This window comes from Populus alba, chromosome 18 (assembly GCF_005239225.2).
Source record: "Populus alba chromosome 18, ASM523922v2, whole genome shotgun sequence".
In the NCBI taxonomy this organism is placed as follows: Eukaryota; Viridiplantae; Streptophyta; class Magnoliopsida; order Malpighiales; family Salicaceae; genus Populus; species Populus alba.
This window is the reverse complement of record NC_133301.1, coordinates 12,713,211-12,784,990: the sequence shown is the minus strand read 5'-3', so window position 1 is coordinate 12,784,990 and position 71,780 is coordinate 12,713,211. Positions and strand designations below refer to the sequence as shown.

The 71,780-nt window shown below is 33.2% G+C and overlaps 5 protein-coding genes across 10 annotated transcripts in view; 1 reads left to right on the top strand and 4 right to left on the bottom strand.

Annotated features, from left to right (window-relative positions):
- The window catches only part of LOC118034350 (AP2/ERF and B3 domain-containing transcription factor At1g51120), an 11,706-nt gene extending 551 nt beyond the window's left edge, over positions 1-11,155 (top strand). The window contains exons 1-5 of one of the 3 annotated variants that reach the window (XM_073406337.1): positions 1-628; positions 720-926; positions 1,133-1,184; positions 8,263-10,712; positions 10,819-11,155. The exon at positions 1-628 is cut by the window's left edge and continues 551 nt beyond it. In XM_073406337.1, the coding sequence (XP_073262438.1) occupies positions 8,270-9,307 (1,038 nt within the window). In that variant the 5' untranslated portion in view covers positions 1-628; positions 720-926; positions 1,133-1,184; positions 8,263-8,269 and the 3' untranslated portion in view covers positions 9,308-10,712; positions 10,819-11,155. Of the gene's footprint in view, positions 927-1,132; positions 1,185-8,262; positions 10,713-10,818 lie in introns of all 3 variants that reach the window. The other 2 variants (XM_035039616.2, XM_073406336.1) reach the window with 2 other exon arrangements.
- A 7,255-nt stretch (positions 11,156-18,410) lies between these two features.
- LOC118034348 (CBL-interacting serine/threonine-protein kinase 6) lies at positions 18,411-20,232 on the bottom strand. Its single transcript, XM_035039615.2, has one exon. The coding sequence runs from the start codon at positions 19,873-19,875 to the stop codon at positions 18,562-18,564; it is 1,314 nt and encodes a 437-aa protein (XP_034895506.1). The 5' UTR covers positions 19,876-20,232; the 3' UTR covers positions 18,411-18,561.
- A 13,454-nt stretch (positions 20,233-33,686) lies between these two features.
- LOC118034351 (RNA polymerase II C-terminal domain phosphatase-like 4) lies at positions 33,687-39,922 on the bottom strand. The gene is made up of 9 exons (XM_035039617.2): positions 39,763-39,922; positions 38,584-38,795; positions 38,346-38,431; positions 37,630-37,745; positions 37,275-37,455; positions 35,372-35,661; positions 35,071-35,256; positions 34,944-34,982; positions 33,687-34,399 (listed from the first exon to the last, which is right to left on the bottom strand). Exons 2-9 carry the CDS (start codon positions 38,793-38,795, stop codon positions 34,091-34,093), a joined length of 1,419 nt encoding a protein of 472 aa, XP_034895508.1. The 5' UTR covers positions 39,763-39,922; the 3' UTR covers positions 33,687-34,090.
- Positions 39,923-45,201: 5,279 nt separating this feature from the next.
- LOC118034352 (uncharacterized) lies at positions 45,202-50,200 on the bottom strand. Of its 2 annotated transcripts, XM_073406335.1 has the most exons (10): positions 48,647-50,200; positions 48,400-48,610; positions 48,232-48,300; positions 48,049-48,151; positions 47,861-47,935; positions 47,622-47,769; positions 47,456-47,525; positions 46,230-46,295; positions 45,685-45,807; positions 45,202-45,556 (listed from the first exon to the last, which is right to left on the bottom strand). In XM_073406335.1, exons 1-10 carry the CDS (start codon positions 49,700-49,702, stop codon positions 45,375-45,377), a joined length of 2,103 nt encoding a protein of 700 aa, XP_073262436.1. In that variant the 5' UTR covers positions 49,703-50,200; the 3' UTR covers positions 45,202-45,374. The 2 variants fall into 2 exon arrangements, with proteins under 2 accessions (XP_073262436.1, XP_034895509.1); XM_035039618.2 differs by having other exon boundaries at positions 48,400-50,195.
- A 6,113-nt stretch (positions 50,201-56,313) lies between these two features.
- On the bottom strand, positions 56,314-70,118 carry LOC118034353 (formin-like protein 13). Of its 3 annotated transcripts, XM_073406143.1 has the most exons (19): positions 69,783-70,117; positions 68,595-69,292; positions 67,269-67,490; positions 66,411-67,179; positions 65,798-66,359; positions 65,583-65,706; positions 65,008-65,079; positions 63,634-63,732; positions 63,220-63,261; positions 62,661-62,741; positions 62,522-62,572; positions 62,337-62,418; positions 60,470-60,564; positions 59,802-59,873; positions 59,602-59,718; positions 58,509-58,577; positions 58,353-58,419; positions 57,001-57,369; positions 56,314-56,905 (listed from the first exon to the last, which is right to left on the bottom strand). In XM_073406143.1, exons 1-18 carry the CDS (start codon positions 69,853-69,855, stop codon positions 57,206-57,208), a joined length of 3,459 nt encoding a protein of 1,152 aa, XP_073262244.1. In that variant the 5' UTR covers positions 69,856-70,117; the 3' UTR covers positions 56,314-56,905; positions 57,001-57,205. The 3 variants fall into 3 exon arrangements, with proteins under 3 accessions (XP_073262244.1, XP_034895511.1, XP_034895514.1); XM_035039620.2 differs by having other exon boundaries at positions 65,798-67,179; XM_035039623.2 differs by lacking the exon at positions 58,509-58,577 and having other exon boundaries at positions 65,798-67,179; positions 69,783-70,118.
- Positions 70,119-71,780: the final 1,662 nt, after the last annotated feature.

Below are 71,780 nucleotides of genomic sequence, written 5' to 3'. Positions count from 1 at the left end.
GTTCCTTTAAGTTAATCTCCACTCGGAACTGATCGTTCTTATCTTCTAGAACTATGCGCTTCCCCCCTCTCTCTCTCTCTCTCTGTGCAGCTTATTTTATCACCACACACTCACACACTTGTTTGCTTTGTGCATCCAAAACCAAATGTCTTTCTCCCATCGGTTATGAGTCAAAGGGCAGCTGAAGAGCTACTGGTACATAAAGTAACCCCAAGCGCAGGATTGACACATCATCGATAAAAATCTCTGCTCCCATATGACAAATCTTTCTTTTCTTTGCAATGGTATTATTTTATAATATTCGAATGCTGCTTTAGAGTCCAGACTTGTCAAAATGGAACGAAGGTTTTAAGAAAAGAATTTTCCCTTTCAATTTTCATCCACTTGGGCGATTATATGTATTCTTATGTACTTCAAAAAAAAATAAAAATTAGCGATGGTGTTTGAAAGCGTGGCTTTTCATGGTCCTCTAGGAGAGGACGATTTGTGCTCTTTGGAGTACTTGTTTACTGTTCAAGATTTAACGGAAAACTATATTTTGGAATCTCAAAACTCTCCTGCCTTTCTTCCCTCTTTAATCCTTCGTGTTTTTCTTGGAAGCCATGCAGGGTAAAAGATGGAATAAGGGGTATGTTTGGTTACTATTATCTCTTAATCTGGGTCTGATTGTGTTTTTTTCTCTCTCTTAAACTTCCTAATCAATTTTTTTCTGTTTTTAGCGATGTTTAACCTACCTAATCGATGCAGTTTTTACTCGCTTTAATTTTGGGTAACCTGGACTGGGGATTTTTGGTACCTAGAACTTGTGTGTGCTTGCAGTAGGAGAAAAGGGAGCGTCCTGAAAATGGGTCAATGAGGGTGCCAAAAATGGGAGAGTGTTTTTGTTTCCTCTTCTGGGCAGATATGCACTATTTTGCTGCCATGAGGTAAGTAAGTTCATGAATGGAAATTTCTTTATTTTTATTTGCTGGATGTCAAGGGAAATTTCCATTTACAGCGGCTAGTAATTAATTTTACCAGATGATTTTTCTCGATCTTTATTTTGCTTCCTTACATGGAAGATCTTTCTCATTTGCCGAGGCCTTTGCTTTTATTATTTGAAGTAGTAAATCACCCACTGTTGTTTTCACAGCACCTGTTTGGTTTTAAGGGGGCAACGGACGGCTTCTGTTTCCTCCACTCAGGTAACATTCCTTTGCTCTTACATGCTAGTTTTTACTTTCTTGATGCACGTAGCACTGTTGTTTCTTCTGATTTTATGTGTTTTCCTTAGTGATTTTTTTTGTTAGATTTGGAAATAATCTGTCTCTATTTGCTTCTTTTGGGGTTCTTTGACTGCAAATTAGTTGCTTTAAAGGAAGATATGTGAGCATTATAGTAGGGTTAAGAAACTGTTTCAGCATAAAAATTAACAGGAAAGAGGATTCCTCCTTAATCTAGATCTGTGATGTTTTAATGACAATTCATGAAGGCAGTCCCGCTATATAATCTCTAAATGAAGTAATAGATAGTTTGGTATTATTAATTTTATGCTTCTTAATGATTAATTTACAATCCACGTCCTGAGGAGTAAATTAATGGTATATTCATGGGTTTTTGTTTGTGGATTAACTAGTGGATCAAAGACTTTGTTTAGTCCTCATATGGTCATTCTTGAAGATCTGATGTTCTATAGTTTGGCTGTCTATACTTGAAATACTTTTCCTGTTTCAATAATCTTAAAGATTTTGTTGTCCCTTTTAGTCGTGCAGTGAAAGGAACTCAGGTGTGCTAATTACTCTTCAAGATTCCTCTCAATAGTATACTTGACTAGTATTGCCCTTGAACAGATGCTATATTCCATAACTGGACTTATTTCCTTCTGAAGTAATTCCATATACACAGCGTAAACCAAGATATGAGTTCCTGTAGAATTTGATATTTCCTACTATTTGATGATAGAGACCCAATTAAGAAAAAGAAACCAAGTTAGATCGATTAGACATCCAATGATCTGTCTTGCAATGGATGTGCGTGGTCTAACTGCATGAATAGTGAATGATGTTAACTAATACTAGCGCTGTGTTTTGTTTTGGGCCAGCTGGCGTGTATGATAGGGCGAAGGACCACAGGTGTAGATTTTGAGCAAGTTGACTTGATAACACTCGAAATAATGAACGTTATGAAGGGTTTCAGATTAGAATTTAGGTTTTACAAAAAATAAAACTTTCGACTATTACCAAAAAAAAAGAATTTAGGTCTTACAGGTACTGTATTAATGAATTTGATAGCAGTTGATTGGGCATGATATTCTTACATCAAGATACAACCATGAGTAGTGTTTGTTTTTGTTCATTTAGTAATTTGTGTTCTTAAACCATGAGAGGAGAATGAATTCTATGAATACGCGCGACAAAATATTATAACATTACCATAATCTCTGTCAAGTGCATCAGTGTAGTTCTTCATTATGTTGTTTGATCTTATATGCCACTGATCTGATGCCTTCTGTTTTGAAAACGAAGCTGGGTTAAGATATAAAGATTGATTGTTTATGATGATCTTCTATCATAATATCAAACCAAATTCATTCTTCAATGAATTGTGAGCCCTAATCGCATTTTTAGATATCATCCATGTAGACTTGGTTTTTCTTGTTGATTGAGCTTGTTCGAGTAGCTGCAGTTTTGAATCACATGATAATTTCTGAAGTTAAGCAGATTCATAATCAGGTTCCAGATTTCTGTGTTTCAGGTTCCTGTTAGATACACTGAGTCTACATACCTATGCATTGATTGTAACTTTGTAACAATCAGTCGATTCATTATACTCCCCATTGAGTTATGCAGTTATCGTGAAACAGAAATTATTTGAAGCATTTTCACTTTATTTATGCTGTTGTGACATAGGGTTCTAATTTGTAAATCAGGGAAAAGCATGCTGTTTTCCTATTTAAAGAGGTTTTACCGTGCATTGTTTTTGGATTTAGCAAGTCATCCAAGATTAATATTAGGCTTCTTGTAGAAGTTCACTTCAGTGGTAGGGCTTGTATTCTACCTCCTTAAAGAGGTTTTATCATGGCTTTCTTTTTGTATTCTTGCAGTCATTCAAGATTAACACTAGGCTTCCCCTCAAAGTTTACTGCAGTTATCCATTGCATAAGCAAGCTAAGTGATATATGAGCCTTTTTAGATGGGGGATTAGATCAATCATCCTTATATTTTATACTTAATCTCTAATCTATTCTACAATTCTAATTGGTTTTATCTTGTACTTGAATACAGGGTTATTCTTCAATCCATCATTTAATAAGATATTCTCAACCACACACACGAAAATACCCTCATGTCATAAACTCAAACCTAGCATAATTTATGGGGGGGGGGGAACCATGAAAAAGAAAGGATTTTAACACCACTTCGACATTTTTTTTTTGTTTTTTTTTTTTAATTTAACTTTTTAATAGATGGGGTGAGCTTTGAGTTCTCAAGTGAGATTATTTTTGTCAGTTTACAAGAAAATATTGAGTTGAAATACATATTGGAGAATCACCTAAAATACAAAGATGGATTAGGAGCAATTGGACTTGTAAGAGCAGATTGAAGACTAAACCGTTTTATTGAAACTAAAATTGTGTTTTGATGGAGTGTGGTCATTGCATTGGGTTTTTGGCTTAGTTCCATTTAGTTCCCTGGTTTGTGCATAAAATCCAACACATTTGAATTTCCTCATCCATTGTCAATGCTGTGAAGTTTGTGTGATAGTAAATATAATATGACTGAGAAATTGAGCATCAACCTTTATCCCTCTCATGATCATAATAAGTGTTAGATATGTAGATCCGATTTTTATTTTTTTTGAGTACTTATCTTTATGTAGTTTGAACTTTGCAAAACTCTGCCTGATTAATATAAGCCTTAGACTGAGTAATATCTAAATGATTTAAGAATTGAGACGTGCTATCGTCTATTTATCCGTTGATGTTCTTCTAAAGATTCTCTTTTTCTTTGTTTTATAATCCCGAAGTTTGGTTGTTTTAGTTTCTTATGCCACTTTTAATTTCATCTATCCAACAAGAGTAGGTAATTGTTCATTTCATGTTATAACAGAAGGGGCAATGGACCAGGAACATTTCCTCCCTTATGTGTAAAAATTTAGATGGCATGACGTTTTTACGCAGTGTATAATGTTGATAGAAATATAGTTCTCAAGCTCTAAAAGGTTATAGACTTAAACTCTAAAAAAATTTAGAGAATAAACTCTGAAATTTTTTAAAAGTCTAAATAATTTGAATTTGAATGTTCTCAAAATAAACTAGACATCCATATTTATATTAGTTAGACCTGAAATCCTTATAGAAAATGATTCCTAATTAAAACTAAAATTTTTTTATAGGAAAGGATTCGTAATTAAAGCTTAACTAACTAATAGAATGAATCTAGCATTAGAATTCCTAACTAGTAAAATATTAATTAAATTAAAAGTGTTAATCTAAATAGAAAAAAAATCCAAATACTATAAGTTAAATAAAGATAATATTCCCACACAATAATTTATGAACCTTATTTGAAGGCCTTCCCAATCTTTGATTATCATTAAATTTTAATTTAATAAGTAACATGACCTTCAGAATATTTTATTAAAATTTTAGCTCGATTTAATGACCGAATTAAAAGTTATGTTTTTTTTTCCCCTAATTGCATCTTGAACTTTTTTTAAACTTCTCAAAACATAAAAAATCTTAACAATTAATATTATTATGCCAAGAATAATGAAGAAAGTTTTGAACATCAGTTCCTAAACTTTTGAAAAACTCGTCTTAGAGTTATTTATCAAGAATTGAACTCTTCTACTTCAAAGAGAACAAATACTTTGAATATAACATTAAAGTAAACATATTCAAAAGTAGTATATCTTTGACTTGTGAACTTCAAAATTTATTCTGTGATGTGTGTATGCTAAAGAAAAATTAAAACTTAATGTTATACTTGTAGTTCTTTCACACATTATTTTACTTCAAACTTGACATCTTCATCATTTATGACTTTAATGCTTCAATCTTTGTATTTAAAAAAACTTCAAGATATATAATATAATCTTTCATATCATCTTTAAAAGAATTATTATGAATGATCATGTCCTTTGTGTTCTTGTTTGCAAGATCTTGGGAATCACTACACGATACTAATTTAGGAGCTTTCGTGATTTCTTCTTCGCCATTAGTAGATCAAACATCGACAAGTAGAGTAATATTTGCAGTAGTGTTGTTGTCATTGTTGTGATGTTGAAAATGTCTATTTTAAAGAGACAACACCTCTTTGCTATTTTAAAAAGTTGAACAGAAAGCAAATGATAGATAAAATCCCTTCATAATCATCTTGTATAAACTCCAAAATTAATGATTGTTTCAAATCTAGCAAAAAAATAAAATAAAATGAAAAGCATATCAATACGAGTTCTATAATCTAGAAATTCAAACCATCATTCTCATAAGAAAGTTTGTGGCAACAAGTCCTACTTTTTAATGATAAGAAATCTCATTAAAATAAAAGTAAGCTTCAAACTCTATCATCTAGTTAATAATTATTTTTTGAAACTCTTCCATCATAGATAGGAATCTCATCAAATTCAAGAATTGGTTTGGAGTTCGACTTGTCTTAAGGTAAGTCTCCAAGCAAGTTTCTCTCTTCACGATCCTTGTTTGTGTAACCAATTAGTCAAGGTAGATTTACCATGACTTGCTCCAAACGATCCATTCTTATCAATTCATGAGCTAGTGCAAAACGATCTAGTTTTTTTTTCTCTTAAGCTCGCACAATGCCTTGAATGGCCTCCACCCTTGTATCGTACAATGTGGATAGAAACTAGGGTTCTCAAGCCCTAAAATTACATATCTAAGCTATAGAGAAATTTAAAGAATAAACTTTGGAATTTACAAAAGTCCGAATAATCTAAATCTAAATGTTCTCAAAATAAACTAAATATTTCTATCTATATTAGTTAGAACTAAAATCCTTATTAGAAAAGGATTTCTAATTAAAACTTACATAACTAATAAAATTCAAATAGCATCAGGATCCCAAACTAGTGAAATATTAATTAAATTAAAAGTGCTAATCTAAATAGAAAAAAAAATCAATTTCAACGAGGTACATAAAGACAATCCTACAAAGTAACTTATAAGCCTTATTTGAAAGCCCTTTTCTATATTCGATCATCATGATATCTTAACCTAATTGAAAATAAGACCTGCACAAGTTTTTGTCAAAATTCCCGCTCAATTTAACAGCCGGATTAAAAGTTATGTTTTCTTAACTAAACCACTTCTTAAACTTTTTTTAATTTTTTCAAAACTTAGAAAATCTTAACAATTAAGAAAATAATACAATAAATATTATTATGCCAAGAAGGAAGAAAGTTCCCACGCCACATTTACAATGCACCAGAACAAAATTTGAATTAAATCTGAGAAATAATTGTTTTGAGCTTGTTTGGATATTGATGCTTTGGATTTTCATCATTTTTCTGAATGAACAAATTTTCTTAATCAAACTACGCTGGCTCAGGATAGAATAGAAATAATTTCAACACTTTCTGCTTGATAGAGCAAGGGTCGATGTTTGCTGGACAGCATATATAAAATAGGATGTTGAGTTGAAATCTAGATTTATCACCGACGGGATTAAGCTTCACTCACATCTTCCCCTCTATAACACAGCTTTGTTTCTTCCTTTTTTTTTTATCAGATCACTATTTCCCAAAGATGCATTTACCTGAACAATTCTTCATCTTACTAATATCTTGGGGGCAATGAACAAAGCATCTCTTTAATTTGTGTTCAGTTCTATTGCATGTATTTACAAGTTTCCTATTAGAGAAGGAGAAGAGGGTTATTACACTAGTGACTGAATAGGTCGGTAATGCATATATGTGCTTCTGTACTAATTTTGATCAGTCATTGGAGCTCAGAAGAACAAAAAATGTGGATCTGGTGAATCTAAAAACGTGTACTTGGTGATTAATGTCTAAACTGGTCTATCATGTTTTTAACATGATCGTGGCAGTTGAATGGATTGTCATTTCTTTTTTCCCTCAATTTTTGTGGAAAATAGAGGATTAAAAAATGAGTTTGGGATGATAGAAGAAATTTTGTTGTCTTGAGGAGGATTTCCAGAACTCGCGTAATTATTTTCCGTGTCTATGATTGTGTTACTGCTGCAAGAAAGCTACCTATTCAGAATATTGATAATCATACTTAGTTGACACATGGATTTTGTTAGAGGCTCCTTCTTTCCAAGACCATATACTTGTGAATCTCGTATCTATATTTTTGTTTTTGTTTGCAAGTTTTGCTTTATCTCCCCAAGATATCTTATTGGTAATTTCCTGGTGGCTTACAGACACCTTTTAGCTTCTGGCTTTTTGCTGTGTTTGGGTGGTTTGTATGAACTTTTGAAAGTACACATAACTTTTACTCAACCAAGACAATGTCATTGTTTGTGAAGCAACTGTGAGAGACATCAGATTTTTAGGTGTGGTTTTCAAATTTATTGTCATTTCTGCTGATCCGATTGAAAATGTAACAGTCTTTTGTTGCTGATATGAATGTGTAATCATTTTATCGTCGAGGAACAACAACAACCAAGTCTCAATCCCAAACTAGTTGCAGAGGAATACAATTTCTAAATTTTTAGATGATTTATTTTTTCAATTTATTGTGATTATTGGCGTTGATATTCAGCGGATTCGTCATTAAAAAACACAACACACTGTTGTTTTAGATCTATAAGAAATTGGATTTAAAATTTATCTAATTTTGTAGGAATAGATAATTTTTTGTAGAATCAGGTTATAAAATTCTTGCTGTTTGAATGAAATATACAGTGTCTTTTGTATTCCATTCTGCGTTGATTGTTTTATGTGTTAAAGGATGCTAATTTAAAGAAGCTTGTTGTCTTCTGCTATTTGAGGTGGTTTAGGCAATGAAAAGGTCAAAATTAATTTGGTTCCTTAAGACATGCCCCTAATGAATCGAGTCCATAGGGGACTTTGACCCCACTTTATGTCGTTGCTTTGGAAATCTTTATTTGTTCTTGTAGTAACTTCCATTAAACGCGGAATAAAGGATGAGTTAAGAAGTACAAAATATGCTATATCAAACTTGCACATGCTCAAAACATACAAGGATTGTGCTTGTGTTTATTGTTTTTTAAATGATACTCTTGTTCTTTATATCAACTCTCGCACTTCACTAACCTTCAACTGCGATGAGTTTTCGTTCAGGAATTCAATGGAAGAAGAAACTGTGAGCTTGATTTCAAATGGAGAAACATCTGTAGTTGAAGAATTTTCAGATTCAAATAGCAGCACTCATCCTTTTCCGGCAAGCAAGCGTGCAAGGTCTGGCAGTAATATCAGCGCTTCAAAATTCAAAGGGGTTGTGCCACTGCCAAATGGTCACTGGGGTTGTCAAATATATGCCAACCACCAACGGATTTGGCTTGGAACCTTTAAATCTGAAAAGGAGGCAGCTATGGCTTATGATAGTGCAGCATTAAAACTTCGGAGTGGCGATTCCCGGAGAAATACCCCCCTAACTGATGTAACTGTTGAAGAGCCAAAATTTCAGAGTTATTTCAGTACTGAAGTCGTTCTTAATATGATAAAGGATGGTACCTACCAATGCAAGTTTGCTAATTTTATAAGGACATGCTCCCAAAGTACTGTTGAGACTGAACTTAGCCTTAAGCTTATGATGCCACAGAGCAATCAAGGCCTGACATGTAAGCAACTGTTTCAAAAGGAGCTAACACCAAGTGATGTTGGTAAACTAAATAGGATTGTCATCCCTAAGAAATACGCTATCAAGTACTTCCCCCGTATTTCTGAAAGTGCTGAAGAAGTTGAGGCAGCTGACAAAATGGACGGTGTGATGCTTGCTTTCCATGACAAGTCTATGAAGTTGTGGAAATTTCGGTATTGTTATTGGAAGAGCAGTCAGAGTTATGTCTTCACAAGGGGTTGGAACCGATTCGTGAAGGAGAAAAAGTTGAAGGCAAATGACACTATTTCTTTCAGTTTGTGTGAGAGAGGAGAAACTGTAGATTCTGCTGCTCAAACATTCTATATGATTGGTGTGAACAACCGTGAAAACAGCGGTGGCACCGCGGAGTTGTCCAGCCAAAGCATTGCGTCTAAGGTAGAGCTGCAGCTTCGCATCGACCGTGATAGTACTGTCAGGAAGAAGGAGAGAATGAGGGGCGCAAACAAGCGAACGCAAAATGCTGAGAAAACGGGCTTTAAACTCTTTGGCATACAAATTATCTGAAATGGCATGATTTCTTAGGTCCTCTCTTCTTCTTTCAATGTGTTTCAAAGTACATACTGATGGCTCAGCTTTTTATTTGAGCAATTTTAATTATCACAGATTACCCTGTATGGAACTCCTAAATTGCAGGGATGTTAGCATTTCAGCCATTATAATTCACAAACAGGGAAGAAAACAATGTGTGTTCTTCTCCCACGACACACTGTAAGGAGCCGATGCTGAAGGTATATATCATGTTTTTTGCTTTCAGTTCCTTTGTATGGTGACAAACAAGGTGATCTCATTGGTTGGTCTTTTTTGTCCTTTTATCCGGTGGGAGACTCTTCCATTGCTGTGAAGTCCATTTTTCTTGGACTATTAATGTAGTTGTTAGATTAGGGGGTGTTTATTATTGTGGAAGCGGAGTGGCCAGCCGCGTTGATGTTATTGCCAAACGGGTTATAAAAGAACCGGGTTTTCAGATGGTGCCTTGAAGCACCTCCTCACTTTTTTGGTTCACCGTTGAAAATGGTCGTAGCCTCCAAATTACCACTCTCAAACCTTAAAATTTAAATCCCCGTACCCTTAGTTTTCAAGAACGGCGTCACCAACACTAAGAGTGGTGAGGGCGACTGATTGGCTGGAGAAGAGGAGTCCACCGGCGAACATCGTTATCGTAGTAGTTGGATCCTATCGGCGGATTCTGTTGATGATGGTGCCGACAACACTACCACTAGAAAATCTTGATTTCATTCCTCTTTACCCTAACCCTCTTCGCCTTACCTTTTGTCCCCTCCCACTCCATTCCTCCCTTTCGCCGAATTAGGGTTTCAAGAATTGAAACGTGGAGGCAAATGGAAAAACAAATCACCAATTCCAATTCATAATGAAATCCCTCAATTAGGGTTTGCAATCTTCCTCCTCCCCCCCCCCTCCATCCTGATCAAACGGTCCAGTATGACAACAACCTTCTTCATCACCAATTCCATTTCATAATGAAATCCCTCGATTAGGGTTTGCAATCTCCCTCTTCATCAAGAGCTCCAAAACCAGTTTGATTTGAAGGAGCAGTTTCCAAATTCGAATGATTCTCATGAAGAAGAGGAGGAGCAGGAGGAGGATGGGAAGGGGGGGATTTCAAGAGTGAAGAGAATGATCAAAAGAGTGAGACTTTTCATGAGAACGATAGCAGTGAGAAGGTAGGTGATGGTTTAGATAAGAAGAATGAGAAAAGTAATGCCAGTGTGAATAATGAATGATAAAGGGTGTCTCATCAGTATCATGCGAGACCTGAAGCAAAGGATCGTGCCTCTTATATGAATATTGGGACCTTCAACTTTGGAGCAAATTGCAAGTTTAATCATCCTATAAGAAGGAAAAATCAGGCACAACTTCTTCTTCTTCTTCTTCTTGAGTTATTATTTAGGTTTGTGTTTTCACTTGTGTGTATTTTGTTGGTGTAAATCTAGTGTTTTTAGACAGGGACAACATAAATAATTCCTCAAACGACCAAATTTCTTTTTGTTTTTTAGGTTTGCAGGACACTCACCAATCCAGTGGATCTCCTCGTGTGCTTGCGTGCCATCAAGAACAATGCTTTTCAAGCATCTGAATATCCAGTTGTGATAACCTTTGAAGACCACCCACCTGCAAATCTTCAAGCCAAGGTTGCAGAGGTGAGAGTGAAATTTTGTCCTGGATTTTTATTATGAACATGATTTTGACTCTACTCTTGCGTGAGCAAAATCTATTTGTCTTTAGATGGTCACCAAAACAATAGGAGGCATGCTGTACTGTCCCAAGATAGATCAATTACAAGAATTTCGATATCCCTTGTCATTGAAGAAAAATGTTATGATTCTGACCAAACCACCAAATGAGTATCTTGAAACTCAAAGCAGTAAGTTTCCCGGAAGGTTAAAAAAAAATAGACTGAAAAAAATGATTTTAACTCGACTAATGCGCGACCTAGTACACTAGGTAAGGATAATCTCATAAAAAAACAGAATAAATCACGAAGTTCAAGGTTCAATAAATCAATATTGAATATAAAATTAAAAAATAATATATTTTTAAAAAGAACTTTTAAAAAAAAGACGAACTTTAAACCTGGTTAATCTTTGAAACCGGTGGCTTAGGTCATGAAACCAGGATTATTCCGTAGAAAACAAATATAAAAATACAACAAAGCAAAACTCTCAATCATAGAAAGTTAAAAATAGAAACAAATAGCAATCAAAATAATAGAAATCAAATCTTGTATAACAAATAAATAAATAAATAGGGATTGAATTGAAAAACAAAATAAATGAAGAAAAGGTTAAAAACTTAGCAATAAAAAATGAGGACAGAATTGAATATAAAAGTAAATAAAATATCGATGGATAAAATTAAAAATAAATAAATCAATCAAATAGAGGATAATGAAACAACAATCGAAAGAAATAAAGATAAAAATCAAATACAAAAATTAAATAAAATAAAATGTCCATTAGGAATAAAATTGAAAAAAATAATAAACTTTAAAAAACATTTAAATTAAAATAAATAGTAATAAAAAGGAAGATCTACAAATATAAAATAAATAAAATCTAGAGGACATGCTTGAATTTTTGATGAGACGCCAAAAATAGAGAAAATAGAAGGAGGAGAAAAAAACTCCATGCCACTGAACCCCCGTAAATTCGACGACGTGCACCACCCTATCAGTTGCACTGTTACTAGACGAGTCAGATGATATGATAATTGGCTTTTTTGATCATCGTATGGCACCTCACTCGTAACTATAAAATTGTAGGGAATGACAACTCGCAAGCACACGCGAAGCACAAGTCTATAATTTTTTTTATTAATATTTTAACATGTTTAATAACTAAATAGCATAAGGGCATTTGAGTATTTCTGGGAAAACATATTATGAAAACAAAAATGCCCTTTCATATTAGCTTTACATATTTTTTTTAATTTAATTTTAAGATTAAATTAGTCATTTCACGATGTTAAAAATATAAAAAGAAAAAAAAACATCTATCAAAGTTTGGTTTTATTTCTTAACTCTTAAAGATATATATATTAATTTTACTTTGAAAACAAAATAATAATAATAAAAAGCTCTCGAACAAAAAGTTTTTTCTTCTTCTACTTCTAATAGCAACCAAGTCCTTTTAGGGAAAAAAAAGTAAACAGCCGGATCCCTCTAGGCTCTAGCCAAGCAATTGAATTTTGTAGAGAAGGGTAAAAACGTAAATACAACTTGTTAATCCAGTCTCTTAGGCTAAAGTGCATCATTGATTTTTTATAGAAGTTTTTTATAATTGATTAGTAGTATATTATGCACGTGTACACCTTCTGGTCTGTAGAAACTCAAATATAAATCCCAAACGATGGAGCCCATTGATTATGCTGCTGTAAGCCCACTCCAAACCCTCTTACAAATCCAGCCTCAGAAAGAAAGTGGCCCAGTTCATGGCAAAACTCATGGACTGGGATTTATACCTTAAGCCCAGAATCTAATGGAATTCTCCTTGCAGTAACCTTTCCAATCTATACAGCTACAAGGTTCAGCAACTAGGGCCCATGTATACAGACAAAGGTGGGCCCAAACAGTCCAATCTAGAATCATATCTCGGGGCCCATGGTTAGCCACTTTAAACCGCTATGGTCTGCGAGTTTTCTGTTCTTACTAATTATTTTGTAAAACCATCAACTTTAAAATCAAACCAATGGCTTATACCATGAACTAGTCTCGATTTATGGTAACAAGAAGAAGAAGAGGCGGTGGCGCCCACTGCAGTATAATCAATAATGCTTTGCCAAATCTTGTCTTCTGTACTAATGATTAAAGCTTTTAATTAAATTGAAAACTGGCTCATAATTCATGTTAGTTATGCTAAACCCATCAATAATTATGGGGTGCTGGAGAGATTAGTGGGGGCTACAAGTGTAATGAGCTTGGAAGTCATTTGCTGGAGAAATCATATGAATCCTCCATCACCAGCTTCTTGAGGCCCACGCCACCATAATGCTTGTAAATTAATCAAAATCAACAATAATGTTCTTAAACAATCAGTATATTCAGTCGCTAACCTGGGCTGAATCAAAACTAATACCTTCCCCGCATAGATGCAAAGGACAGGAAACAATGCCATTTGCCATGTTTTCTTCTGTTTTTTCCCGTATTTTTTGGTGTTAGTTTGTGATTTCATGGCATATGTTATCACATGCATGAATCATTATGTGCTATGTTGTTCATCAGTACTAGTACGAGGTATATGTACTGATTAAAATAGGCTTGAAGATCTAGATTGTTAATTAAATAGATTAATATCTATATTATTAGTGTTAATAATTTTCTTGGACACTTTTGACTTAAACAAGAATCATGCATGTGACTTTGCAATTGCAACAAGAACACGATGATAGTTTCTGGAGGAACCCTAGCAGACACCTGGGATTTTGATTAGGACGTCTTAGCTTAAAAATCAGAAAAGATAGAGAGTTGAATTCAGGATTCATAGATGATCATCATGAGGTTAAGACCCTAGCTGTTGAACTTCTTATGAATTCAAGAACCCAGCTTGTTCGAAACTCAGCCCAGTATGATGAGCTTGACTGTTCAACCACAAGAACATGTAGAAAAAGGTGTGAGAACCCGAAAGAGGGGATAAAACAAAGCAATGAAGAGAAATTAGATTCCTCTAGACATGTTTATTACGTAACTCTGTCAGTAAATTATGATTGGGTGACCAAATTCATCATGTCAAATCGTCAATTATGAGATAAGATAAAGTAATCTGACCACTTTTTCGTACTTAATGAGTCACAAAGCTATCAACGCTCCTTCAAGAACGTTAAGGCTCACCTAATTCAGAACCGTCTCCGTCTCCTGTCTCTGCGGTGTGTATTTGATATTGTAGCGTAATAATTTTTATCAGCACATTAAAATTGATAAATAAAGATTTATCTTAAATTATTATATTAGATATGGATTATCTGAAATTTTTTTTATTTTAATATTATTCTCAAAAAAATTATGTGAGAGTAAATCATCACGATATTAAATTAATTTGAAATTGAGCTTTTTAATTTTATTTTTTTTTCAAGATTATCTTTACGAGTTTCACAGATCAACCGGCTAACCCAAATATATCAAATGTTTTTTCATCTTAATATTAAATAAAAATGTAATTCAATTCATTTAAATTCATTATCTTTTTTTAGAAGAGACATTACTATTGCAATTAATTTTTTTTTTACTCCAACCCATGAAGGAGGCTAACGAGCTAGTTTATTCGAGGCACATCAATACCTAAAATTATATTTATAAAGGCTTTGACTTGCAAAGTACATAATCTATTGAATAATTGTCAAATTTTACTTGAGAGACCTTGCCTAGAAATCAAAGAGGTTGTGAGAAATATATCTCTTATAAATTTAAATGGATTGGGAATATAATTTTATTGTTGATAAGGTAAAGGTGTTAAAATTTGAAGAATAATGATGGTGGAAGAGAGTATAAATTAGTAAATAGTTGGCAAAAAACAATCTCATAGGGATAATCCATCGTTTGGAATTTTCATTTGCACTCTCGTTAATATCTATAACATTAGAGGAATTATTTAGTATATACCGTGTAGACAATTTAGTTTCGAAGAAAAAGCTTCATGTTATTATTGGATTCACATCCATATACAGTACTATTTACAAAAGATCGAGATGATTGTTTCCTTTAGCATGATCCTTGGAGAAGAATTAGAAGACAAATCAGAGATAGGAGAATAACTAGGGAAACATAAGGATATTCAGAGATTATATTAAAAATATGTCCAAGGATGGAAAGATAATAGTTGAAGTTGGAGCACGTAAATTTATAATGGAATTGGTCCCTTACTAGAGCTTTGGTAAAGATGTCAGCACGTTGATGTTTTGAGAAAATACGAGCAGTTTGAATGCCACTAGCTTGAATGTGCTCACAAAGAAAGAGACAACCCATCCTTTTTTTCGTTCATGAAAGACGGGATTCACAGCTCTATGAGTTGCTCAAACCTAGTTTTATTGAGTGAGAGCAATGCCTTTGTGAGAGCGAGCCATTTCATGGCCAAGGTCCAAGGTGTTTGATGTGGAATTGGTTGTGAAGATGAGCTTTCAAGTTCACTAAAAGGTAGTGAATCATCGCTTATAATGATATGTAAATAAGGATTGCAACGAAGCTAGTAGCATGAGGTGAAGTAAACAGGGAGTTGTCTGCAGTACATGGTTTAAAACCAGGGGCTAGTAAAAAAGATGTAAATTCCTCAAACCACCGTCGAGAGGCCTGCTTGAGGCTATCTTGAGGCCATTGAGGGATTTTCGTAAAAGGTGCTGTTGACGTCTCGTTGGTGTGATTCCTTATTACGGATGACAGCAACAGCAAATATACAACGATAGTGGTGAGCTTTGCAAAAGAAGCAAAGGTTTCTGTATAGTCTAGTATCCCTTCGGTTTGTGTAAAACCTTCGGCAACAAGACAAGATTTGAATCAGTCGATGGTGCCATCATCCTTGTATTTTACTGTTATGGACCCACTTAGAGCCCGCAGTTCTCTTTCCTGGAGGTAAGTGCCCAGGTATTATTGCTTCAAGTGCCTAAATTTCTGCTTGCACAGCCTCTTGCCTAGAAGGATCTTTAATTTTCCGCGAGAAAGAAGACGACTCATCTGTGGAAGAGATGGCCTCGAGATAAGCTTGATGTAAAGGGGAAAACGAGTATATGAGATGATTGAAGCAATAATAAAAGAAATGCCAGAGTTGGCTGATGGAGTTGTCGTGGGTGGGGCTGAAGCTGTCGGGATATTAAAGGAGAAGCTTTGAATTATTGTAGAAAGTTGGCGAACAAGAAAATTTAAATCATATACTTTATATCCTTTTTCGCCATAAGGATAACCAAGGAATACACAACAGATCGAGCAAGAAAATTTCGTATCTCTAGAGACAGAGTAATTATAAACACAAGGAACCAAAAAATGTGAAGGTGGTCATATATACTAGAACAAGGAGTTGATTTATTCTGGGGGAGAGGGGCATGGCGTCAACGCACATGCCACAGACAAGCCCTTGCTGTATGAGATGTAGAATAGGCAACTGAACGGCGGTGGAAGGTGCATCGATGAACTCCATCCTGTAGTTTACCCGATTCAATCATTTTAAGGGCACGCATCATTAAGTATATCTTGTGATCCAACCATGTGATGAGAAGCAGTGCCACAATCAACACTCCGTGTAGTTGGTCGGTCAAGTTTAAAGATTGTCGTTGCTGGGTCCAACTACATTAGCTTAATGATTTTGATTGGATTAAGGTTTGTTTATGTTCTGTTCATTTTTGCGCCTTGACTTCCAGGATGTACAAATCCTTCCTGGGGTGATCATGAACATGGATGGCATTGCCTTGTGAGAAACGCTCGTCTAGGTCCAACCATAATTTGCGTATTGTTTCGGCAAAAGCCACTCTCATGATGATCACAGGGAAGAAAGTTGAAAACTCATGAGATTGCCATGGAATTGCGCTTGGTCCAGGCCAAGTAATCTGAAGAATGTGAATATGGTTTGTCGAGTGTTCTGTTGACAAAAAAAAAACATTTTGAATGTAGATTTCAAAATTAATTTCAACATCCTTGATCATCTTACATTGCTCTTCTCAGGGGCAAATTTTTTCTTAAACTCGGAACACATGATATGATAAAGGTTCCCAGAGCGATAAGGTGAGTTTGGATTTACAGAGATTATGCAAATCCGAACCCTGTAGATTGGAATGACTGTGAACCGGAGCTCCTTTCCTCCGCTATGGTTCTCTAATACAGGTTCATATCCTTATGTACTATTTACAAAAGAGATGATTGTTGCCTTTAGCACGATTCTTTGGGAAAGAAATCAAAGATAGGATAATAATTACGAACACGCAAGTGAGTGACTGTTTAGAACTGTACTAGCTTCTGTTTTTTTATATTTTACTTTTAAAAAAATTATTTTAATATATTTTTTTTCAATGAAAGGCACTTTACACTATCAAACACAATACTATACTCAAAAACAGAGGAAAAAGGTTATAAATTTTGCGGTGCAGTTTTTCTTCCTTTAGAACCTTTTCCACTTGAAAATCTGATGTTTTTGACACTCCGCCATCTGTACATTCTTTTGAGCCAATACAGAAGAACACGTAATACCTTGTCAATTTTCATGGCAACATTCATCTTTACCAAGAAAGCCTAGCAGTATCAATACGAGAAGGAACAAACAAAAAAAATATCAGAAAGCCACTTGAGCGAGTTGGGTATACAGGAGCAGAGATGAGAAGCGAAGAGAAGAGAAGAGGGGACAATAATTGAGAAGAACAGTCAAGTCACTTTATGCTATACGACATTAAGTTTTTATCACCAGCATAAACGTACTTCTTTACAAGATTAGACGCGCCACTCCTCTGCGTGTGCCCAACAATATCAAGGTTTTTTCATCTCAAAATATTCTCTTAAAGTCACCATATACATGGATCGACTTTTACATACATAGACGTATTTACATATACGATAGATTCTTGGGGATTCTTCATGATAAATGAGCTAGAAAAGGATTATAATTATTACTCCAAAATCATTATCATATATGCGTAAAGGATTTCTGGTGAAGAAAAAGAGCTTGTGGCTATCGCCCAAGGCCTGCATATCTGTGTAACGTGTGAGCCATATCGGAATAAAAAGCTATACTAAAACTCAAATAACAATGATGGTTTCACTGAGAGCAACCATGCTTTGCAGGCATTCAATGGTAGAACAAAGTTATGGTAAGGAGAATGAATACCAACTTTCAATTTACATCATCATAGCTCAAAAGGGAAAAAGGGACACAAAAGTTAATAAAACAAAAAAGAGCTTCGGGATCGGAGACTAATCCTCTTCATCCTTTCTGGATCAAGAAAGAAACTAATCCTCTTCTTGGTATCATCAGGGAGCTTTCCTGGTCCGACCAGGAGAGACTAATCCCCTTCATGGTATCATCGGCTACTGGTGAGGATTTCTGGTGAATGAATCACAGGTCGTTTTGCTCTGTGACCAACGCCAAAAATAAACATGGATAGATGACGGCACAACAAAAAGTAGTTGAAAGAGCATTTTTTTCTGATTACTTTCAATTCCAAGTTCAATTTAAAATACCAATACAAACAATAACAACAAGAACAAGAACAATCGATCTAATCAAATAGTCTTTCAATTTACACCTCCGCCTCCATGTCCCCATCTCTCGTATTCAAGCAAGAGTTGAATTCTCAGCAGGAGATATCCACACAATGTCCTTAAGGGCTGGTCTCAGCGCTTTACTGCAGAATTGGTTAAACTCCAAAGTGTCTCCGTTATCCTTCTTCACCTCCACCACCAAAAACGATGGCGTGACAGCAAAAATATCAGCTGCAATAGCCAGCTTCCCTTTCCTACCCCTCTCCTGTCCTTGCAATCTCACTTTGGAATCGCTCTTCTTGACACTGAAATTCCCTGCCTTGCCCACCTCCTCGAGTCTTGAAATGACACTGCTTGCTGGCCTTGTTGTGGCAAATCTCAGCTCCTCTTTTTCCTCCCTCTTCCTCTCCTCAAAAAGTGGTGACAAATCAAATCCCTGGGATAAAGATATTATGTGAAACGCGTTTAACGTTTCGAGCTGCTTTGATTTGTCTCCATTAGCATCTTCATCTCCATTGAAAGCTTCAAATTCCATCTCTTCTTTGCTTTTTACGGTCTTTGGCACTGATTTCTTGAACCAAGTTGAATCCATGACCTTGGATATCGTGATTCGAGTGCTTGGGTTTGGATCAAGAAGCTTGGTAATCAGCCGTCGAGCTTCAGAGGAGAACCATGGAGGGCATTTGAAGTCACCTCTATAAATCTTTCTATACATAGCCACAATATTATCATCTTGAAATGGCAAGAACCCAGCAAGAAGCACATAGAGAATAACACCACAAGACCAGAGATCTGCTTTGGCACCATCATACCCTTGCTTCCCAATTACTTCAGGTGCAACATAAGCTGGTGTCCCACAAGTTGTATGCAACAACCCATCTTGCTTCAAATGCTCGGTGAAAGCACTCAGCCCAAAATCTGTAACCTTCAACTTCCCATCTTCGTCGAGCAGCAAGTTCTCAGGCTTCAAATCACGATGATAAACACCGCGACTGTGACAAAAATCGATCGCAGATATTAACTGCTGAAAATAAACTCTAGCCACATCTTCTCTTAACCGACCTTTCTCAATCTTGGAGAACAACTCGCCACCTCGAACAAGTTCCATGGCGAAATAGATCTTGGACTTGCTAGCCATGACTTCATGTAACTCAACAATATTGGGGTGCTTCACCATCTTCATAACTGAAATTTCTCTCTTGATTTGCTCCATCATCCCCACCTTTATCACCTTCTCTTTACCAACCACCTTCATGGCCACACTTTTGCCACTCTGCAAGTTACGCGCGTGGTAGACTTTAGCGAAGGTGCCATGCCCTAGTAACCGACCCAGTTCATATTTCCCATGAAGCAAGGTCGGGTGACCATCACTTGTTGTTTCTGCCATCGAAAGAAAGATTTTTCTAAAACTTAAGAGACGCACAATATACAGAGAGATTTGGGATTTGTGAAGGTGAAAACTACAAGATTTGAGAAGAAGAGAATGACTTGTAAGAATACACTATGGATCACCCGTCTTCAACGTGTTTGCGGTGGCAGTTTCTGCCGCCGATGCACTTCTTGGCACGGGAAGAAAACTCAGACTTAGTTAACAACACTCCTCTCATCTCTCTGCATTCCCTAACACTCTCTTGACAAGGGTTATTTTGGTTTTTGGCAGAGATTTTGAAGCTTCGATAGAAGCAGAAACGTAGTAGATTTCTTTCTTCCCTTTTTCCTTCTCTTTTTTTCTCCTAAGGGAGAGATTTCTTCCCGTCTTTATAGCAGCATTTGGGTCCTGATTTACTCTTTTGTCCTCCAACGGCGCTCTCAGCCAAGAGTTCAATCTGACGGTTACAAACATGGTTTGGGTGACACTTGTCATGATCTGACGGTTATGTTTGGACAACGTCATCAGTCCCGAGCACGTGTGAAGGTTTAATTGGGATCTGACGGGTTGCAGTTTCGAAACGCGTAGGGTTCGACGATCCTGTTAGGGCGATTCCCTAGGTATCCTTATCTAGGTTCTCAACAATAATTCCTATGTGGGCTCCAGCGTGAGTGAGAAATTTCTTTGTTTTTTTCATGGAAAATCATGATTAGTGATAAGTTATTACGTGGAAACCGCATCGGAGGGATGATAGCCAATTAGCCATGGCGATTCCAGCCAGTACAACCGCATCGGAGGAAAAGGATCTCCCCCCCGTAAACCTGCTGATAATTACTGTGACCGCGTCAGTCTTCCCTAGCAAGAAAAAAAAATAAATAATAATAAATTCTATCTTAGATTATATTTATTTCTTAAAAAAATCGATTTCAGCACTTTTATGAGGCATTTCGTGATAAAAAAAAAAATACAATCAATCATTTAGTAAATGGTTCAATAATAAAAATTAAAAATTAAAAAAATTATTTTATTTATTATTTCAAATTTAAATCATATAATTACTAATACGATAATTATTGAACGTTTATATAATCGCTGGTTTTATATTTTATAAGATTAGTTGAAATACTTGCAAGCTAACTTGAATATTTATATTAATAATAAAAAAAAATACATTTATATCTTTTAATAATACATTTGATCACATAAAAAAAATACGTAGGAGTTGTTAAAGTAGTCACTATCTCTTTTATTTGAATAAAAAAAGTATTCATGTATTTAAAATATCTTCACTACACACGCATGCGAGAGTGCATACGGCTGGTGAGGGAACTACGATTTGTTTCGAGGGCCGTGGCCCCAAGGTCTTGAAAATTGACATTTCACACCGTTTTTCTTTTTCTTTTTCTTAAAATAGTTTGAAAATGTTTATGTTCCTACCTCCTTAATTTCTTTTTCTAGCGTTTCTAATTCATTTTCAAATTTATTCCATGACAAATGATGATAATCTCTTTGAATATCGTGAAATCATAAGGACATATTGTTAAGAAATTAATAAGAGTATTTATATATTGAAGAAATTATTAAATAAATTTTTTTATAATTAAAATATCCTTGATTATTATTTAGAAAAATAGTTAAATTAAAAAAGTAGAAAACTAGAAAAGAAATATAAAAATTGGGCATGATTGCTATTTTTGTAGATGAACGATATTAAATTTAATATTTTTTTTTGGATTTATTTTTTCTGTATTATTTCTTTAATTTGTTAACTTTTTTTTAATTTTACCCAAGTATTTTTAAATAGTTATTAAAGGTATTTTGATTAATATCTTTTTTTTTTATATCAAATCTTCAATGATTTTTATAATATTATATTTCTCTAGCGAATCGGTGTAACTTACCGATTATTGTAATAAAAATAATTTGTTTTTATTATTCTGCAACCGTTATTTGTGAGATTCTAATGTCATTTACGAGATTGACATGGTTATTTTTTTAAAGCATGTGTGCTATGTGGTGTGAATTGTATTATTTTAAATTTATTTTTTTATATATATAATTTTAGATCATTTTAATATGTTGATATCAAAAATAATTTTTTAAAAAATAAATAAAAATATTATTTTAATGTATTTATAAATAAAAAATATTTTGAACCATAAACAATACCCATTACACCTGATCTTCATAGATTCGCACTCCATTTCTTTTAAAATTGGGATAAAAAAACTATTTATTAGGGTTAAAAAGCTTTTTAATTAAAGATAGTATTATCCCATGAATAAAAAAACGAAATTATACCACTGATTAAATCAGGCACTTAATGACTAAATTATTGACGAGTTTCAATAATAATTAACTCACAGTTTTGTCATTATTTTTCTTGCATTAATCAAATGAAAAATAATATAGTCTAGAAGAAAGAATTTACAGGATTGTACTGCTTCTATCATCACATCACTTAAAAAAAAAGACATTTAAATATCTTGATTTTTAATTTACCATAAAGAAAAAAAAAAAGATAGCTGAAAATTGCTATAAAAAAAAAAGTATTAAAAAAGGTTGAAATTGCGAAGAAGGCGGTAACAGGTTACTGTCATCATGCAGATGTAGTGGGCCCGCTTAATTCTCCATTTTGTCAGTTGGTGTGGCAAGTGATTAGTCAGCAGCGAAAGATGACTTGAAAGGCTCACAGCCCTTCCCAGCGTGATTGACCCCTGACCCACCTAACCCCTTTACTTTACCGTGCTTTGCATTGTATGATAAAACACCTCTCAAACAATCAATGGACGAGATGATATCACATTTATCTGCCGCTTTCTGATTATAAACTGTCTCGTAAACGGTAAAACAACTTGTTTTAGTGAGTCAGCGAGTACAGTAAATTCAGACCAATTATTAATTTTTATTAAAATAATACTATTATTTTTTTTTTAATGCTGACCCATTTAGGTTTTTTTTTTGGCTAGAAAACGTGATGAGAAGCAAGGTTTGAGTAGGAGATCGGGAGAGGTCAATTAATTAAATTGTTTTTTTAAATTACATTGTTTTGACTTAATATTTTTTTTAAAACGAAATAAAAAAGGTTCAAAATCTCGTATTAATTAGTTGCAAATCTGTTTAATTGGACAGGTGTTTTTATCCACCGTGTAATTTGGGAATGACTAGTACGAGCATATGTATTTTAATTATTAGATAGACGTTTCAAAACTAACTCAAAGAATGTATATGAATATATAAAAGTAAAATATCAAACATAATTAACAGTAAAAACATTAGTGCTCACACGAACCCTTAATCATGGCAGCAATTTCCATTACTTTTCATCCGGAAGCACCAATTAATTAGCTTTAATGATCCTACACTAATTTCCATTACTTTTGGAAAGTAGAATTTCTCTAACAGCAATATTTCTAATCTAATTGATTCAACAAGTTGATTATTTTTTTTTAGCAAAAAATTAATAAATACAAATAAAAAACAGCGGTGATATATTTTAAAAAATTAAAAAAAAAATTACTATAAATATCATTGTTATTATTAACACACCAATAAAATTATAAAATAATATTTTATCTATATTTATTATATTTATTGATTGATGGATATACCATAGACTAAAACAAGTAATTTTTTTTATGTGCTTTATACGTTTACAAATCTATCGATATATTTATTACCAACGAAATTATTAATAGTTTATAAATTATCAACAAGAATTTTTTTAATAAATTATTTTTGTTTATGAATCTGTTGATAATATATATACCAACAAATTGCAAATGTAAATACCAGCATAAAATTACCATAAGTTTTATCATTCCATTCTAGTTATCGAAATGCAATTTGGCCCTGATAATGACCTTCATGATAATTGACGAGTCACACGTTCGATAGATTTTTTCACATGCTAATGCTCGAATGATGGATATACGCGATCGATCAACGTTGTCGTCGAAGTAACATAAACCAGATCTTAAACAGCTGTCTGTGCATGTAATCCGGCCGCTGCGGGACCAGTTAAAGACGCAAATAAAAGATGTCAGAAAATGAAGGCCAATCAAATTGAGACAATGCCACTAGCAGCTCAATCCAAGACGTTCACAACTTCAGTTGAAATAATCAACATTTATATGTTGTGTGGAGCAAGAAAGCATAGGATCCAAAAGTAGACTTGTGGACCTCCTTTATTTCTCTTTTTCTTTCACTCAGGTGGCCAGCTCTTCCTTAATTTCTCATTGAATCTTATCGATAAACTGAACTTTATCTTGAGTCTTAATATATATTTTTTAAAAATTATTTAATAACGATTCCTTGTTGTCCATCAACTTGTTAAGGCACGCATGTGGTGGGTGCAAGTCGTAGATTTCAGTACTAGGAGGTGCATCTTTTTTCTTTTTTTTAAGATTAATATGGATATTCGGGTTAACTTATATATCTTGATTAATTTTACGGGTTTTAAAATTAAAAAACACATAAGCTTCTAGTAACTTTAAGATTTATAGAATTTAAACTGGAAATTTTTAAAAAATAAATTTAAGATCTGATCAATTAAATTTCATCTCTCAAAAGTAAAGGTGCATCTAATTCTAAAATTATAATAGATGCCATGTCGGTTATTGTATTTTACAAAAACATATAAAGGGCAAGTAAACTAAAACAAAGCTAAAAGCACATGCTTGCCCCACTACGCGTGATGGGCAGGTGTTGTGCCCATTTCTTTGCTGCTTTTTTTTTTTTTGTTTTTTTAGTTAACACTTCAAATTCTTTTTATCATATTTATTTATTTATTTTATTCTGATATATTTTTAAATAATATTATAAGTTTTTATTTGAGTTTTAGTAAAAAAACATTTTAATTATTATGAAAATAATAATACTAATAATAAATTATTCATGAAAAATTGATTGAAATCTGTTGTTTATTATTAAAATATTTAAATAGATTTTGAACATGATTTTATTAATTTTTAATTATATAAAATATAAACATTATATTTTGATTTTTATTGTTGTCAAGTTGCTTTAACAATCATATAATATATATTTTTAAAACAGAAACAATACTTTCAATTAAAGGTATTGTGTTGGCTATAATATATAAGAAATATATTAATAAAAAAGCTTATTTTTATGAAAAATAATATCAAACAAATTCCCGAGACCTGAAAGTTTATTTACATTTAAAAGAATTTGCGCTCTCCCATGTCATAACATGGACATACAAACTTGAGTTCTCACATATACAAACTATTAATATATAAATAAATTTGAGACTGGGTATGCATTTGAAAACCAACTTTATCCTTTTAAATTTAATCTGAAATGACCTGAATAATAACTATTTATAAAATATTCAACGTTCAATAGAGATCCATGGAATTCATGCCCGGAAAATGAGACACTGGGCGGCTGTTAACGGAAGACTTGCAAACTTTGAAGACGGACTCGCAGCCGCAGGCGAGAGGAAGCTGCATGATGACAAAGCAGCCCGCCTCGTTCTTGGCGGCCACAAATTGACAAAATGGCCACTATTATAGTTAGAATTAGTCAACCTTCACTAATCTGTCATCACGAGCAGCAATTAATTTAGCATACTAGTCATTATTAATTTATTATACGCTCCAACACCATCATGTCAAGAAAATAAAGGGAAAAAATAATATTACTCTAAAATCCAAATGCTTTTTTGCAGCAAGAAGCAATGAATCAATAAGGGCTTTCCCCTCTGTTATTTATTAATATATATATTTTTTTTTATTTTTTTATGGAAAATGTTTATTTAAAAATAGCAAGGTGGACTCCTTTTAATTAGCATGAGACAATTCACTTAATTGGCAATTGATAGCGTGAGAAATTCAGTGACAACCTTTGTTGTCAAGTTGCGAAAGGAGACGTGTACAGGCAGGACGCCCACATATTAGTTGTATAAACAATATTTAGTTGCTTATTTATTAACAATTGATAGAGCAAAAAACAACAACAAAAGGCAGAGAAAAGACATACGAGGAAAAAAAAATCATGTGTCGATATTTTAAAAATAAAATTCCACTGGAGAGACAAGGAAAAGGAAATTAAAAGAAAAGAGACAGAAAAGTATGCTGCCCGGTTATTCCTGGTCCAGGTTCGGCCTGTTATTGGTGTGTCTAGTGTATTATAATAGCTTTTTTTAAGTATTTTTTATTTAAAAATATATTAAAATATTTTTTTTATTTTTTAATAATTATTTTTAACATCAGCCAACCAAAATAATATATATATATATATATATATATATATATATATATAATTTGATTGTATTATTGTACTTTTTAATCATAATAAAGGCATTATTTAATATTTATATTGGTCCTTTTGCCATAAAATGATTTGACATCCACAATGATTTCCCTCTCTCAATAAACAGCATCTTCTTCTTTGTTTTTTCTGGTTAACATGTGATGACAATTATTAAGCATTGCTAGCTACGTGTTGTTTTATTAGATGTTTGTTTATTTTTGTATTTAAAAAATAAATAATTTATTTTTTTATTTAAATTAATATTTTTTAATAATTTAAGATTATTTTTATGTATTAATCTTAAAAATAATTTTTAAAAATAAAAAATATTATTTTAATATATTTCAGAGCAAAATAGACTTTAAAAAATATTTTCGGTTTAGTTTGATTTTTATAAAAAAAAAATAACCAAAATTATTTTTTTTATTTTTAAATCAAGACGGAATAGAAACTAATTTCGGTTCGGTTTAGTTTAGTTATTTTAGAAAAAAAATCAGTTCAAAACGATTTGTCTTGGTTTTTTCTAGTTTAGCTCATTTTTTCTTGGATTGGCTTGTTTTTTTTCGGTTTGGGTTCGGTTTGGTTTTTTCAATTTCAGGCTTATAAAACCGAATTGAACCGATCAGTTTTTTCAAAATTCTAATCAATTTAATCGGTTTTTTTTACGGTTTGATTTTTTCGATGATTTTTTTTCGCTTTTCTTAGATTAATTGATTTTTTGATTTTTTTTTCTCATTTCTAATTCTAAATATCCTCAAAATTAAGGGAAAATTTTGATTAATTATTAAAAGTGAAAGGACGTGCATATAACACCTTGCTAGCTTGGGTGCTGAGGCGTTGGATTAATTAACTAATTTTATATAGATTTCAACTGGTACTATTCCTCATGCACTGAACCAAGGCTACTTAACATTGATTCATATATATATTGAAATTTTTCCATCAGTACTTTCTCATGTGTTATATATATATATATATATATATATATAGAAGAAAGGATATGTATTGGGAGATTTGGAGCAACCTAAAGTTGATCATACATAATAAACAAATAATTAATTAATACACTAGTTACTATAAAAGATAAGAAAAAGATGTCGTAAATAAGTTCTCTTTGTCCATCTTATCACCTTGCGTATAATTGCCCATAAGATGAGTCATCATTCAATCACAACAAAATTTTATAGTAAAAAAGCAATTTGACTTTTACTCTATACTGACTAGTCCAACAAGGTGGAATCTTAGGGTAGAACAAGTTCCGAAAAATCTATCTCTTTTAGATAAGTAGCCGTATCCTTCGCACGGATTGGATTTACGACATGTTTGACGTCGCGATTAAATTATTATTTTTTTAATTTTATTTTATTTTTAATTAATTTTTTAATTATTTTTATGTATTAATATCAAAAATAAAATTTTAAAAATGATAATAAAAATATTTTTTAATACATTTTAAAAAAAATCACTGTAAAATTTTAGGGCATGGGATGTTTGTTAGTAATGGGTTTACTTCACTCATTTGTTTATTTATAGTTTATTTAATATTTGACAATATAAATTTATGGCATGGGATGATTGTTTCAAATTTTTTTATGGAAGTATCTTTTTTAAAAAAAGGAGAGAGAGAGAGAATGCACACACACACATGGAGAGACAAATCAAAGCTGGAGCTTTAATATTTAAAAAATATTCTGTGTGTGTATTATTTTTTTAAGGTTGATGTCCAGGTCAGATTGTGTGTATTTCGACTAATTTAATATATCTTTAAAGTTAATAACTATGTAAATCTCCAATAATTCTGAAATTTATAAAACTTAAATTAATAATATTTAAATAATAAATTTAAAAATTTAACCAGTTAAACTTCATAAATATATTGCTAATTTAGTGAAAAGAAATTTTGAACTCTTTTTTTCAATGTCAGAGAATTAATGTAAAGTGAATGTTCCATCCGCAAAACTTTGAGTACCGTAATTGGAAGTTCAAAGATTGCAAAATATTATAATTAGGCAACAATTTCCTTTGTTTTTCACTCTTTTTTTATTGTTATTATTGAATTAAGTCTTTTCAGTTTTGGTGTTCACAAAATAACCCTCAAAAGAAAATTAAGAACCCTATGATAACTTACAAAGTAACAATCTTGACATCAATTCCATCTCTTGTTTAGCAAGAAAATACAAAATTGAAAAAAGAATCCTATCGGTTCGTCAAAAAACTATAAAATCACCATGCCATATTTAAAATTATATCGGTTCCCTTCATCCAATACCGGGAGGGTAGATCCATAATTGATTTTTCACATGGGTGAGGGATTTTGATATGTGAATTTCTGGCTAGCTCCTGCCACCCGTGACCTAATCGCAACAGGCGATCTTGATCGGAGAAAAAGAAACCATAAATATGACTGAGACGATAACATAATCTGATGAAGAAAGGCAGTCCACAGGTTTCCTCTGTTTTGCGACAAACCAGAGGCGTATTAATTTGTTTGTTTTCTTGTCCTTGTCTTCAATGGCAGAGACCCGTACACCTAGCATGCATGTGGCACGTGCCTCTCTTGTCAATTTATTACATTATACATCTTCGGTGCAGGCTTGCGCAGTTGAGCTTTTAAGGTTTTCATGCATCATGGAGTGGCTTGATGAGAGATAGCTAAAAGAAAAATTAAAAGATACATATAATTAAGATATTTAACCGGTTTGTTTTTAATTATTTAACGATGAGAGATCCATTTATAGTAGAATTAAAGCTGTAATTTATAGAATTTATGTAGATATTATAAAATTGTGGGACCCATTTTATCATGGGTTCATGATACACACCATGGTCGAGTACCTGACTTCCCTACCCGTTTATTTTATACTTCTTGCGTGTTAGAGTTTTTCAAAGTCACTCATTAATGTAGTGTGGTAGTAAAAAGCTTGAGATTTACATAGTAGGTTTCAAGTTTAAGTTAGAATGTGTATTTTTTGTAAGGGTTTGGAACAACCGGAGTTTTACTCGTTCATCTAAACCTATAAAATATGCTTTTCAAAGGGTGGGTTTTTCTTGAATTTAAAAAAAATAAATAAATCTCGGGACCTGACATTAAATGCTTAGAGGATTATGTATCAAATTAGCAGTTTTAAACTATATAGTGGGTGATTAAGGCTAAGTGGAAAGAGCTTGTCAATCAACAGACAAGTAGCTTGCAAATCGCGTGCCAAAAAGCAATATAATTTTACTCTCATTGATCACATCAAATATTTTGCTAGAATGTTTTCGTAAGATTTTTCTCATTGATACGTGACATACAGCTCTGAAAATGTGAAGATGGAGACAGATTTTTCGCAGATTTCGTAGGCAGAACACATGTCTATGATCTTAGCATGGCCCATCAGAAACACACAAAAAAGAAAGAATCATGGCTCTAGTCTACGAGCTAGAACTATTGCAGCCTGTTTCTGGGCTCTGAATTATGATGTGTCCATGATCATAGCTCGACTGGTGTGTAGCTCGCTTGAGATCTTCTGGTGACTTTGGTGAAAGTGTAGTTGAACACATTTAGTTTCACACCATGCATGTGAGGAGATCCCTCTATTTTTTTTTTTTTTTTGCTGGGTTCGTTATTATCGAAGTATTGATTAATGAAGATCATGCTGTGCTCTTATTTTGACAAGTTGGTTGCTTGCTATCGCATTGTTGTCGCGATCAATTTCTTGGACAAGTATAAAAGTTGGCCATACGAATGCTTCTGGCGGAGACCATGCATTTCTATATCTTGAAAATTGCTTCTTTATCAAAAGAATTAGCTAAAAATTTAAACGGTTAGATGAGATTTCAGAATATAATTTATATTATTTTTTCATATACTTTCTTAAATGAAAGTTTTTTAGACTTGAAACTTGTATAGGTTTATATTATCTTATACTTAATTTTATTAAATAGGGATGGTGAGATTCGAACTCGTGACCACTATGTTATCAAGGCTCTGATATCAAATTAAAAAATAATCTTAATTTAAAAATTTAAATTATTAAGTGAGATTTTATAATATAATTTATATTATTCTATTAATAGAATGAGCTATTTAAGTTGATAGGACCAGCGACGGTGAAATGTGCTGATTCATCATTACTGCAAATTTTGCATTGAATGCATGGCGCCGGGGTATAGGCTGAAGAGGACCACAGATCATGAAGGGCAAGCATGCCATTACCAGCCACTTTGAATGCATTGAAAGTAATGGTGCCAAGCTTTTAATTATTTCGAGTTCTTATGATCGCTGCCCTGCCCAGTAGTGGGATCATCAGCCATTTGAGGATTTATTTTGTTGATGTTTTTCATCTTTTTATACCTTTTGAATATTCTTTTAGGAGTCGTGAGTTCAAGCCTAGGAAAAGGAAGATGATCGGCCTCTCTTATGCTTCCATTATTTTTTCCTTAATTTCTCTTAAAAAAGTGATGGTTTGGTGTGAAAAATGATGGGCAAGATTCAAACATTGTATAACTTGCAGAGACCCGATTTTTCTTTTCTAATGGAATATTTCACTTTGGCCTCACTCTATCTCATGTTTTTAAAAGTGCAAGATGTAGCATAAGAGAACAATATTTTCATTTCTCTCTTACTGTCTAGTGTGTTTATTCTTGACAAATTTATATAATTAATTAACATGAAACTTATTGATAGATTTTGCTAATATAATGATTTATAATTTTCTTAACAGCTTTTTTTTGCTGAAATAAATTGAAAGTATTAGAAATCACAAAGAAATGGAAGAATATGAGCTAATTCATCCAAATTTAGAGGATTAATTAAGATTTATAAATAAGGAAGGATTAGAGGGATCCTTCTTAATTTCCCATCTTAATTAATTTCTTACCTAATCCTTTTTTTTCCAATATATTCCTTTCGTCTTATCCACCAATTCCTCCAATCCCTAGCTCGTAATAAATATTGATGCGACTCCTTGAATTCACTTGAAAATAAAGGTGAGAATGGTTGTTGTTACGTATGTATTATTGATTAATAAACGAAATTTGCCGCTGCCGTGAAACGAGCACTCCTGTTCACGTGGATAATTTCCAGCCTTGTTAAAGATGGAGTTATCCCTGAAGGAAGGGGGTCGCGTGTGCCATTAAAATGTTGATCCATCATTAACATCTCTTGTTCAAGGACTTCCCTATGAAAACCACCTCACCTAAACATGTATTAATGAATCACGCAGGTTGAATTTGATGATCTGCGAACGTTTTTCAAGTCTTTTTTGTGAATTTGCGCAAGGAATTCGCATGGTGTTGCAAGCTAATTTGGTTATTAAAAGCGATGTTAACATCAAACTATTTGAAAGGCCTCGTGTTTGGATTGAGATAATCTCTTGACAGACATAATTTCAATGGCGAACAAGTTTTAGAAAACCCACCGAGAAGAGGAGGTCGAGGAAGGAACTCACCACAGCCGTTGAATGAGACAAAATCATTGAATCCACTCTATGGTGCTGTATAGTTAATTGTTTCAGCACTCATCAACTTTCTCACACAGAGGAGCAGACGTTCATCAACAGTGATGCGATTAGAGCTACAAATTGACGTGAACCAGCCTTTTGATGATGTTAAATATACTTGGACAGTTGCCATCTTCCACGTTTGCCTGCTTATGCAAATGAAATCCTATCGATAAACGAATATATAGAAGAAAGGGATCAACAAAATCAGAAAAAGAAAGCAATTCTTGTATGGTCTAACACGGTTCCTTGTAGAATTCTACTAGCAAATTAATCTGTCATTATAGGGCCGTCTGTTCCTTCATGAACTTGAAAGATGGAGCTCTAGGTTTTATCTAGCAGTCAAACCTCTACACGAAGCAACGTGGCCATTCGTATCTAGAAAACTCCATTGTATGTGGATTAAATAACTACAAACAGCTGCAAGCACCTGTCATGCTTTGCTTTTAGTTTGAAGTGGATGTTATGGATTATTTAATATTCTTGTGAACGGGGAATTCGTCAAGTCATCACATGCATGCCAAATTACCAACGGTTTGAGGTGACCCAGATGTAATTAGGAGCAGGTACCCATCATGTTTTATTATAGATTGTCAGGATTACAAGTTGACAAGAGCACTAAAAGTTGCTTGGTGCAAATTTTCCGATTCACCGTGGACTTTTGAGTGCTAATTTCACATAATCCTGAATGCTAGCTAGCTAGCTAATTAACTAGTACATCCCTTATCTTCGTTTTTAAAGATAGGTTATCGATTGACTATTCAACCACCTCGAATATATATATCAGCTAAACTGTGCTCATCGATAATGAAGCCGAAAATGGTGATAACAACATCTACTTACCAGTTCAATGTTGAATTGTGTGTACCAAGTCTCAATTTCAATCACAAGACTGAAGAAATAATTTATTGTATTTTTCTAGTGTTACTTTTCCTACCAGTATTTTCTAGGTTTACCGACAAATGTTTTTTGCTAATATCTACACTCAAAGTCTATCCATGCTAATTTTCTAGTGGGCTCATGAAGGACAATACTTCGTTGAAAAAATTCAGCCCGAGTTTCATAATTATGCATGAATAATTATAATTGTTTCAACTCATTAATCTACATATGAAGATAAACATTATTTTCTAATCCAGACTATTAAAATCAGGTATGATTATAAATAAAAACATGAATTTCAATCTCATACAAATTCCCAATAACAAGTTATAAATCATGCCAATAAAAATAAAAAACAGCAAATTACCTAAATAGATTGAATCTATCTATATATAACACAAGGCACACATTTTTTTATAATTATAATTCTCTCGGTATATACCAATAAAATATTTTTATCAGTGTTTATCAATGGATATTATAAAAACATATTTAGTCAGAAAAACTCACCTTACCATGTATTTGCCCACCATATTGTTATTTTATAGACATGAAGTAAAAAAATAAATTAAAAAAATCAATTTTTTTTTAAAATACTTTTAAAAATGCAAAAACATACAGGTAGAGACATTAAATATAAAGGTATCGGCAAATTAGTGGAGACATTAAACCTCAGAAGACAATAAATCTTGATAATATTCGGTTAATCGATGATTTGGATATTCTTGATGCAATATATCATATTTATCTTTGATTTATGAAGAGCCTAATCCTCCTATAAGACTCGCTTAATTCCAATTGTCATTAACAAGTGAAAATGCTGACTGCAACGCTGTTCTAATTCAACTTCGGCGGCTAGTCATTTCAGTCGAGTTTCAGGCAATCAGCCAAACCACCAACTTAGGACTCGAAAGATTCCGGGCAGCTATAGCCAATAGACGAATTAACCTGGGCTAGTCCACCAGGTCACCCAGAATCTCTGAGAAGATTTTGAGACCCCTAGCATATAGCTTTCCGAGAGAGAAATGGGGTGAATATCCAACGGCAAGCTAACGCCTAACCTCTGTGGTACGTTTTGATCAAACATGACGTTCCATTTTCGTGTCACAAAGTCTCATTTTCTCATCAGAAATTATCAGAGTGGAGATGATGAACGAAGTGGTGTTTTCCCACTTTCGTCAAAAGTTTCTGCGTAAATATAAAGGATGCACATTGACAAACAATCATTTCGTACACTTACAAGATGCTGCTCAATGATCTAACCAAAGATTATATACAAAGCCGGCAAAAGTTTGTGCATCTACAAAATCTATCAGCGTGGGCTAGAGTTTCAGTAGTTAGACAATAACATTGACTATGATATCACCCCTCACCCACCTGCCAAGAGTAATTAACATCTACTTCTAGGTTTTAACTCTAGCATCACCCTAACCTCGCTCCAAACCTTCAGCATCCAAAGAGTAATTATGAAAACTTGTGATGTGAATGGCATGTTTCTATGTAAAGTTCAAGTAATTATGAAGTGTTTGCAAAATGCAGTGCTCAGATACTAGTTAGATTCTGACCAGACAAGTTGAAGATGGTGGTAATCAATTCTTAATTTGGTTGACAGAGAAATTCTCTTCGGGCTGCCTCTGCCAAAAATAATTGGCAGCTTCGATCCACCCTGGCTGGACCAAGAACTTGTTGTGCTTCAAGGCCCAATGTGACTTCTCAGTCCCAGAATCTTTTGAGACCACATGAGTTACCGAGGGATCAAGTTCTGTTGAGCATGAAGCTCCCAACTGCTCAGCCATCCTCCAAAGGTGGTGATTATCAGCCTGGGATTGGGTAGGGAAAACTCTGCTGAATACAATTTTACATCCCTTCAGGACATCCTTGCGAACCGTTTTGAGCACCTGCAGGGCAAGAGAGAGAGTGTGATCCTGATGATGCACAAACCTGATACCAAAAGGCAGCGTATAGCTAATGTTTGAGTCTGTGTCAAAAACTAAAACAAGAAAATCGTTTTGAATTTGTTAAAAAACGTGACTTGGATGGAAACACAAAATAGTTCCACTACGACGATTTAAAGTTAAAAAATATGAACTGACAGTCACATGCAGACAACAAATACAACAGCTACAGAAGTAGATGTAGATGGCTTTTTCAATGGCCTAGATCTACAATTAATCTACCTAGGAAATAGAGGATGAAAAGAAAGGAATACTGACATCTACTAAAAGGCTGACAAAACTCAGTTTAGTAATGGACGAGAACCAATTGATTAGTAGCACATTCTTATAGAGCAAAAGTCGTCCATATATCCTGAAGATATCCATGATATCCATTACATGAGCATGTATTCCAAAACTGGATGCAGATACGGGTCCCCTCAAATTGGGAAGCAAGACAACAAAGAAAAATGCGCTCAACAAGACCAATTTTCATTAGCCTTTTTACCTGTCTCACATCTCTGCCATCCATATTTTCTTCCACTTCCTGCAACAAGGTTCCCTATCAGTAACACTTTGAAAAGAAACAAGCAATGAGAATTTTATTAAGAAAAACAAGGGATAAAATGATATACCTCGAAAAAGATCTGGTGAATTTTCGTAAGAACCTTAAGAATGGATGCAAGTGCACCTTCAGACTCGCTCTCATCAGTCTTCTGCTCCGAAAGGGATTTGCAATTAAATCCAAATTGATGACAGCTTGAAGCAAAAAAGTGATATCTTTCCATCAATATCAAGTTGTCTTTATGCTTCATCCAAGCCTAAATTGAATAAAACTAATCATGTTCAGAAACATACAGCCAAAATTCAAATGAAAGCTCTTCAATTTTAATTACGAAGGCAACTCTCCAATTAATATTAGCCACATGAACTCACATTTTCTGTATCGTCAAGGATTAGAACAGCACTTTCTTGCCCCAAGACCACATCAAGACCCTTTTGATGTCTTTGGGTTCCATCATCACGTGAAATGACTTTAGCATTAAAGTATTCTCTTCCAGGGTCAAGCAGTTTGGCCATTTCCAATGCATAGGCCCGATCACCCATAGTGTAAATATACATCTCAAACATCTGACTTGCTTCTTTGAGAAACGTACGCACAAAAGGCCTCAACTTAGTCATCATTTGCATGGAGCTCAACATAAAGAGACTGCCTTTTGAAACATCTATTCATTTGGCATGAATACAAATTCAGTAAAATGCACTGACTTTCGAAAGAGGAAAGCATATTCAGCCAAATGTGTCTAAAAATGAGATGGCCAAGTTACAAGCATAAGATATGAAAAAAAAAAAATTATAACGCACAATGGTGAAAGTAAATTAAAAAAAATGGCTAAACACAAAGTAATGAGCACTCTAATTATTTCAAGTACAGCTTGGACATGAAAAACCGTTTTTCAAGTGGCACTATTCCATTATCTATCTTACATCTCATAAAGGATTGGTAAAAGTATATCTACAATAATATCCCAAACAGGAAAACACAATTCTTAAAAGGAGACTCTTTGTCACCATACAGTTAAATTAAATGTGATGACTATAAAACTTCCCTCTGGCACAATTTTAGCCAACAGGAGAATTCAGAAACTTGTTGACAGAGACACAATCAAAGGCATAATCAATTATAATAATATATATTCAACATCTACAAATTCAAAGTGGAAACATACAGAAATTACAAAAAAGCTTGACATAAGCCACTGTGGCCCATGGATATTGATTTCTGGACATGTGGTCTCAGTTGTCATTGGCTCATCATAAACGGCTTAGGATAGGTTTAGCTGGTCAAAGTTCCAATCTCACCACAATTTTTGGTACTGAGACTAGCAGCCCATGCACAACAAAGGTTACCCTCTCGATTCAATATGGAGTAACGGAATGGAATTTTAGAACTTGTACCTTTTCCTTTTTTTGGAAATGTGAAAAGATTGAAATTTTTAGGACCCTGCTAAGACCTTATATTATAAAGGCATGATAAATTGCATGTGATAAGACCTTATATTATGAGACCTTTCATCTGCTTGACTTGCATTAGATGGGCATCTTCATTAAAAGACCCCTTATATTAAATCATCTTCTAAAGACACAAAGAAAATTATCTTCTTCTACAGCACCACCTTCTCCAATTTTCTTGCATATTTTTTTTTCTTATTTGATAAAAGAAAAAAATCTTATTTCAGAGATTAGTAGATAAACATGATAGGCAAGGCAAGGCAAGGCATCATGAGCCTGCCAATGACAAGAAGCATCAGTTAGAGAAACTCCACGTAGAACCCCTGCAGCTTTGCTCCCTAGCACGGTTAAAAAACAATTATATCTTACAAACAGATACCTCTAGTAGAGAAATATGGAAACACTCCAGAGTTCCCCCTTCGTCCAAAGACTCCATACTCCCATTTACATTGCACAAGTCCACAAATGTTCACGGTCCCTCCCTTACCATAACCCTAGTAATATATCAATCACATGCTCTCCATTTTCCATAGACTACCAAACGCTCATCCAAAACTACAAACAACCTACTGTACATATCACAGAGCATTGGACAAGACAAAAGGCAACGATTCAGTCTCTCCCAGCTAACTTGTTCTACTCTTGATTCTTTTCAGTCTCCCCCTTTCTAAAGGAGCTCATAAACATTAAGATTTCCTAACTTGTTCTACTCTTGATTCTTTTCAGTCTCCCCCTTTCTAAAAGAGCTCATAAACATTAAAAGTTCCTAAGATTAGTTACTATGCAACCAAGGGAAAAAATTCAATAATCAGGTAACAGAAAAAACCTTGCAGTGAATCCGTTCGACCGTTTAGATATTCCTCGTCTAAGGTCATATGCATAAGCTGGGTAGAATTAAGCAGTGTATGATCTAGATCAAGAATCAAGTAGAGTTTCTTATGACGTAACAAATTCTTCATATCAGTGTTGCGCAATCGAACAATTTCATCATTACCAAGCCTTAATCCCTGCAAGAGCAACTTTTATAATCCCAATGAGAATGTAATAGAGAAAAATTCAAGATAACAAATGGGCAGTTATAATATTATGAAAACTCTCCCAGCCACGTCAAGGATGGATAGTATTCAAAGAACAAGAACTTGAAGATTCTAGAAGTTATTTTCAGTATTTCAACTATGCACCTTGTGTATATACCCAAATGTCACACCAGATTCTCCATCCAGCAATTGCCCACAGACAATACACATAGTTCCAAATGATCCTGGATGTGTGCATATTTCCTTGCTGATTGACGCCTCTGCATGAAATAGGTTAAAAGTCATGATGCCTCTTTATAATAACAGGCTAAGCACAATAAAATGGTTGTAAAATGAAATTGAAACTCAAAGCAAAAACAGATATTTATGCCAACTTTTTTTACCTTATCATTTGAGCTTGGATAAGAAAATGAGAGACAAGAAAATGCTAGCAAACATGTGTATATGGTTTCATCTTTATCGGAATCTTTATACCAAAAAAACATAAGCTATCCAGATTGCAGTACAAGGAAAGAAACTAAATAAAATTTGAGGCCACATCTATGCAGAGACTTCCTTCTCCTATTTATACTGTGATTTTGTGTCTGTGTGAGCAAAAATAAACATGCTCTATATTCATAATTCTGATTGCATACAAGAACAATTCTCCAGTGAAATATTAGTGCAAGTTCACGATTTACATTTAATTTTTCAAGCAATTAGGATAACAAAAAATTAAATCAACCCTTACTAGAAAAGCTGAAAACAGCTCCACAAGCTGTTGATATAATATTGAAAACTTGCTACTATTCCCAAAGAAAAACTAGTTCTGATTACTGGGCCTGAGAATTCCAGGTCCAACAAACAAACAAAAACTTTACCTGAGTTGTGCTCTAGAGACGCAAAAGAAGTAGTTCCCCCGTCATCCTCCACAATTTCCAGAGTCTCCACCTTAGACCTTTTTACCCTGTGTATCATCAATTAATAAAAATCAAATTAATTAAGAAATTACAACTAAATCCAGCTTCAGTTAATTTGGAAATAAACCCTAAAAAGCCACGAACAAAGCATAAAAGTGTTCTTTCCTTTCTAAACCCTAAAAACTCCAAAATGGCTTACCTCTTGCTTTGAAAGTCGGAGTCATCATCTTCTTCAGCTTCTTTATCTTGATCTAGTGATGAGGAGGCAGCAGAGTCAGAATGGCGTTGATTGGGAGCTTCGTCATCACTAGCCGAAGAAGCAGAGGATTTAGAATCAAGCTCCGTGTCAAGAAAAGCAGCGAAATCATCACTACTAGAAGAGTGAACTGGAGAATCCGTTACCAGACTCATCTGTTTAAGTATATAAATAACAAATTTAATTAATAATATTATTATCAGCCAAAACCAAACTCTAAGTAGATATAATAAAATTAAGGAACATTGATAAAAATAAATTAATGAAAATGTGGAAACTGAAAAAAAAAAAAAAGAAGCATTATCCAGTTCAGTACCAACTTGAAAAAAAAACAGACTGCAGTGACTCTATTGTTCACTAATTCAAATCACCATTCTTTCCTCACCAGCACAAGTTTCCTTCTTTTCTAAAAATTCCAAATTACATGTAGAAACCACTCAACTTAATCATGAAAATAAAACCAAATAATCAATCATAATACAAAAACACGGTGATCACTCACAATACCAACTCTAGGGCATCCAACCTGGAAAAAAAAAAGTTCCAGAACCAACTCCAATACTTCCAGCTTAAAAAAAAAAAAACAGTTCGATTGATCAACCATGACAGTTTATCTACACTGACAAAATGCCTAAATTCCCCAAATGTTATTTGGCTGAAATTAATACAATCAAGAAAGTCTTTAAGAAGACTTATGAGATCAAGATGAATGGGACTAAGGTAAAATACTGCGCTGTTAGATTTTGCAATATCCCAATGAATATAAATTGGCTTTTACAGCAATCCTTTTTTTATTAATGAAAAGGTCTCATTGATCAAAAAGGAACCGGTAGGAGATGTCATGGACCAAACATCACTGTACCTAGATCCTAAATTGCAACAGAATCCCTAAATTTTGTGAACATGCCATTGAACCCTAAATGTCATCATGTCACTCAATTAAGTAGATAAAAAACAGAATACAGAGATACCATAGATAAAGTAGTATCAACTCATGTATATATACATGCACACACACAATAAAACAAGGGCTTTCAGCCTTTAACAAAACAAACTGAAAATCTATGTGTAGAAACTGTGTTGAAACCCGTGGAGAGAATAAGAAATGAGAGGTTAACTTGCCTGAAATTGAATGTAATACAAGCTTCTATTGAAGTTCAGTACTCAGTTGGAGTTGATTAGGAAGAAGCAGCAGATTGGGCGAAGGGAAGCGGGGAAAACGGGATGAGAAGAATTTTGGCTTCCGTTCTGCGTGCTTCGGGAATTAAATAATAGCCGTTATATAGCCAAAAAAAAAAACTAAAACCCATGGCAAAAAACTTTACCATTTGCCGCTACACTATAATTACTTTTTTGTCCTTTCTTAAAAAAAAAACTAACGCCTCGGTGCTAGGGTTTAGTTCTTTTACACTGTTCATAAGTTATTATAAGATTAATCGGATATATTTTTTTTATGTATTTTCATAATAAAAATATTAAATTATTTTAAAAGTGAATTTTTAAAAAATTTACATTGAGAGTTTTTTTTATCTTTCTACATCAAGCATAGTAAAAATAATTTTACATTTAAAAGATAAAAAAAATAGGTTATGTCTAGGGTTTTTTAGAGTGTGTTTGGTATTGCGGTAGCTGTTGCGGTTGTGGTTTGAAAAAAGTTGTTTTATAAAAAGTACTTTTAATTGAGGTTGGTTTGAAAAAATAGGTGTTTGGTTAAAACTGTGGTTAAAACTGAGGTCGAATAAAAAGTAGTTTAATGTGTTTGGTTAAGAATGTTTTTAAAATTGAGGTTATAAAATAATTTTAAGAAATATATATTAATATTGATGGTTTTAAATTTAAATATTGTAAATTTAATTACTCCTATTATATCATGGAATAACTAATACTTTATATAAAATATTTTTTATTATTCCATTAAACTATATATAATTTCATTACGTACAAAATTCATCCGATAATAATTACAGTTTTCATAATTTTTTGAGCGTGTAATAAAATCAGATAAAATATTATCAAATATAAAATTGATATTACAGTGCGAGTGAATTTAATTTACTTTATACTAGTTTTTCGAGAGAAAAATATTTTTCTAAATTAGTTTTTTTAAATAAAAAACTGTTAAAAAATGAATACATTGAAAAAAAAAAAAAAGGTGCATGTGAATAGTACATGTGAATTGCACTGTTCACGTGAACAGTGCAATTCACTGCAGTGTGCCTGAAACTCACACTTAAAAGCAGTAATCTACTGCTTCTCAAAAGTCGTGGTCCTGCCGCATATAAATGGCGGGACCCATGTGCTTTTATTGTTTCAGCATTTGCAACCAAACGGCCATTTCACGCGTTTGGGAAGAAACGCGAATGTGAACGCGTTGCCAAACAGACTCTTAATCTTTTTGACTTGATTTTTATATTATTATCAAGTTGTTTGAGGATAATTTGATTTTGTAATAAAAAATTATTTAAATTTAAAATTTATTGATGCGTGAGAAATACACGCCAACATAAAAAAGATATTTACAGCTTTTATAGTAGCTCGTGCAATACCTCTCGGTAGTCTAAAAGCACTTTCATTATATTATTAGAATCTTCATGAATTCTTTTTTCTATTGGGATGGCACATGATGACGGTTGTGAGATGGATTGTCGGCAACAAAATTTTTTTTTTACTTTCTCTCTCCTCCCTTTGCAAAATCATACTGGCCATTTAAAAATTCAATGTTGTTCTCTTAATTATTTATATTTTAACTTTGACTTTTATTTTTTTAATTTTTAATTTTTGTTATTGGTCATTTTATTAAAAAAATATTTGTTTTATATTATATCCTTCAATCTCAATTTATGATATATTATTTTGATTTCTATTTTTTTTTCATAATCCTTTTGTATAATTTTTTTTTTGTTTTTAATTTCATTATTCAATTCAATTTTATGATACATTATCTTTTTTTCTAATTTGATTCTTATTCTTTTTATTTTTTTTTCTTTTTGTTAAAGTGATTTTTCTTTTCAATTTCACCCTTCAATCAAAGTTTTATATTTGTCCTCTAATTTATTTTTTATTTTAATTCTGATCCTTTAATTGTTAATTTTAGTTTTCGATCCTTTTGTACAATTGTAATTTTTTTTAATTTTATTCTTCAACATTTGATTTGTTGAGGAATAAGCTTCGTGACTTTTTCATGCATGGTATTTCTAGTCTAACCTGGGTCTTGGGTTTAAAAGGTTAATACAAGTTGACATTTTTTTTTTCTTTTTTGACTTATTTTTTTTTCAATTCCATCGTTTGATATATATTTTTTTTTTAAATAGCTTTTGGTTTTCTTTGATTTATTTTTTATTAAGTTATCACAATTTCATGACATGAGTCTTGAGTTTGATGGGTTAATCTGATTTAGTTTGCCCTTTATTACCAAGGTTACATATCTATCATGTTAGCCCAAGTTAACTTGGGTTGTGTGTTTTTTTTTTGTTATCTTGTTAATCCAATTTCATAAAAAATTGAACTACGTTATTTTTTCCCATTTGTATAATTAATTTTTTTTTCTTGATTTCATCCTACAACATTTGATTTATCAGGGATTGGATTTCAAGGTTTTTTCATGTACAATGCAAGTTAATATATTTTATACTTATTTTCATTTTCAATTTCATAATTCGATATTGATATTTTTTTAATGAGCTTTGTGGTTTTATTCGATTTATTTTTTATTAGATTATCCCGATTTCATTACATGAATTGTAGGTTTTGTGGGTTAAGCCGAGTTAGCTCGCTTTTAATATCATCGTTTTTTTATCATCTAATTAAAATAAAACTAATTTATTTGACTCACTCGAGTCTATAACTCGAATTGTTGATTTTTCTTTTTATTTTCTAAAACAAACACGCTTATAACACCTAGACATTATTTTTTATGGAAAAAAATAATATGGTTTTGCAGTGTAGTGCGGGCCCACATCTAATATATTTAAAAAATATTAATAGCTAAGTCTCCCCTGGATATTTTTATTTTTTTTTTATCTTGGCCACATATATTTACACAAAAAAAAGGGTAATGGTCGAGTCTCGCCCGGGTCTTGGTCACCACAATGCCTTTGACCGGATAATTTTCTGAGGTGGTTTTTGATAAACTCATACCCTTTTGGGTTTTATTTTGTTTGTTGGAATTGGTGTTCAAACTCTATTTGGCATTATAATGCGGTGGAATTGAAGATGATTTTAGGTTGATTAAAAGTTATTTTATTTTCATTATTTGAACATATTTTTCATCTTAATTTGTGATAAAAACTTGAGTTTAAAAAAATATTATGATTTATCATATTTTTTAAATTTATTATTTTAAAAACATAACCACAAAAACTACTACAATATAAAAATATAAAAAATACATTCATGCTGTTATTCTTTAGAGTTTTGCTTTTCTGCCGGAGGAGAATGAAAACAAAGACAAAAGGGCTGAGGAGAGTTTAGGTTTTTTCATAGTGCTCGGGGGGCCATCTTCCTGCTTTTCTAAAGACGTGAAGGCAAGGCCCACGTCCATTACACTGTTAAAATACTGTCATGATTTATTTATTTTTCATTCTAATTTAGAAGGTCATGAATTTTTTAGTTGCCCTTTTAATTATATACCTATTTGAAAGTATGGTTATGATTAGTTTTTAAAAATATTTTTAATGTTAAAATATATTAAAATAATAATATTTTTTATTTTTAAAAAATTATTTTTAAGATTAATGCATCAAAATAATTCAAAACATATAAAAAAATATTTTTTCACAAAAAAAAAATTAAATTTGTTGAAACACAACCTATAACTTGTTTTGTACAATTGTTGTTATATTTTTTCACATAAAAGAAACAGATTAGCAATAAACAAAAATTATTATTATATATGATATGTATTAAATGCTTAACTTTTTTCCATTGAACCTTGAACTATGCAACGGAGAGGTTTAGTACAGCTAAAAAAATATTTAGAATTATAGTAGTGGTTATTTTTTAAAATAAAAGATGTATTAAAATAATTTTTTTTAATTTTTTTTTTAATATTAGCATATCAAAATAAATAAAAATATCAAAAAAAAATTAATTTAAATAAATAAATAAATAAAAATTTTATTTTAAAAAAAAAATTATTTGAAACACAAAAATAAACGGAATTTATATAAATTAAAATTTTTAGTTAATTTATAATTTTTTTAAGCACGCTGGGAACTTCAAATCTTGATAAAATAGAGAATCTCAAAGCAATATTGGTAGGTTTCTACGGTACATGCTGATTGTTAAATGGTTTGATTATTTTATAAAAAAATAGCAGTTAGCTTGAATGGGCCTCGGCACAACCAAGGTCTTTCTTTCTTTCTTTTCTCTTTCTTTTTCCTTTTTTTACTGCAAGCTACAACTCTACATGAAAAAATAATAAAAATTAGAATTGTCACCTTAACAGCTCAGAAATTCCTTTTCTTGATATTTTCAAGTTTTTCACTATATATTTTATGTTTCAGCACAAGAGAGAGATATTCATAGTATTGAAACCCGACTTGACCTGACTAGACAGGTAGACCCGAAACCCGACTAGTCTAGAGTTGGAATCGGGTTGGATTGAAAAAAAAACAGAGAAAGAAAAACCCGGTATGACTAGGCAACCTGGCAAGACCGGGTCAAAAACCGGATTGCAACCTGTTGACTTTTTTTTTTTTACTAAAATGACATCATTTTGATTTTTTTTTTTTTAAGAATTGATCCAGGCGACCTAATGACCTAATCGAGACCTGAAACCCGGGTCTTAGATTATGCTGGTCACCAAACCAGATTTAAAAACTATAAAGATATTTTATCGTAACAACTCAAAAAACTACATCTTGAAAAAAACTTTAAATTAACTATAGCATCATAAAATTGTTTTGTAAGCAACACCCACCACCCAACTTGTAATTATTCATTACGTGAAGTTTTTTCGAGCTTTATTAGTGGTGGTGTTAGTTAGAATCTTAATAAAAAGCTTGTTTATTCACTTTCAATTTTTATAAAAACTCCTTTTATGGTTGACGAGACTTCAATATAGGGAAGAGTGATCTAACTCTTTTAAATATCCAACAACTCTTTTAATAAATACAAGCACCTAACAACACTGTTCTAGTAATACAATAACAACTTCAACCAACAAAAAAATTAACTCACAACATCAAAATTTAACAAATTTGCAATAAACCGCAGTGATCTTTCAACATTTCGTAATGCTTTTGCAATGATATACTAGCTTGCAAAAAGATACGGGAATTTTCATGATTTTAGGTTATTTTAATTGACATCTCTCGGATTATTATTATTGTTTTTTTGTCATTTTAATCCAAACCTAAACCTAAAGCTACATCCATGGAGTTTTTAATATCGACTTTTATATATGATTTTTCCACCCTTTTAAAAAAGAATGGCACTGAAAATAGTACTAGTGCTCAATAAATTATGTGTATTTAAAAATTATAGTATTTTATTGATCAATAAATATGAAATTAATAATTATTTATTGGATATTTTATATAATTTATGACAAATCTTAAATGAACCAAGAAAGATAATTATTTGCCAACTTGCCATTAAGGCTTGTTAGTCATGTCCAAAAGCAACATATTTACAGTAAAATATTGAGCTATATCAAAATAATAATACTAATTATTATTATTATTATTTTCGTATCACACCACATCGATTAATACAATATTACACCAATCTTCTTAGGATCCCTTTTTCACTTTATTCACTTCCACCGAAGTGGGACCACTCCCTTGTCTTTGTCCTGCACTGTCTCCATGCCACGTTGCATCAGCTTCTGTGTCCACCTCCTCCTCCTCCACCACCCACTCATCTCTCTCCATCGTCTGTTGATAATATCGGACGGCCACGAACATCATGAACACTGCAAAAACAGGGCATCAGCATTGCATGGCAACAAAGTGCAGTCTAATTTATTACATCGTGGCCAGCAGCGAGGATTATTATTCAATAAAAAAAGGAAAAGAAGATGAGAGAGAGGGTTGCTTTTACCTGCCCAGACGCGAGCCACCATTGAAGAGAGGTTCCATACGAGGGTGAAGATGCACAAGGCCACGGCTTTTTTGTGCGAGCATGATTCCCAAGCATCACGAAATCGTCGAATCCAGAATTTACCTTCAATTGGGTTTTATTTTCAAGAAAATCAAGATCCATATCTGGAATAATTTACAACAATCTCATACTGTCGAATAAAAAAACGCAAGTGATGACAGAGGAGCCACGCTCTCCGATGGCCCCACAAGAAAGAGGAGATGATATTATGAGGATGGCCCTACACTTTAATCTCCTCTGTACCTTATGGGTGGCCAAATTAGCATCCAGTACTAGAGATAAATGATATTATGACGGAGATGGTCAGAAATGGATTCTAAGACGCTCTTCATTTCCTTTCTCGAGATCCTCCAATGGAGGAGACAGCATCAATCAATAGAGCCGTTACACGATGAAAACGAAGATCTGCCAGTCACTACAACTCTACAAGGTCAACCCAAGTAGGGTAAACTATGATCTAGTGAGGTAATAATTCAAGGATTTACCATAAGCAGTTAACTGTGCGGAGTAGGAAGAGCAGACTTTTGGTACAGTGAAGACTCCAAAAAAGCCTGCAAAAGCATAGCTTCAGTAAGCGAGAAAAAGTGAAACAACATGCAGGGAATTTAGCAGTTCTCCTTGTGTTTTGCTGCCAACAAGAAGCTTCAACAATTAGAGCAGGCTGTAGAAATTAATGTATATTTATTTCCTTTGGCATGTGCTACCGAAGGAACCCTTTTGGTTATATGGTTGGTAAATAGCCACGTTATTAAGGGGGTGTTTTCAATTTCAATAAAAGATTAATTGTTAGATAGTTTTTTTATTTAAAAATATATTAAAATAATAAAAAACTTTAAAAATATCAATTGAATACTTTTTTTTTTTACGCTAACAACACTTTTTAAAAGCTTCTAAAACTAAAAATAAATTCTGTATCAAACATTCTTTAAACCTAACTCGTGTCAACCCAACATAGAATTCAAATCATATATCTGACATATTAACTTAATTAATCTATTTTTTTTTAAATAAGTTAAGATGATATATTTTTTTAAAAGAGCTAACATATTTTAATAGAATAAAATAAATTATATATCAACCTAAATTTTTCGATCTAATTACCCCGAATTAACTATTTCCTCAATTTTATTTTAGCCTATCCATGCCACCAACTACTTTAAAATATTGAAAAGACGGAGACTTGTTTAAAAGTGATTGGTATTATTTTTTAAAGTGTTTTTCATACCGAAATATATTAAAATGATATTTTTTTTATTTTTTAAAAATTATTTTTAAAATCAGCACATCAAAACAATTTAAAACATATAAAAATAATTAATTTTTAATAAAAAAACAAAAATTTAAATTTAAAATTTAAAATTCATGATTAACAACGCGTTTCTAAACGTTACACAAGTGTAATTGATAATTATGTCAAAACTATTGTCCCAATCCCAAAAGTATCTTCCGAATCCCAAAAAAATGCTAATGAAGAGTGTACGGTTATTTCTTACATATATTAAAGTAATTATTTTATTTATAAAAAAATATTTTTAATATTACCGTATCAAAGCATTTTAATAATATAAAAACTTAATTTTAAATAAAAATAAAAATTGTTGAAATTATAATAATTATAGTGCAAACGCAGCCCCACGGATTCTTTGAAAAAGCTGTTTATTCTCTTATAATTTCTAAATTTCTGAAATTAGACAAATGAAAGGAAACCTACCCAATCTTGCCATCTTCCAAATGGTGATGGAGCTGCCACACCTGGCAAAAACAAAGAGCAACACTGCCATCTGCCATAGTTCACAGACTCATTATTCATAACTATTTGAATGTTTCTCGAGGTCCAAACAAGATCCAGCTAATTAAACTCAAATGAGGGAACTTACCTTCATTGTAGTTGCAGGATCGCCAGAAAAAAGGGCTCTAATCTTCAACAAGCACTCATTCAAGTATGGCAGAACCAACCTTAACAACCAAATCGCCTCACCCTCACCCAGCACATAGCTTCCATCATCATCTATATCTATGACTCCCCTGAATTTCAAGGAAAAAAAGAAATATAAATAAAACCAATGCTTGGGACTACCTAATCGGCTGTTCTTTTTAATCTTAATTTGTTGACTACCTGCAAATAAGCGATCTATACAGAAAAATGGTGGCAAGATAAACAAGTCCCAGATAGGACATCACAGAAATGAAACTGCAAAAGAAATGATCAAGCAGAGTTTAGTATATAGGTCTCTGTTTTAAAGCAGAGGAAATACAGTAAACAGAGGCCAAACATTGAATTCAGTGTTCTTGTTTTATTTGCACCTGACATTGAGGTCTTTAGTATAGGAGGATGAGATTATGGTAAATGTACCCATTCCAAAGGCTAATGTAGATCTTGATATGTCTCTCCACATCACTAGATCCACTGAAAATTCTCAAAGATTGCCAAAATTGATTAAGAAAATAATAAAAAGAAACTAACTTTCCCAAGAAATGAAAACTCACCTAGATTTTGAAGCTTGCTATGTCTACGAGTTTCTTTGAAATTCTGGTATTCATTAGCAACTGCAATTGCTGGCAGAAGACATGGTAAGACAATCAGATCACGCCAGCCAAAAAAAGAAGCAATCCCAACAAACGCAATAACTTAATGAATCAATAAAGCATACTTACATGGATTAGGAGCAACCTTTGCAAGATTTTGATAAAGAGTTGCTCTCTTTATTACAGGAGGAGGTTGTTTATTCACAATCGAAGAAGCTGGTGCTGTTCTGTTTTTAAATTGCTGAACTTTTTTCACTTCACTCACTACTTTCTTAGGCTTCTGTTCTGGTATACAAATCTCCACCTTCTTGGGCTTTTGTTTTGCTACATTTGTTTCCACCTTCTTAGGCTCTTGTTCTGCTACATTTGTTTCCACCTTCTTAGGCTTCTCTTCTGCTATGTTAATCTCCTTAATATCTAAGCTTTTCTTTTCAATCTGAATCTCAATTTCTTCTTCGATTTCTTCCTCATCTTCATCTCCCTCAATATCTTCATCTCCATCAATAACAACATCATCGTCATCATCATGAGGAGGAGGATTATCTACCAGAAGCTTGGGAGGTGGTTTCTCTACCGACTCATTGGTTTCGCTGATAGAAATGACCTTTTCCTGGCACACACCAGACTCATTACAAGTTTCCTCAGATCCAGTCTCCTCAATTTCAGGTGGGATCTTCTCAATTCCATTAACAGATTCATCCAGTACCTTGTCAGCTTCTGACTTCGCCATCCTTAACTGAACTGAATTCCTTTCAACCCCACCGTCAAGTACAGGATCTTTACCTATTTCAGACTGCTCTGAAACCTTGACAGGATCAGATTTTACTTTCCTCAGTTCTACATCATATTCAACAACCTCTTTTATATCAGATCTTTGCTTCCTTATCTGCCTCGGGCTTTTCTCATTTCCATCAACAGAAACACCAACCTCCTTATTTGGTTCAGATCTTCCTTTCTTGCCCTGAATTGGACTTCTTACAATCCCATCAAGCTCTTTACTTCCTTTCTTGACCTGAATTGAGCTTTTATCAATACCATCAACTGACAAGCTAAGCACCTTATTACTCCCTTCAGATCTTCCCTTTCTTGCCTGAACTGGATTTTTCTTGATTCCATCAACCGAAACACTCAATTCTTTACAGAGCTGATCAGTATTTTTTCCCTTTCCAATCTGAATTGGACCATCAACGCTCTCAGATTTCCAAGTCTTTCTCTTGCCACTCATAGCCACACTAGCACTCGTACCAGTCTGTCCTCTCTTTACCGTCTTTTTTCCAACATCTCCATTACTACTTCTACTCTCTTCAACATTCTCTTCTCCATTAAACACCTTAATTCCACCTTGAACTTCATCAAGTTTCATTCTGTTCTCCCACACAGAACCTGCTACTACACTAGTTTTAACCCCAGCTTTTCTCCTACTCGCATCCATTTTGGACCCTTTTTATCCTATCTACCCTTCTCAAAGGTAACCATGTGCAACTGGGTCATGATAGATAATGATGATTACGAGTCTTTAAGCTCAAGAAATATCACTTGTTGGTGATGTTAGATAGATACATTGGGATCCCTTTAGCTTTTGCAAAGAGAAAGAGAAGACAGAGAGATAAAGGAAGAAGATTGTCTTCTAAGAGACGATAAAAGGTGGTGGGGGTTGGTTGCTACTACTAAGCTTTTTCTCACTGAGGTACAATTTTGTTGGGTCTCTCTGTATACCAATGGAAAAGGGAAGGGAAAGAGAGTAAAATCGGTGGGGCTAAATGATTTGGGTGTCAAGGACGATCACCTCTTTGCTGCTTTTCCTTTCTTTCTTCGAGGAGTACTTATTCTTTCACTTTTTTGTCAAAGGATCTAAGTGAAGAGCACTGTAACCGAGGCTTAAAACCCTCAAACTCATTGGTCTCACATGCAAATAGAGACGCTGCCATTAAATCTGTGTCAAAGCTGTCCTGTTAGGTGGAACTCAGCTAGTTTGTCCGGAAGCTAAAGGCAAAAGAGAAATACATGTGGTGTTGAAGGCTACAATGTGTTAAAGCACTAGTCATCTGCAAAAGTAAACAATGTATACCCCTAAATTCGAAAATTCAAGTGTTTTAACTGGTTATTAATGCGAAGTTTAGAGCCTGCACTAAACTATGATTTTGCTTTGACAAATTCTTGAACTAATACCTACTACCTCATCGAAAAACGATTCTGGACTGTGTGACTGTCACGACCTGCAATTTGGCATATAAACACTTGAATTTGGTGTGAAAACTGTAAGGACCTTTACTGCTAAGTGGTGTGAAAACTGAAAGCTACCGCAAAATTCTTCAAACCCAATCCGATAGGTGAAATTGGCCTTTCTATGGAATATATGTCAATTTATTATCGGTGGTCTTGTCCCATTTATTTAACCATATAGTATGGTACCATATAAAACAACAACAACAACTATAAAATTGCCCTTGGTAGTCAAACGTTGAGTAGTTTACCTAATGAGTAAACTACAATAAAGTAGCGCTAAAATCACATGCTTGGATACCACTTTTAACCCCAAAACAAGTGTTTTTTATTCTTTTACCAACTTTGATATAGTAATTTATAATGTCTTTTTAAAAGTGTTTTTCATTTAAAAATATATTAAAATATTAATTTTATTTCAGTTTTTACATTAATATAATATCATAACCAATAAAAAAACATAATATATCAGAGAACATTGATGTGCTCTCCAATATAGCTAGTTTGTAAAGGGAGCATTTGCTAGTTTGTGCTGCAATGAAAGCTAGCCAGAAAAAAAGGAATATGAAGCCTATTCATTTGTCTCTCTGCTTGCAATTGCATGGTGTGGTAAGCTGCCTGCGGCAACAAATAGCTGGAGAGTTTATTTAGTAGTGTGGTTATGATTATTTTTTAAATAATTTTTTTGTATTAAAATACAAGGTTAATGATATTTTTTTATTTTTAAAAAGTTATTTTTAATATCAACATATTAAAATAATTTGAAAACACTAAAAACATATTAATTTAAAATTAATAAAATTTTTTTAAATTTTTTCAAAAAAAAAACCCAGAAACAAAAGAGGCCGCCCCTAGCACTATCCAGGGTGGTCATGATGCAAAATTAACCATATGTTAGGTTGAAAATATCTCAATCACTATTGTCTTCTGGGAAAATAGTTCTGCATTTGTGCGGTCATTTTAGGGCATGAAATGAATGTGGCTGACAATTTCCTTCAAACCAGACAAGTAAACTATGCCACTGCATGTGAGTATGAACTCACTCGTTTGGATTTTCTCATATTGGGAAGGGAATATATATATATATATATATATATATATATATATATATATATATATATATATGTCTTTGATGGATCAATATTTATGACACTTTGATGAGAAATGAATTTTGACTTTAAATACCTTTTAGAAAGTTAGGTTGTAATTTATTGATAGGTGGGTGACGTCTATATTTATTTTTATAAGCTTAGCAAAATATTAAGCTCAAATAATATATATTTAGTTTACTTTCAAGCTCAACACCTTTAGATATGGTTATGAGTTGAGTCCAAATAAACATGGATATATCATATTATTAGATTTAATGTTCTTGAATCTAGCTATGTATTGAGTTTAATTAAATATTTATTTTGTAAATCATCAAATCTAATATATTTACATTTAATTACGGGTTGTTAAACCTAACACCTTCAGGTAATTAAACCAGATCTTGTATCGGACTGGGTGGTGTTTGGGTCTAATAACAGCATGAAAAAGGCGACAAGAGGAGGGGTGCGAACTGCGAACCTTTTCCCCTTCTTTTAAGATGCACTGATTGATCATGCGAGTCCAAACCATACGTATGGTTGTCCTTACGCGACGACAATCTCAAGCTTCTCTCTCACCCACACAAATTTCCTGCTTCTCCATTGCAAATAATTGCGTATATTAATAATTATTTTTAAAGTATTTTTTATTTATTAAAAATTATTTTAAATATCAATATATTCAAATAATTTAAAAGCACTAAAAAAAATTCAAAGAATAAATTAAAAAAACCTATACAAGTATCTAATCAAATAAACCAATAATTATTTATGTAAATAAAAAAAAATTAATAATAACCAAAAGAGAAACTAAAAAAATTGAGATATGATTATAGACCAACATATTTAATATCACAATATAGGTCATTTACATGATTGTATTTAATGAATTTATTTATGAAAATCAATCTATAACAGAAATTGATACAAATATAAAATTTATTGACAAAAATAAAATGAAAAAGATTTCATGCACAAATTAAGAATTTTGTAAGAAAATAATGTTTTTATTTTAAAAATAAATTTAATCTATATAAAAAATTATAGATGAATCAAAGTAACCTCATAAGAAAATTAAACACACTCTATATAATTAAAAAATAATTGTTATTTCAAAAAGACTAAATAAACCAAAAAAAATCATCGAGAATGGATATTAATTAAAACATAAATGAAAAAATTATTTTGAAAAATACATATACAAAAGTAGTAATTTAAAAAATATTATTAAAAAAAAATAAAAAAGAGCGAGGTCATGTGCTATGGGTCTGGTTAGACAGGCTCAACGTTTGGCTCACAGAGAAGGGCCCCAAGTGTGTGGCCTACAAGTCTAAACCCACGTGCACAAGTCTTTTTTTTTTTTTTTAGTGAATGGGGTAGACAACACATCATCCGTCCCATTCTTTATCAAAATAAAAAAGATGGCGCGTCGTTTGTTAATTTCAAAATTCGGTCACTAGTGTAGTCGAATAAACAAGGTTTTTTTTTATTACACATAAGCCCATTTTAAATCCATTTTTGACAAAAAAAACATCTAAAAAACACCACAAGAACCTTGTTAAATCAATCCAAGCCTCAAAAACACACAAAAAAACTGCTTCAAAACCCAAAATCAACCGAATTCTAAAAAACTTCATGAACTTATATATATGTTTTTATAGGTTTTCAAGGTAAAAAACACTTAACATTAATCCCCCTTATTTTATGTAACTTTTTTATTTAAAAGTATATTGTTTTGGTGGCCTAAATATTTTTCACCAACAACTTTATTTTTTTAAACTAAAATCTGATGATCTTCTTTTTCCTCCACTCACAAAATGACTAAAAAAGATAAAAAATAAAATTTAATATCAAAATATATGTTTTTTAAATTATAGGGGCAATCACTTGATAGATAAAAAACTAGGGGACAAGAATGAAGTTCTAAAAAAATTTTCAAAGCCACGACGTATATTACCAATATTTCTCATTTTAGTTTCATGTTTTTCAATTCAATCTTCACCATCCAAAAACTATGTAAGAGGGTTTCAATTTGAGTTTTAAAGGGTTTAATTGTGCAAATTAAAAGTTTAAAAATCAAATTGAATTTTTTTAAAAACCTCATCATCATAATCTACAATGAAATATGAGAGGAGGGGAACAATAAAGACATCAATAGTAAAAGAGCCATGCCTTTTATATTACAGGCAATATTATGGGGTAAAAAAGAAGAAAGATTCTTCTTGGTATAATCTTTTATTGAATTATTTTACTTCTACACACACAATTAAGCTTAAATATTACAACTTGTTGTCGTGAACTCGATCTCTTAAATAAGACTTTCCTTTTTAATAATTGTTCAATGTAAATTATACTTACGCACGTTCATGATTTGATACAGAATCTTGGCATCTATTCGATAAAGTAATGTAATTGGGGGAGGCGGTGGCGGAGACAGGTGGCGGCGGCTGACATGAGAGTCGTGGAAGGAGGTCTTTTTTCCTGGGGATGTGCATTGGGACTTGTTAAAATAGGGCGAAAAATCCTATAGACAGCTCAGCTGTGTATAATTTAGGATTTCATTTGTGGCAGGCAGCACGTGCCGTTTAAGGCACGTGATCTTCGTTCTACTGATTTGTCCATGCCCCCGGAAAATCGTGTCTTCCACGATCCAAAACTCTTCCCCGTAAAATGTCTCCACATTTATGTACAGTACACAGATGACAGTAGCAGAAAACAATGACTGATTTTTCTTTTACTTTTTATCCTCAATCTTTTTTAATTGTAACTTTATATGTCTAATTTGATGACAAGTCTGTCAAAATTTGTTAAGGGTAGACAAAATTCAAAAGGGGGACCGACGAGTAAAAAAGGAAAAAAACATGGTCGATCTTGAAAAAAAAGTTCTTTTTAGCCCTCACACTTTCCTTTCTCTTTCTTCTCTATAGTCCCTACTTTTTAAAATTTCAATTTTGATTCAAAAGTTTATTTTCTTTGCATTTCAATCTCTTAATTAAAGGAAAAAAAAAAGAGAGTCACCTGAAAATATTAAAAAAAGAGAAATTTGTTGGTTTGACCACTTTTCCACTATGAAAATCATTGTTCATCTCATTCAATAAGAGAATTTTGATGGTTATGATTTTTATTTCTGAACATTCATGAAAAAATTAATGAAGTGTTGGTTTAATGATTAGAACACTACAATAATGAGAATACAAGTTCAATTCTCATAAAGCGTATTTATTGGAAAGGGCAGCCATAAATCTCGAACGAAACTAGTCTCATTTTTTAAAAGGGTGTGAGGATACTCAGGTAAAAACAACAAAAAAATATCTATGAAAAAAAATATCGGTTATGGTTTATATATTCTAATATTTAATAAATATTATTTCAAAAAACAAAACTTTGCCAAATTGCTATTTGTATAATACATTCTAATATTTAATGAATATTTAATTTAATTTTGTTTTTACAGGTATAATTGATTTTACAACTTGGATAACAATTATGATGAGATAATTTAAATTGATATAAAATAAATTCAATATATAAATATCTTAATATTCCAATAAAAACTCATCTTAATTTTTTTATGACACTAAAACTCATCTAAATGCTACAATTATATAACTAGTAATAGGAACTCTTTGTATACCACCGTGATTCGAAATATCTTCGTTGTCAATTTTAATATTTTATTCTTGACATCTCATTAATTTCTGATTACTTGCTTCTATTTTTATATATATAAATTTTACCGTAAATGCTGCAATGACCGAATCGGAACTGTGTGTATAATTACCTTGATTAATTTAATCTTTTGATAAAAAAAGAAGAAGATGATTAAACTTGTTTGTTTTTATATTTTAAAAGTGTTTTTGAAAAAAATTAAAAATTAAAAATTTTTAATTATTTTTTTTTGGTGTTTTTAAATTATTTTAATGCGTTGATATCAAAAATAATTTTTTTAAAATAAAAAAAATATTATTTTAAATAAAAAATTCTTTAAAAACACAACTCTGATCACACTTCTAATAATAAAAAAGATGCCCCCCTTTATCTCGCAAAACCACACTTGAAAATTAAAGGAGGAACATAAATCTGAAATAAAATACATTCGTTTTTAGTAACTGCGTGATTAGCAAGACGATTGGAAATCATGCATCTAAAAGTTGGAGCAACATTCAATTATTCATATACCTTAATGCTCACGTCAAAGACGGGATAATCTAAGCTTCAAGGAGCTACATTCAATTCCTCACAACTAGTTTTTATAAAATAATACGATACCTTTATGAACATGGTGTTTTAGATTGCGATTTTATCATATTTTTTTAAAAATTATTTTTTATTAGCTTTAAATTACAATTTTTTATTTTTAAATAATTTCACGTGCCAATATAAAAAAATAAATTCTAAATCATAAAGATAATAATATTATTTTAATATATTTTAAAAAAACACTTTGAAAATAGTTTCTACCACAATCACACACACTAAGACAATATTTGACATTTTAGAAACAATAGTTTTTAAAGTATTTTTTATTTTTAAAATATCAAACTAATATTTTGATTTTATTTTTTTAAAATATTATTTTTAACATCATCACATTAAAACAATTCAAAATATCAAAAACTTAATAATTTAAAGAAAAAAATTTAAATTTATTTCAAAAACACAATTTGGACACAAAAACCCATTTTTATTAATTATCATATCTCATAGTTAATTAAGATTTTTGATCATAGAATAGGGTTAACTAATCGAATCTATAACAAGAGCTGAGATTCATTCAAATACATAACATGGAGATTCCCATTAGCGTCACTGGGAAATACAAATTACAAGGACATAGCTGAATTTCATTAAACGACATAAAGGTGACCATGTTTAATCGTTTACTATAAAGAATTGTGACCATTAATGTGTTTGTATTGCGAGCATCTCTGGCTGGCAGGCATCGTCGTTCAAATAATCACTTGCAAGTTCTTCGACATCGCCAGCCATTCCATTGTTACCGTTATGTTCTTGAGGGTGTCCACTGGCCCGTATTTTTCAAACGCAGAGGAAGTCAAGTCCCAGGAAAAAGACTGTTCTAAGCCTAGTCTCTGACTTACAGATATATACAATCGAACAGAATGTCTGTACATGCACAGAAGGTGGATAATTGCCAAAAAAAATTCAGGAAATAAGTGAATACCTAATCTGTCTGTAAGGATCAAAATTGTAACGGGGAAAAGTCCCCGAACTCCTTGCTTTATTATCTACAACAAGAAATTTTGCTGATGGACACTTTACAGGTTGCCCTTCCAAAAGAAGAGGATTCTGCAGACTCCTCTGATCTGTACCAAAGATAGTAGCAGTGTTTGCGTTGGTTGCTTCAGTAAGAGTGAGAAAGGGCAAAATGCATTGTAGGGAGAGTGGGGTAGAGACTGACCTTTAAAAAGACGAACTCAATCTCAGAGTTTGCAGCACATTGTCACTTTATATGATATTCCTACATTTCTGACTCAATCTACCAGCCAAATTTACGTTTTTTTTTCCGGCAGCGACAAGATATCCCTATCCGTCTTCTCAATCAACTGTATCGGATGCCTCTGCTGTGCCAGAGTTCTCCCTAGAAATGAAATTATTAGTTGGTCTCACTTGACACTGCCACTCTCTATTCGTGCATGCAACTCCTTGTGAGCACCTATCTTTGACTTCTCACTTTCTGCTAATTTCTTCATTTCTATCTCTAGCTGCTTGCAGTTCTCCACGTGGGCTTTGTGGAACAGTCTCACAAAATCGAACAGAGTTGATACAACTGCAGAAGTATTTTAAAGACTTAAGAGATGGAAATTACTATGAAAATGAATGCATTGCCAGCTCCTCAAATTAGGCACTAACGGCCATTTATGTAGATGGTCGGGAATAAAACTGATGAACTTTCAGATGAAGCTTTGTCACATAACAAAAAATTTGCATCAAGTCTTCAGTGCATAAAACAGTGTAAAATTTATTGATCCAAAGGTGGTAGCAATCAGGATCACTACAAACTACAAAGATAACAAGACTGGGTTTAGAAGTATCCTTCAGATAAATCAACGTGACAGATGATACAATTATGATTAGATCACATAAAAGGTCAGCTTTCGAGCTTCCTATCACTTCGCATCGATGATGCGTGGATCCACTAGACACATAGACAATGAGGTTTATGCTGGATACTGGACCGATCAATTTAGCACAAAATATGGCATCTAGGTCGTGCTTGGTTCGGAGTTAAAAATTGGATTTTGGTGTCAGGAGTGTTAAAAAGATAGTTGAAGGATGACGCGTTAAGGATGTTTGGCAGGTGTGAAAAATTGTGTAATGGTGGAGCTCAATTAATTTAAATTCAATATCCCACCCAATAGCTAACACTTAAACGCTTTCAGGGGTTACTTGTTAACCCCCTTAAAATTCTCCATCCCCAAAGCTTGCCAAACAGAGTTAAGGGAGTTTGCGGTTACTTGTTAACCCCCTTTAACCCAAACCAAACACAACCCTAATGCAGTCCATAAAGACTTCCATTCAAGTATCAAAACCCAAATAGAAAGGACCGATTTTTGTATTCTAAAAAACAGCAAGTGTGAGCCAGTATGTTCATTAAATAGAATTAACTAACAATAATCTACTGCACTAGAATGGATCAAGATAAAGAACAAGCGCTGCCATATTATGAAGATTTCTTAGCCAAAGATTTCAATTTTTGTTCATCAGAATTAAAAAGAACGATATCACAAAACTGTTGTAGGTAACAAATACCTTGTTCGAAGGGACAGCGAGCTGGATCTTCTCCAAAATAAAGAATCAATGCATCCACATTTTTCCCCTGAAATAACATCAAATTCTAGATTAAAAAAAAACGAGAGTACTAAACACTAATTTACTCCACTCTCCAAGCAAAGTTTTAAAACCTACCACTCCAGAGTACAAAGAAGCCAAAGACCTTACTTCAGCTTCGGCAAAACTAAGGAACTCCTTTAAAGTCTGAACAATGGAAGATAAGCTACATGAGAAATTTTTTATGGATATGCTCACACAAATGCGTGCAGGCATGCCTGTGTTAACCAACACAAGTAGATATGCTTGTGCTTGTATAAGGACCAGCAAACACACACACACACAAAGAGCTTCTAAGAAATCTATATAAGATCACTATTTGGGTGGTAAATCATTCCCACAAATTCATCTGTAGTTTTTAGCTACCTTACATCTTCAGTGTTAGAAATTTTGACATTTAATCATTCAAAATCAAAGCTATATTCTCTCTTTACAGAATCTGAATGCAACATTCTAACCTCTAGGCACCGTGGTTTCAATAATTTCCCATTACTAGTACCTGAATCAGTTCTAATTTGGAGTTCATTTTAACATCACATTAGATCATGTTATTCTACAATCAGTTACAGAAACTGGAGCACAATCCAAAATCACCCTATGAATGGATTACTAAGGGTAAATCTTTGCTAGGATTAGGTTCATTACCTGATCTAGTAACACAATAAATTATGTCTGGCAGCCATATAATAACCATCTCAATGTGTACATCTTATATAATAAAAAATATATCCCACCTCAACGCACAACTGACCAAAAGAGGAGGATCTTTCCCTACGGAGGTAGAAAAATTGTGATTGGGATAGCAGATTCAAATTAGTACATATATGTAAACAGCATGTGTGGGTGTGCTACATATATGTATCAACCAAATTCTACATGATTTTTCCTCCTTTTCATTCTTAACATTGCCAAATTGCCTATTATTATATCTAAGGAAAAAGTTTGCTTGCACTGAGGCACATATATTATCTGAGTAGATAATTTAAAGTCTGAAGCTTGGTTTAAGAAAAACAAGTGATCATAGCAGCAATTTTTTTAAGCTCGAATACTGGCAAAAGGGATAGTAATCTACTTAGACAGAATTAAGAATTGCAATTGATAAACAAGTAATAATGGACAGATTTTCTTTCTCCTATATGCATGACAAAAAACATCAGCTGATTTGCAGTACCTTACAGAACCTGTCTGATATAGGACCATCGCTTTCTGAGGCAGACAGTTCCTGTACAACTTTTTCCAGTCCTTTGCTTATGGCTTGCATTTCCTCCGCCAAAAATTTCAATTGTATCTAGATGGAAATCCAACATGTTAGTCACAAGATACTGGCTCTTCCGAATGCACTGAAATGATCAACAAAACCAACAGCTGTACCTTTGATGCAGGTTCCAAACAGGCAAGGTCTTTTGAAAAATCTAGAAGTTCTGGTAGCTTGTCAGCAAGTACCTACAACATATCAAGCAGAATGTATATGATTTGCAGAAAATTCTCTGTGAAATAAGAAATAGAAGCTTCAATCCTCAGTATGGCAGTATAGATAACATCTATAAATTCGATGCACATAACATAATCTCATTTCCATTGACAAGTCTCTATAATAAAAAAATTAGAAGCCATGTCTGCTTTGAGCTCAAACAAAAAAATAAGAACAGAACAGAACTCTAGGTTTTGAAAAAATGGGAATCAAAACTGGACCAGAAAAACAAAGAGAACAGAAATGAATTGATGGGCCAGTTGAGTTCCATGGATAGTTGGCAACTTGACATAGTTCAAAACCATGTACTGACTTCATAACATACATAACAGCATACACTTGTACAACTTTGTACAATCATATAAAGCAAACATACAAGTACATTAAGTTTTAGATCTGTCTTGTTATGTTATACATTACTAGTACAGAAATATATGCTATGAAAAGTCATGCACAAAAGAACGAGATGAGAAAATGACTGCAGGTCTCCATAGAATTCTCAAATCATTATATTAAATGTTATTAAAAGTTAGTTTCATAGGAAACTCACGAAAGTAGGAATTTGTACCTTGCAAAGATAATGCATGAGGGTCATCTTGTTGTTCCTTGCCCGTGTATCTGTTAGTTTAAGAAGGCTATCCAATCTAAATCCAATAGCCGAACCTAAAAGAAAAGGGAAAAAACTTTCTATTCAACTTAAGGAATAAAATGCAGTTACCAGCTGAAAGGGAAAAACAGAGCTACAAAATGAAAATTAGGTCATATGACAAGAAACAGCAAAGGTTTACCATAAGATCTGCACAATAACAGGAAAAAAAGCATCTTTAATTAATATCAAATGTGAGTACACATATAGCAAGCATCAATATGTAAACCAATCGGATAAATCTGATTTGATAACCCAAGGCGTCTCAACTCTCAAATAATTATAAAAAAATAAACAAATAGAAAGAACTCTCAAGTGATCACAGAGTAAGAGGTCGAGGAAATCTGTACACAGAATGTAAAATAAGACTTTGGTATCTACAGATAAGGAATTCTAGTCTTGTGAGTAAATGAAAAATAGCAAAACTTCGATCTCCAATCATCATAATCCATGGACTCTGCAAAAGTAATCCAAAACCTAATTGATAAGCATGTTGCCAGTGTTCTCATAGAGGACTTTTCATAATGGCTGTGAATGGTTGCTCTTTGAACAAGGCTTAGATAATCTTAGTACCAGTAGTCAAAGCGAACATAACTTATCTGATGAGTGGTACATTGCTGGTCATGCATGTATTTCTCTCATTTTCATCCAGTAAATAACAATCAATAAGCAAAGGATAGAAGAAATGACTAATCATTCACAACAATAATGACAAACAAGCCATCATAAACTATTTTAAAGAAATAGATACTGCTTCAAGGTGCTAGTGAATGTGTGGGATGAAGTAACAAAATTTCATGAATAGCGTTAAAAGAATACCAATTAGCAACCTTCATATTTTATGGAAATGACTTGAGACTATAAGAGATAGGAAACAGTTTTCTCTGATCACAGATGAAATATTTATCAAGAAAGGAGAAATTCAGAAGTATGACAATAGGGAGATTTGATCAGAAATCCTTCTAGATAAAAAAAAAAATTACAAAAATGAAAGGGCTTTTCAAATCAAATTCAATATCAGCTAAAAGAATTGTCCAGGAATAAAAAAAAGATAAAAAACAGAACACCACCATCTCAATAAAAAAGAGGAAACCCCTCTATTTAACATTAGTTTCTTACAAAATGGAGGATCTCAAAAACTTAAATTACTCTGTCCAAATACACCAAATCACCAAAATCAGCGCATGTTTCCAAGAAATCTACAATTTTTCTCCATTTCAAAATCCATTAATGACTGCATGAAAAAAATTTAAGAGCTTGTATCATTCATCAGAAAGTCCAGATGATGGAGGACCCATTAAGGATCTCATTATTTTTATGCTAGAAAGCAAATGCATGAATTGGATATTAATTATAAATTTTTCAAAGCATCTCATGTTATGTTTTAAGGCAGCTTTGGATGTTATTGAAATTTAGCTCTCTCATTCTCTATTGCTAGTCCTTTCTCCCTCATCTTCTCTCTTTTCTCTCTCTCTCTTTCTTGTCCTTTTCTTGTTCGTGATCAGCAGAAATACTATTCCACATGTTCTAGAAAAAAAAGATAATTCCAAATGCTCAGAAAAATACCAGGTGCATAATTGACAACCTAAAACTAGGAAATGAAGTGAAGCCCTTTAAAATTTTCTACATGCAGAGGAAAGCCCTCACACGACCCTTAAAAAGTCAACGATTTCCCATGAACATAATGTTCCCGCAGGCAATCATGGAAGCAGCAGGTTTTTTTATAGCTCCGAGTATACAAGAAACTACACCACAGCAAGATAGTAGAGCAATAAAAGTTTCTGCTTACCCCTAGCAGTTCCCTGATTCAAAGCATTTCCTAGTGAAAGAATAGTCTGCATGATTCTCTTCAATTTGGCAGAATTCTTTATCTGATAAAGCACCAAAAGCAGTGATTGCAACACTTAGAACATGTGAATTAGTACCCAAAACACTAACACAAATTAAAGGAGTGAGTAATATAGTCTAACTTGCCTCTTCTGCTGCAGAGTTCACAACATTAAGGCTTTTTCTGAGGTCAGAAACCTAAAATTGCAAGCATAAAATGACAGGCTCAAATCTAACACAAAACCAAGCATAATAAGGTAGCAAACATTTGAATGCATTTCCTAACCTGGGAATGAAACTGCATCTTGAATGAGAAAACTCTGAGTTTAGATTCTACTCTTGGCACCTTCATTAACTCTAAGAAGAACTGCCAAAGAGATCCATAAACTTATCAAATAAGAAATAGATGCCAAAAAAAGATCATTTCAATAAACATAAACTCTCTCATTCTTAGTCGACCCTTTCTAAAGAAAAATGCTGGGTGCCCTCTTTATCCATGCTAATTGAGAAAATGAAAATGGATTTGAATCATAGGAATTATGTCAACACTGCAACTTCAGACTCGTATGAATGTTTGGTTTGACATAACAAAGAACAAATATACATCTAAAACATACCCAGTTTACCTTCTCATGCATCTAACCATTGTTGACAAAAGACATGATATCAATATACATAAAGAAATAAAGCCTCGAGTCCATCCAAAGTTCAACCAAAAGAGGTAGCAATTTTGAAGTATCATAAATATCCATGTGTAAGCTGTGTAGTTTTGAGAAATACTTGTTCAATTTTTCAACAAAAAACAATAACAAACAATTGTAAAGACAAAAACTACATCTACTGACCTGTTCACATTTTCCTAACTTTTCCTTTTCTCCGGTGTATCCCTGGACAAAGAAATGAAAAGGCAATTATAGCCCAAAACACATGAAACTATCATCTTGAAGCTCCTGACTGAAATCAATTAGAGCCCATGGGATAATAGGAAAAAATTACTGAGTTGAAAACTGTAACTATAAAATACAGAGCAAAAGAAAGGGCTATCTCCCAGTTATGAACCCCCCAAAATGGAGTCACAGAAAGAAGAAGTTGAGAAAATCCCACTGCTGAACATTTTTTCAATAGAGTGGCAGGCCCAAGATTTGAATATGCACCATTATGGTTGCAAGTGCAAGATATCATAACATCATACCTAGCAATAGCCTCAAATGATACATGATAGAGCATAACACTAACTTAAAAGAAGAAGAAGAAATCACCTTAAGCAGTTCCATCTCCTCTTTTGTTGGACAGAACTTTATGAGGTTGTCAACCTGATCAACGTCTAATGCTGAATCCTCAAGGGAAAGTACTAAACTCTGTCAATGCATCATACAATGGAATGAGGATAGCAAGTTATAAAATATTAGCCATATGGGCTGTGCTGAAAGTGATAAATAACAGAAAATAAATAAAATCATAGCAGACACGGAAATATTTTATAGAAAGTGCAAGGTGGAAAGAACAAAAAATGACAGGAAAGGAAATTTCAATAATGCTTATTATGTGATTTACAATTCCTAGACCTCAATAACGTAATCTGACTTTCATTGCAAGGGATGAAATTTCTTTTCAAAAACTATAAAATATAGGGGTTCTAAATAGATGTACTGGCATAACTATTGAGATGACAATGAGCAGGATGACATTAATGAAAGCTACAGAAATGCTTGTATTGGCATCAGGGGTATCATGATTGTTTAAGAAAACATGCTGATGCAGACAACAAAAGAAGCAAGATTGATAACTTTCTATAGACAAGGGCATTTCTGTAATTTCCATATCTGCTGAAAATTCTGGAAATTTTGTCTAGGTTTTGATTTTATATTTAGCATTCTATTATTTATAAAGTGATTAGCTTTATTAGGTTTTTCCTATTCTAAATAGATTTCTTATATAGGAAAGCAACTCCTTGTTGGACTAGAAGCTAGCATCTCTATAAAACGGCCATGCAATCTTTCAATATTTTAATTACAGTTTATGAATAAAAATTCCAGCAAATTTGCTTTTGATTGTGTGACTCAATCTTCCTTAGGGGTGACTCCTAAGAACCCTAGGTGTGGGGCATAGGTTTTTCTATCCTCTAGGTGTGACATCTAGAATCTTATCCTGCCCACATCCTTCCTCAAATTCCAGCAGAAATCCACATAAATACAGCTCTAAACAGCCCTATAACAGCATCTAAAAGTCAGATTAGACCAGCCCCTAGGCTGTCCTGCATCACTTGCTTTTGATTGCTCTATATATTTCCTGTAAGGTGTTCTTATGGCTGCAAGAGAAAACAAAAAAAAAAAAACTGTAGCTACAGTAGTTAGGATATGTTTGGTATTGTGGTCTTGGTCCACAAAAGCCAATTGTTGTGGTGTCCCAAAGCATCAATTGCAATGCTTTCCTCAAAACACCTAAACTGCATTCATGGTCTTGGAGTATGCCAAACACAACTTCAGAGAAGGACATGAATCCCAAATATTATCCTAGATATGACAAAGTATTTGTGTTGCCACGCTTATACAGGTAGATAAAGGAATAGTGAAGTTTACTTTTGTATTCATCTAAACTAGGAGGCTTTGCTCTGAACATTACATGTAGCTTACCATTAATTCATGTAGTGGCACTTTCACCTTTGAAAGCATGATTTCACAATTGTATGCCCGTCTGTGGTCAACCTGCAAGAAAATAATAATAAGGAGAACATACAAATACTTAGACACACATATTATATAACTTCTCAGTCTCATTTCCATAATATAAAAACTGAAATGCTGAATTTTTTCATAAAATAGTATGTTATCATTTAGAAAAATAATGTATTACTCATATTGTATTAAGATCCATGACAGGAGATTGCTTAGTTTAGCCTTTAAACTGTGATGCTTGAAACACTAGAATTACTAAGATGGTAGAATTGACATCTACAACAAAATTCCCCTGAAGTCTGAATGATAAAAGAAGAGGTAAATGTAGATAATTTCAAGTAACAGAAATAAATTGCAGCAGTCATGCATTACAGTTATGGGTTTGAAGTATTAAATTTGATCCCGTGACTGTCAAAAAAGATAACAGCAGCAGTCTGAGGGTTGAAAGGAAAGGATTGATGCACACTTCTTCAACTGAGAGAAAAATGGCAGAAATCTAGCACTGCATCAATTAGGACAACATAGTAATTTACCAGTTGCACTTTATCAACTTTAGGTCCCCGTGAGCCACGCACACTTGATTTCCCGCCATGATCTGTAATTGAAACTGCCGCGGAAAAAAGATTCTCAAGTTCTGACATGTCAATCTCTGGGGCCCTATGTGAAGAAGTCACAAAAGGAAAGGCATATGAGACTTAAAAGAATACGAGAGCATGGTATGGCAGAATGTTCGGAAAGCAGCACATACTTGGAGGCTTCACCAGACTTTTGCGCCTCAGCCCACAAGCTTCCTTGTACAGCTCTTGTTAACTTCAACCAATGCAATGGCTTCAGCTTTTTGGTTTGATTGTTCCGTGAACTTATAGAACGTGACAAACGTCCCTTGGAGATGGAAGGAGAACCTAAGGGAGGTGCAGGAGTAGGTGGTGCAGGAGATGGAGACCCAGGCGATTTAATATTTCTATTGTTGCCTGTCTTTAAAGTGCCCTTACCAGGAGGAGGAGGAGGAGGTGCAGAAGGGGCATGGGAGGAATTCGTTGACATAATGGGAGGAGGCGGCGGCGCTGGTGGCATCGGAGATGAAACAGTCGGGCTGGTTGTTGGTCCTGAACGAAGAGGAGGGGGAGGTGGATGAGGTCCAGATCCAGTAGCATGATTCTCCTTCAAAGGTGGAGGTGGTGGAGGAGGAGGAGGTCCAGCTCCAATTTTGTTATTCTCCTTCAAAGGTGGCATTGGAGGAGGTGGTGGTGGAGGATGAGGTCCAGCTGCATTGGTGTTATTCTCCTTTAAAGGTGGCGTTGGAGGAGGTGGTGGTGGTGGAGGAGGAGGTCTAGCTGCAATGGTGCTATTCTTATTTAAAGGTGGTGGTGGAGGAGGTCCAGCTCCAATGGTGTTACTCTCCTTCACGGGTGGCGTTGAAGGAGGTGGAGAAGGTCCGGCTCTAGTGGTGTGAATCTCCTTCATAGGTGGCGTTGGAGGAGGAGGTGGGGTTGGGCATTCAGTTTTGATAGTGGAATTATTTTCCTTAAAAGGTGGATGCAGTGGTGTTGTTGGAGCAGTAGGTTGAAGGCCAACTGATAATGACTTACCTCTGCTCTCTAAATAGGTTTCATTCTCTTTGATTGATGAATGATCTGCTGGTTCTAAAGCTGAAAGATCAAGAGTTGGTAGAGGATGAGGAAAAACTTTTACAGCACTAGAAGTCACAGCAGGCCGCAATGGTGGAAGCTGTGCAGGTGTTGATGGTGAGATAGAACCACCTTTGGGTTCCATGAGTTCAATTCCAGCTGAAACTGTCAAAGCTTGTTCTGAGGAGACTGTAGATACAGTGGTGTGAGTGACCATAGATTGGCTGGCAAGTTCCTTTCTAGGACTCATTTCTTGCTTTTGAGTGCTAATCTCTACTCTGTGCTGCAAATCTGCATTTGAGTCTTCCTGAGCAATATTCGATGCACTAATTTGGTGGAGCAAATTAAGTGCAGCATCTGAGTTGGGATCAGACCAGTCAACAGAGCTAAAGATCTCTTTAACTTTAGCAAATGCTTCCACAGGAAGGCCTTCCTTCTCCTCAAAGCCAGTGAAATCTTCTGCAACAACGGATGCAGCTGCATCCATTTCAGAGAAAAGAATCTTCATCCAAAGAATGAACTCCGTGTTAGAAGGAGAATAAATAAATCAACAAGCAGCTATGCCAAATGAAATATGGTCAAGTATCAAACCTCTGCCCTGAAGTCCTTTGGAAATCGATCTTTTGCATCCCATAACATGTCAATTTCATCACGGTTAAGCATCAAGATATTTGACCTAATAAAAGCTGTGTTAAACACAGCTCGAAACATCATCTCTTCATGTTCCATGTCATCATTTAAACTGATACACTCAAGCACAACATCACCTTGTATATGGCAATTAATGTCAACTTTAACAAGTTCACATTCTATCTGCAATAAATTACAAGGGGTTCAGAAAATCATACATGTAAAGACACCAGTTTCAGTGTTTGTGGAGAGCTTATGCAAAAATAAATAGCAAATAGAACAAATGAAGAAAAGTGAATCTTACAACAGAAAGAATAGGAAATGTGTTGAAACACAAAACCAAATTTCTCATGCAACTTTAATGTCCCTGGGACAAAACTTAAGAGTAGCAGACTCAAGCTCACTGCAGATTAAGCCTCTGAAAAATGAGCTCGAGAAGAGTACATCATGAATTAATCATGATCCTGTGTCCACAACAGATCAGTATAGGGACTGACAAAAAACATATTCTTCTGGTTAACATCAACCATATTTTGTCAATTCTAGATTCAAAAGCCACTCAAACTTTCACCTTGTGCTGCTTATTATTAAATTCTCACACTATTAGGTTTCCTGCACTTAAAATAACCAGAATGATAATCAGGGTGTCTACTATCATCTTGGGACAGTAGATAAATACATTCCACTAGTGGGAAGGTGTCATTGAACAAAAGATCCCAGGATATAAGTGCTTATTCATAAATGACCTAATTTTTTCCCTAAGGATAAGCCTCTTAAGAGCACCTCCAGAAAGATTCAAGAAAATATTTGTTCGCCAGTAAACTGATTGAACAAAAAAAATGTCTGGCTCTAAATATTCAGAAAAGAAAGGTCTTACTTAGTGATTAAAGTTTCCCAAGAATCAGGTTCATCAGGAACACAAGTGTCTTGTGATATTTTGGTTTTCTCCATCCATTCTGACAGCTTTCATGGGGAAATTACCTTGTTGAGATGAACACTGCTTGTTCAATTGAGAAATTATGAGGCTATTTTGGTTCAAGTTTATTTCTTCGAAAATCTTAGTTGGTGGCCAAAGCTATTCTTGTTCTATTAAATTTCACAATCCAAAGACATCATCACCATCTAAGAGTGCAAAGTGAAGCAATAATTGGACTATATATATGCTGTCACATGATGTTTCAACAATTGACTAGCACAGATTAATAGATCTTTGTGGGAAATGGCGTGATGATGAAGAATGTACAAAATAAAAAAGCAAGTATATATAACATAGAATTACGAAGTTACCTGCTTATAAGCCCGAGGAATTTTTCCTTCCTTTTGAGTTGAGTACAGAAGTTTGGAAGTTCGATCAGAAACAAGAAAAGGGTCCTGCCCATATACCCGAAATAGTGGACGGCAGCCCCCCTCCCCATCAAAGTTAGGAATAGATCTTAGAATGACACAATCCAATGTGAGAGCTCTATCCAATGGAGGCCAATATGAGGCCACATTCCTCCTTGAGACATATTGTAGATACCTCAGTTGAGAAGGTACAGGATTCAATGCTGAGAACAACTGCAAAAGCTCTCGGGGAGCCTGCCTATGAATCATGTCCAAGGTCTTCTGCTCTCCACTATACTGTTTCCTATAAATCAACAGTCCAGCCAGCATGAAAGCGAGAACCGGCCAACCACCATGTTCACAGTGCATTAACAGAATATTCTGCTGTCCAAGGGAGAGCCAACTTTCACCTGATCTTAGAAAATGGTGAATCATCTCCATCGTGAGCAATGGGGAACCCTCGTATTGCCAAGGGTACTCCATTAAGGTCATATCATACTTGAATAAAGCATCAGCAATCTGGGTTTGTTTCTCTCCCTCACGGAAATTAAACACCAAGAATGAAGCATCAGGGAAATGTTCTTTAAGTTGACCAACTGTTCGACCAATGTAACCTTCATAATCTTCTTGCCAAGCATCAATGTTAAAGCAGCAATCAAACACTGCATTCACACAGAATGTGTAAATGTCAGCCATCAAATTAACACTTAACCCAGTTGTTGTTTTAAGTCATAACCCCCCCAAAAGGCAGCACAAAATTATATCTTTTCTAAACGATCCCAAACATAATCCTCTTGACTCAAGCCACCAAGCCCCAAAAATTTTCAAATTTCAAAATCCCTACGATATGCAAACGAATTCATTACTTTTTAACTTACAGCTGTAATTAAGCTAATTAGTTTCTAATAAATGTCTAAAAATGAGTACAGCTCAAGTAATAATCAAAATCCACAACCCCGAATTGCATTCTCCACAATACATTTTCTTACCATCCTAACACAGAAAGGAAATTTTTTGAATCAAACCCACTTCAAAACATGACTCAATTATTCAAACACAATCAACCAATTCTCTCCCTAAATAAAAAACGAACTTAAAATTCAAAAAGAAAAGAAAAATTGCAATCTTTCTTAAAAATGAAAGAAAACTGACCATAAACACGCTCGGAGATCTCAAGAAGGCCATCAGGGGGTTTCCTATAAAACAATTTGCGAAACAACGACATCTTTTAATGATTCCTCTATCTCTCCTTCAAATTTCCAAACTTTTTTCTTGCAACACAACCTCTTACGTAACAAGGAGGAGTTCGGTTGGGTAGTAACTAAAGAAAGAAATGAAAAAGTTGGCTTAAAGGGAAAGAAAAGTGGAAGTCTTTGGTTGTTAGTTTTGTTTGTTACCATAAAAAAGCCAAGCTGAATTGAATCAACCATCCATCCGGTAGCTGTTGCCCCTTGCCATGAAATTTATTTCATTATTATTACCTAACTGATAAGAGGGGAAATGGCATGAACGGGTTGCTTGGTCTTTACGTGGATGCCATTAACTATCGACATCAAGGAAATAGTTGAAGTCATCATGCATGATCCTTACGACTTTTTCAGTGACTTGGTTTTTTTATTGTTATTGTCAGTATGACAAAAGATTTGATTGGATAAAGTTGAATAGTCTACAAATGGCATAGCTACTACTTTTTCTGTTGACTTCTAGCAGTGGGCTCATAGCCGAATATCATCTGCTTAGGCCCCAGACTATCTATGGGCCCTCTTGAAGATAACGTGTCCCTCACAATAATTTGAAGTAATTTTGCAAAAATTGGATGGCGGTATTTTGGGTATAAAAGAAGTTTTTTTTTTTTTTTTCTTCTTCTTCTTTATGATCGGGAAAAATCACATCGGCGAGGCCTTCAAGCGCACCCCTAGTTATAAACTCATGGACCCATAAGTTGAACTCATGGAAGAAGGGTGTTCTGCCTAAATGATATTTGTCCTTTCTATATCAAAAGTTGGTGTAAACTCAAAAAGTTTCTTTTTTAAAATTTTCAAGTTGATTTTAGATTTTTGATATGGTTTTTTAGATTATTCGAGATTATTGCTTATCAAGATATATATATATATATATATATATATTCTAGGTGTTTGAATAAAAAAAACATGTTGAGAAAACATGTTTTTAACAAAAAAAAAAAAACTCATGACTGAATTTTCAATGACTCTTTGGCTTGACATTGGGCAGCAAGAGATGCATTATTTTTTTAAAAAAATTAAATAAAATAAGGGGCAAAACAAACTTGAAAAAAAGGAGCGGGGTGGGGGGGGGGCGATTTGCTCAAGCACATGGGGTTACGCTGAAAGACCCATATGATTGGGCTTTTTTTTTGTCCATTAGTTTTTTTTCTTCGAATTCATTCTTTAGATTGTTTTATTGGATGTTTTTTTTTTTTTTTTGCATAATTTTACTCAAATTTTTATGATGTTATTTAAATTGAATATGATTTAATATTTACTTAGTTTATAAATACAATTTCAAATATTTTTTTTTATATTAAAGGCATTATTTATGTGCAACCCTACTTAAAATATTTTTTCTTTAATTGTATTTAATCGCTTTTTCTATAAGTGTTTTTTTATTGTTTTATTAAATAAAATATTGGTTTTAAAAAAAACAATATTATTAAAACAATTGAGTTTAATGCCCGTGTTCGGGATTAGATATCTACCTTCAACATCTTTATTTTCTATTTTTTTTTAATTTAGTATTTTAGTTAAATATTATTTAGTTTTAACTTGGCTTTAATATAAAATGAAACATTTTTTTTCCTAATATGTATAACCTTGCCTAATATTATTGTTTTCTTTCATTTTTATTTAATCTCTTTTATGTATGTGTTTATTTCTATTATTGTTTGATTAAATAAAAAACTAATTCTAATAAATAAAATTATTGAAATACAATTAAATAAATATCTATGTTATGAAATCAAATATTGTGATCTAAAATCTATCTCATGATTTTTTCTAGTTTTGGTATTTAGTTATTGTTAATGATCAACTTTCGCGTTCGCTTGATTTGTACAATGAACAAGCTATTGACATTGCATTTTCGAAATGCAGATGAAATCGTAAGCTCCATTTAGCCGAGGAAAAAAATCCT

Coding starts and splice junctions, on each gene's coding strand:
- LOC118034348 (XM_035039615.2), bottom strand. CDS start 19,875: ATGGCAGAAACAACAAGTGATGGTCACCCGACCTTGCTTCATGGGAAA.
- LOC118034351 (XM_035039617.2), bottom strand. CDS start 38,795: ATGAGTCTGGTAACGGATTCTCCAGTTCACTCTTCTAGTAGTGATGAT. Junction 35,662..37,274: donor TCGAACGGATTCACTGCAAG/GTTTTTTCTGTT, acceptor CCAAATGAATAG/ATGTTTCAAAAGGCAGTCTC. Junction 34,983..35,070: donor TTCACCAGATCTTTTTCGAG/GTATATCATTTT, acceptor ACCTTGTTGCAG/GAAGTGGAAGAAAATATGGA.
- LOC118034352 (XM_035039618.2), bottom strand. CDS start 49,702: ATGGATGCGAGTAGGAGAAAAGCTGGGGTTAAAACTAGTGTAGTAGCA. Junction 48,152..48,231: donor TAGCAAGCTTCAAAATCTAG/GTGAGTTTTCAT, acceptor GAGAATTTTCAG/TGGATCTAGTGATGTGGAGA. Junction 47,770..47,860: donor TATAGATCGCTTATTTGCAG/GTAGTCAACAAA, acceptor CTTGAAATTCAG/GGGAGTCATAGATATAGATG.
- LOC118034353 (XM_035039620.2), bottom strand. CDS start 69,855: ATGTCGTTGTTTCGCAAATTGTTTTATAGGAAACCCCCTGATGGCCTT. Junction 62,573..62,660: donor AGATGCAGTTTCATTCCCAG/GTTAGGAAATGC, acceptor TTGCAATTTTAG/GTTTCTGACCTCAGAAAAAG. Junction 58,420..58,508: donor CTTCTTTGTACTCTGGAGTG/GTAGGTTTTAAA, acceptor ATGTTATTTCAG/GGGAAAAATGTGGATGCATT.